Genomic DNA, 72,089 nt, shown 5'->3' on the forward strand with positions numbered 1-72,089 from the left:
TAGTGCCACATTAGTGTCATTTTTTTTACACTAAGGCAGCTCTACAGAGGCTTTTCTGCCACACCATATTTACAATGTGGCGAATGCTTGCATTGCGTGACTTTTCGACCCCTTGCCCCACATTATGCCTGCGTCAGCCATAGTGTACGCCAGGGCAGCATTCTGGCACAGGGAGGCTCGAAAAAATGGCGCAGTGAAATTTAAAACATTTCACTGTGACATTTCTTCCATTATTTTTAACGCCTGCTTAGAGCAGGCGTTAAAATGACACACAAATTATATCCAATGGGCCTCCCTGTGCTATGCTGCACTAGAGTCAAATTTGTGAAACTAGTGTAGCAAAGTGCCACAATAGCGTCAAAAATGTTGATGCTGTGGTACTAACAACCACCATAGTGCACCGTATTGTAAATACAGCGCAATCATGTTGTTGTTAGGTGCCGGTAGGGGGTGCTTGAAAAGTGGTGCATCATATATGATGCGCCACTTTCTTGTAAATATGCCGCTTAGATCGTTAAAGCTTGTCTCGGGTTGATGGCACTCAGTTATGAAGCTTGCCTGAAGGGCCTGCCCACATGGTATTGCAACCACAGCATGAGGCCTGGTACTGCTGCCAACCCCAACTGGACAGGGTCGACGGTGGTGAACAAGGTTTTTGTTCTGGCTGGTTGGCCAGGCCCTAAGGGCAACACCCGCTGCACACAGCCAAACGTTGTGTGCAGCTTTGGTTGACCACCCGGGGGGCTGAGCGAGAGGCCTGCTGAACACAGCTGAAAGCAATGTGCAGAGGCTGTTGTCGGTCAGCGTCTAGTAGGGATGAGGCTCTGCGGCCAACCCCTGCTGCAAACGGCCAAAGGCCTTGAACAGTGAGGATTGGCTGCCCACAGCAGAATGGGCACAAGGCCTGGCACCAGGCTAGACCCAGTGAACAACCCACACTGTGCAAGGGCGAAAGTCATGAGCAGTGAGTGTTGTCTGCTCATGGCTGGTTGGCTGCAGGCTGTATTGCCAGTCCCCACTGCCCATGGGCAATGCCCCTGGGCAGGAGGCCTTGGTGACCTGAAGTGGTTTGGAAGCAGGGCCTTAGGTGCAGAACAAAAGTTCAAAAGTACCCACCAGATGCATCTAGACGCCAACGCCACCTAAAGCAGTTCACACGTAATAGCTAGTTCAGGAACAAACGTTTTAACAATAAACATGTAGTTTCTGGATGTGAGATTCAGGTCTAGCACCCAGAGGTAAATGTTCACAAATCTAGCAATTAGATTTTTATGTTTACATTATTGCCAAGCGGTCCCACTGGGCCCTCCCACATGATTCTGGGGATCGGAGTAGGTTCATCCTGTCCCATTGCGCCTATTTTGCATTTTAATTTTCCCAACACGCGCTTGTGGAACCATGTTGGACAATGACTGCACAAAAACATTTCTGTGACAGCTTGCTAATCAGAGCGTTGCGGATTTACAAATCCTACAGCCAGATTTGTGAATCTGCACAGTATGATGGGAGAGAAATCTCCCTCATCCAATGGTGTATCTTCACTTTTTAATTGGATTTGCAAATCCTGTGTGGATTCTCGAAGCTGCAAGTTACTGGTCCAGATCTCTTCATGCCCAGACTGGAACACTTTTTAAATGCTAATGTCTCAAAACCTCTAAATTATTTACTCCAAAACAAGCAGTCACTGAAGTAAAATTCTATTTACATGCCAAGTCCGGGTAAATTATGGACAGCTGTTTTTCATATCAAGGGCCAAAGAATCCTCAGGGAGCTCAAACGAGAAATGTAACTTTTTGAATGCCCTCATTTTTTATTTTTTTAAAGTTTTTACTGGAAAAACCTAAAACAAAAAATACTAGTAAAACATAACATTCAAATATGTCTCCAAACCCTCACTGAGCAGAGAATAAAATGCAGTGTCACGCTTACAAAACCCACAAAATTAAAATAATTGTTTAATTATTAAGTATCCCTGATATGTAGTCGGGTACACCAAGAGCAAAGCCTTCCCTCACTGGGGCTCACAATGTCCCTAATTTACTTCTCTTTGGGTTGGAGTGAAGGATTGTGAGTTTCAGCCCACCAGTGAAAATGAACTCATGCCAGCAGGCCCTGGCATCTGGTGCTTCACGCTTCGCCCTTTCAATAACCAATATGGACACAGTAATTGCATAGAAATAAATAAGAGCCAGATTATCTTGAATGGCGTCGAGTGGCCCAGCATAATTAACCTTGAATCAAGAACAGCATTCCCTTGTAGGCAACTATTTAGTCTATTGATACCAGAAATCCAGTTTTGTCTCAAGAAAAGGCAAGTGGCAAAAATGTGACTAGCATCGGCCCCAGGCATTGCACACCTAAAGCAATCAGAGGTTGGCCAGAGGTCCATTTTGAACAGTGTGTAGGGTGTATAGGAGATAGCAAATAACATCTTAACAAAATGGGCCTTCATCCGAGACACATTAAGTATGCCAGGAGCCAACTGAACACTAAGATGAATATCTCCTTCGGTCACCAGTGATCCTAAATTCATTGTCCACTTCTCTGCCAACTGTTGTAAGTATTGTGCACTGTGACTGAAAGAAAGAAAAGCATTATACAGAATTGCGATTGCTTGTTATCTAGGTACGTGATAAAATTGCTCCAGAAACGGGTTGGGACACATTGAAAGATACTTGGCGGGAAAGTGACTGACAAAATCACTAAGTTGGAGGCATCTGAAGAAATCCTGTCAACTTAACTCGTGCTGAATATGAACGGACTCGAAAAAACGAAGCACACAATCCACAAATAATTGACCCAGTTGCTTAATGTTGATCCGGTGACAAAAATGTAGGTACCCCTCTTGCAATACTGCAGGTACATTGGAATTACACCCAAAGGAGGTAAATATATTAAAGGCAGAGATTCGACAGTATGTTTTAATCACATCCCAAACCCTATGGGACACCACTAATGTCATAAACCTTGTGCATCGGAAATAAACTGTATATATCAAACCAGGGGGCATATTTATACTCTGTTTGCGCCGAAATTGCGTCGTTTTTTTTTACGCAATTTCGACGCAAAACTAACTCCATATTTATACTTTGGCGTTAGACGCGTCTAGCGCCAAAGTCCATGGAGTTAGCGTCATTTTTTAGCGTGGACACCTACTTTGCGTTAATTATATGCAAGGTAGGCGTTCCCGTCGAAAAAATCGACTCCGAGGCATGTGCGTCGGATTTATACTCCCGGGCAAAAATCACGCCCGGGAGTGGGCGGGTCAAAAAAATGACGTACGGCCGCTTTTGCGCCGTTTTTTAGCGCCTGCAAAAGGCAGGCTTTAAGGGACCTGTGGGCTCTGAAGGAGCCCAGAGGTGCCCCCCCATCCCCCCAGGGACACCCCCTGTCACCCATGCCCACCCCAGGAGGACACCCAAGGCTGGAGGGACCCATCCCAGGGACATTAAGGTAAGTTCAGGTAAGTGTTTTTTTTAAAAAAAATTGTGGCATAGGGGGGCCTGATTTGTGCCCCCCTACATGCCACTATGCCCAATGACCATGCCCAGGGGACAGAAGTCCCCTGGGCATGGCCATTGGACAAGGGGGCATGACTCCTGTCTTTGCTAAGACAGGAGTCATTTCTATGGGGGTTGGGAGTCGGAAAAAAATGGCGCAAATCGGGTTGAGGCAAAAAAATTGCCTCAACCTGACTTGTCCCATTTCTTGACGCCCAAGCTCCATATCCCCCTACGCCGGCGCTGCCTGGTGTACGCTGTTTTTTTTAACGCACACCAGACGGCGCCGGCGGCTAACGCCGGCTAACGTCATTCAATAAATACGGCGCCCGCATGGTGCTTCAGAATGGCGTTAGCCGGCGCTAATTTTTTTTACGCAAAACTGCGTTGGCGCAGTTTTGCGTCAAAAAGTATAAATATGGGCCCAGGTGTCTACAGTAGTACCTAACCAAAAACCCAGTTCTCTGGATATAAATATGATAGCAGCTATTCGGTTCTCCCCATAACACGAAGTCCAAAAGAGGAAAGAAAATTCAGCCACAAGACAGGAAGAGCCATACCACCCGTGTCACGAGGAAGTTGGGGATAGCGGATAGCACAGTGTGGTTTGCTATACCCCCAAATAAAGTCCTGGCAACTAGCTTCCACCTTTTTAAAGTACTTTTTGAGATGATGTAATGGTATGGATCGAAAAATATATAAAAGCCAAGGAAGGATCATCTTTCAATAAGATTTCATCGGGCAATGAAGCTTAGCAGAAGTTTGACCCATTTCTGAAATAGTGTCATTGATCCATAATATAGCTGCATGCAATTGCTCTGAATGGCATGCTTTGTACAGGCGGACACACAATTTTTAGACCCCTTTTTGATGGATCTGCTCAAAACCTGTCTAAATTGAATGCACACGTTTTAGTTTCATGCAGATTTGTTGAATGGTGCCAAAATTATTAAACCAAATGTTGGAGAAAAAACAGAACTTTACTGAAAAAGCTTATTTTTGTAATGATTTGGTGTAAATCCATTCTGCCGAGTTTAAGAATTTGGCATTTAAAAAGGTGATTAGGGTGGACATGAAAGGTTTAACGCTGGTAAAACGTTGCAGATATCTGAACTCTTTGTGTCCAAATATGCTCTAAGATTTAAAATGGGTAGGCAGATCAGGTTCGGCGGGTGGGGGAGCACAACAAGGAGAATATGTTGTGGCAGTCACTACATTCCTGCGAATAAATAATGAAAGGCCACAGGAAGTTGGGAGAAAGGGCAAATCCCGACCCCTAAGGCCATGTTGGCATGCATGGGTGTCACAAGAGCCTTTAAGAGAGCCAACCTGGAAGCTAGCGTGGGCCATCATGAACATAAGGACACCAAAAGCATCCACCAGCACCCACTGGGGTTACAAAAATGCTGAAAGAAGCTAGGGCCCAAAGAGAAAAACCTAGAACAAAGCAAATAGTACTCTGCACCCAGAAGCTTATGACCCCATGGGCAGTGCCAAGCCCCCTGAGGTCACCGCAAGAAGTTTAAAAAATACAAAGACTGTGAGAGGGCATGTGCTTGCAACTCCCTGCACATAAGTCTTTTAAAACCCAGGTTAGCAAATGTGTACTGCAGCACTCTCACTATGTTTAGTCCTATGGGGCCTCCATATTCCTGGTGACCAACAAGGACATCTGTGGGACACTCCTCCAGCCCCTCGTGCACATGTCTATGGGTAGGGCACGGAAGTGCCTGGCCTCTGGTCTCCTGCCCATGCTAACCGTCGACTAGAAGGCTACTTTGATCCTGCTTCTGCTTGCAGTTAGCCGGTGTAGGGAAGGATGCTGGCTTCTGTGCTGTTTGCAATCAGGAAACTGACATGGGCGGAGGAGGGGCTTCGAGACCCTCTGGCCTCTAATGAAAACATTTTTGTGGGTGCCCCGGGTGGAACTTAGATGGCTATTATAAAAAAAAATGCCTCAAAGGTGTGCTGTGGGATAGGACCAGCTGGGCCAGGAGCACCCCATAAGCCTTTGCATATATGATTTGTGGTGGCCACGAAAGGGCATGGGCACCACAAGCACGTTATTAAATGTTTGTGGGGCGGCCAGGAGAGCAGCAGTTGCCAAAAGAGCCCCACTAACATCACACTTTTTAAAGCCGTCCTAAGTCTCCAAGTGGGATGAATTAGTGACCCCCAAGAGAGTGTCCACCTGGCTTTAGGCACACAGAAAGTTAGTGTTTTGTTCAGAGGTTTTGGAGTGTGTGTGTATATATATCGTTGGGAATTGAAGTCTTTGACAGTAATGCTTTTATGTCTTAATACAGGTCATAAGAATGTTTGATTAAGTAGCACCAGATTACAAATGAGTCATTGTAAGGTGCTATCACCACATAGCACATTTAGTGGCATGGCATTTCTCTGCTATGGTATGTTTCTGCTTTGATAAATATTAAGTGGTGACACCCAGGTAGGCCTGCCTTTTGCTAACTACACTGCCCTTATATTGCACCTGGTATGTGTGTGGGGGGTCTCATTGTCTTAGGTTTGAGTGCTTGCTAGCATTGTGGACTATTAGGAAGGGGTCACCATAGGTATTTCTACCTGCCTTCTACTTGTATATATGTGTAAATGTATTCATGGTATTAGGTAGTGACCCCCATCAGCGCTTGCAAGGGGTTTTTAAATTTGCATATTCTGTTGTGGTGCCCCCGAGACAGTACAGGCACCACAAACATGTTTAACTGTTCGAGCGGCAGGTAGGAGTGCAGCAGTCCTCTCAAGAAGTTTTTTCTAAGTTGCCCTAAGTCTCTTGTGTGGTTCAGTTAGAGAATTTTCAGACAGTTTTAAGCACACCTAAAACTTCATATTTTCTTTATTGGTTCTCGTGTGCGGAAACATTTCTTGGTGGATCTTAAGACCAGCTTTGCTGTCTGTTAAAAACAAGAGTAACTCTCATGTTTTTACAAATGCTGAGGCACTATGATGAAGCCCTTTAGACTTTCTGTTTGATTACGACACCACCTTATGCTGTGTCTGCTATAAGAAGGGGTATCATGGTTTTAGGGTTCAAGGGCTCCCTAGGGGTGTGAACTGTTAAGAAAGTATCACCGTCAGTATTTCCATCTTCCTACTTGTAAATATTTGTAAACTAATGTGTAGTATGAAGTAGTATGTGCATAATAAAGTTATTTTTCTGTTCTATAAGTAAAGGTACTGGCTGGACAATGATTTACTGGGTAGTGTTCATTGGATACCTGCAGACTGGTTTATTAGCTCACACTACCTCACTTCAGTAGATCTTTGATTGCTCTGCCTTGCTACCCTGAGAGAGTCAAGTGCTCCAGTGGGGATCTTGAATCCCACTAGATGGAAGACTGCAAATGTATTGCATTACAATACTCCTATCATTCACAACAAATAACCCATAGTCCTACATTTGTGAGGTTGATCGCCCCTGCTGTACACATTCTCAACCTTGCAAGAGTTTGAAAGGTTAAAGTAACATTATAGTTAGATATAGTAATAGGATCTTTGCTTAAAGGTGAAAAAATCCTGAAATTCACAGAGAAAACAAGGGTTGGAGAGATTTTGTAGTTAGGTGTAGAAATGAGATAAGAAATAACATTTACAAAATGTGAAAAACACCAAGATTCACCAGCTATAGTTTAGTGAACTAATTCTAATTTGCGTCCCTATCATGCACTACTTATGAACTTACATATGAAATCACATATGACATCATTGATGGCATCAATGAAGACATCTCAAATGACATCATTGATGGCATTCTGAGACAGCAGAGGGCTAGGGCATTTACAGTGTTGCTATATCTGGATTATTGGAACCGTTGATTGGAGGCAGACATGAAGGATGGGAGTATAGATCCTAAACTGAAGGTCAGAGGTTGTGTTCTATTGTGAAGGTGGGTTATAACACGGGGTATAGTGGTGGCCAATATTCTGGAGTGGATATCTTTACAGGACAATATTAAAAACGGTTCACATGTTAGGACACTGTTACTGGCTACATTGATGGTGGTGAGTTGGTCCTAGACCAGCTTTCAAAGAAACCATCATCCACTTTCTTTTTTTTATTAACATTTTCTTTTTTGGGTAACGCACAGAATAGACAAAAGTGTTAAAGGTAAATCAATTGTTCAAACAATTATGAACAAGTTACAGCACTGATGATGGTTGAGGTACTAAGAGCACTTATACAAGTCTTTTAAACGATGACTCAAGAGACCTTAATACAAGTTTTCATATAGGAATAGTGCCAGAAGAGAACATGTAATTATTAGGTAATCTAGGTTGAACTGTCTGGGAGATACAGCAGAGAAAAAGGGAAAGGTGGGGAGGGGAGGCGGGAATATCAGGAGGAGTTTGGGAAAAACATAGGGCTCTAACCGCATTGCCATTGCTAAATGAGATCATTCTTTCCATAATGCATCACTGATTTCAGCAATTATGAGCAGTGGCAGGGTGGCAGTGCTTGCAGCACAAGACAACATCCCTAGGTCAGTCTTGTGGGCCTAGGTATTTGAGAGTCCCTCAGCAGGGGACCAGTCTATGCCTCCAATTGAGGGTTCTTTAATGAAAGCACAACACGTCTCCATGAATTTGGAGTCATTCATCCCAGCAATGATGCATTCATAAGATGCTGACTTTAGGGGTGGCTCCTCCCTAAGCGTGGAGGTGGGTCGATCCCCTCGCCAGCAGCAACCGCTGCAAATCCTTTAACAAGGAAACAAAAATAAACTGTGTTTAATATCCTTTCCTTGTGAAAGGGGCAGGGCATTGGCGGTGACGAGCAGAGTGGAATGCAATGTGCACTCTCTTCAGAGCGCATGTGTGTTTGGCCGGCTGTCTCGGGCCTGTCCAAAACACATGCGCACAGGGCTCTCTCCAGCCCAGCAACACAGTTGGGCTGGAGAGAGCCTACACAGGCTCCCAGCCAAAACAGCACCAGGATTGGCTGCAGGGTAGGCTGAGGGCCTGTACCTGCGTGCAGCAGAGGAACAGAGGAGTGGCGCAACTCGGGAGCTGATGTGAGTTTTTTTATTTTATTTTTTAAATGTTGTTAATTCGCCCTCCTCCCCCTGTGCGCTGTCCCACCCCCAGGAATCCCCATGAGCCATGACTGGCTGCCTTGTCAAAGGAAGGGCAGGTGTTGGTGTGCTAAAGTCTCAGAATGCGGATTTTTGCCATTGCCAGGGAGGTGGCAAGCCATCTAGAATGTTGGTTAGTGATATCAGGACACTGATCAAAGTCATGGAGGAGAGCTGTCTTTGGTTTTGTGGGTCCTTCATTACCCATCTGCATGAGAATGCAGGTAATGGGGGACCAATAAGCAGTCAGCGTGGGGTATTCCCATAATAAATGGACAATGTCCCAGTCCAAAGACCTGCACCTCCAACTGGTCGCTGTTGTGTGCATCCTGAATCTGCGTAGTTGAAGAAGCCTCCAGTGCCAATGATCCAACACTTTAGAGAAGCTGAACTTTAATTTTGCTTCCCTTATGTGGACCTCATGAGTGGCTAGTAGACCTGCCCATTCTTCATCAGAGGATGTGATTCACAGTCTGTCCAACTACCAGGTCTTTAGAGACCTTGCAACATTGGTTGAGTATTGTAAGTCTATCAGGCTTTGTTAAAGACAAGAAATCACCCATTTGCGTATGCCTCATTTCCAAGGTATTCTAGTAGGCAGTGCAAGTGTTGTTTATAGTCCCAAAAAGAGCACATGTACAGATTGAACTGGGTCTTGGTGAATGCAAAGAGTGTGTAGTCATGCTCTGTGAGCAGGTCAGATATGGAGTGGGCACCTTTGGAGTTCAACACACCACACAAAGCTTCTCTGCCATCTACTAGTAATGATGCGTTAAACCACAGAGATGCCGGGAGTGAAGAGTTGGGCTCACTTTCAGTAGCATGTGGGCTTTCTGCCAGATGTGATTTGTGGTGGTCAACACTGGGTGTGTGGCGAGCAGGTGTCAGGGTCTACAGAGTAGAGCATTTTAATTCCATCATGTGGCCCAGCTAGGGCCGCTTCCATGGGGAACCGTTTCGAGGAGTGTCCAAGGAGGTGTGTAAGACAGAGTGGAGATGCATGAGTTTCAATGCTAGCCAGTAGATAGAGGCACTAGGGAGCCTCATGCCACCCTTTTCAGTTGCTACTTAGAGTTTGTTGAGCTTCAGTCAAGCTTTGCCCCTGCCCTGAAAGGCCATTTTCAGGGATTTCTCAATGGCCTTCATTAGGTTGGAGGGAATGTTCATGGGGATCGTGAGGAACAGATAATTGAGTCTGGGCAGGACGTTCATTTTAGGCAGTTGGCACCTGCCACAGAGGGAGAGATTGGCTTTAATTTTCTCATGAAAGGGTTCAAGGTTGTTTACTACCATTTTATTCACTGCTGGGGAGACTAGTATTTCAAGATACTTTAAGGAAGTGGGAGACCATTTAAAGAAGATGTTCACTGAGCACTATGGTGGTCATTACAACCCTGGCGGACAGTGTTAAAGCTGCGGTAATATCGCAAACAGGCCGGCGGACAAAAAAAGGGAATTACGACCCTGGCAGAAACCGCCAACTAAGACAGCCACTTTAACACATCGCCCGCCACGGCAGTACAGACAAACAGCGCGGCGGTCACCGCCAACAGACAGGTGGAAGACAATGTACCGCCCACACTATCGCAACACACCAATCCGCCACCTTTTCCGGGGCGGATTCACCGTGGATAAAAACACGGCGGAAACAGCTTGTGCTATGGGAAAACGCTCACCTCAACACATCCCACGAGGAACGAGGACACCATGGAGCCAGAACTACAAATCTTACCTGCCCTTGCATTCCTGCTCATCTACGACCAACAGCGACGTAGACACAGAACATACCGGTGAGTACAGCACCTACGACACGGGGGAGGGGGGAGGCAAAAGTTACGGGGACACCCACCAAACACCCCCACTCCCACCCCCACACTCGCATATTACAACATACACACCAATGCATTCACAAAAATCACAGTAGCAACCCACAATCCCCCCGGAAGAATGCATAGACAAAGCGAATAGCGGTCAAACTTTGTATTGTGCCAATATACTACTCATTAAAAAATATACGGATATATAGATCACGAAATCTGTCAAAAATAAATGTACAATACAAGAAGTAGTGCAGAGGTGTACACAACAATGTCCGTGCACCAACAGTCCAAAAATGTATGGGTGACACCCACAATAGATACCTGACCAAAATCCGAGAGAACACTGCCGGGGCATCAGATAGAAACAATACAGGCACCTCAGGGGGAAGGGAAGGGGGGGCACCTCAGCCACATGAATGCGAAGCCAGATCCACAACGGGGCTCCATGCCCATTGATGTATCCTGGGGAGTGCAAAGCCACAGTCTCTCAAGTCTCTACAGTGGGTGGTTTGCCCACTGTTCCATCCTGGGGAGTGCAAAGCCACAGTCTCACAAGTCTCTACAGTGGGTGGCTTGCCCACTGCCTTATCCTGGGGAGTGCAAAGCCACAGTCTCTCAAGTCTCTACAGTGGGTGGTTTGCCCACTGCCTTATCCTGGGGAGTGCAAAGCCACAGTCTCTCAAGTCTCTACAGTGGGTGGTTTGCCCACTGTTACATCCTGGGGAGTGCAAAGCCACAGTCTCTCAAGTCTCTACAGTGGGTGGCTTGCCCACTGCCTTATCCTGGGGAGTGCAAAGCCACAGTCTCTCAAGTCTCTACAGTGGGTGGGTTGCCCACTGCCTTATCCTGGGGAGTGCAAAGCCACAGTCTCTCAAGTCTCTACAGTGGGTGGTTTGCCCACTGTTACATCCTGGGGAGTGCAAAGCCACAGTCTCACAAGTCTCTACAGTGGGTGGCTTGCCCACTGCCTTATCCTGGGGAGTGCAAAGCCACAGTCTCTCAAGTCTCTACAGTGGGTGGTTTGCCCACTGCCTTATCCTGGGGAGTGCAAAGCCACAGTCTCTCAAGTCTCTACAGTGGGTGGTTTGCCCACTGTTACATCCTGGGGAGTGCAAAGCCACAGTCTCTCAAGTCTCTACAGTGGGTGGCTTGCCCACTGCCTTATCCTGGGGAGTGCAAAGCCACAGTCTCTCAAGTCTCTACAGTGGGTGGGTTGCCCACTGTTACATCCTGGGGAGTGCAAAGACACATCTTCGCAAGTAGATGCAGTTCTCTACTGGTACTGGGTGGGACTGGTGCCCAGAACGGATGAGTCTCCCCTTGAAAGTACATGTCCTGTCACAGTCCCAGCTGCACATGGGAGAACGATGCCTGATGTGCCGGACTATTCATACCCACACAGTCTTTGCCCTGTTCAGCGGTCTTCACCATGGCGGTCTTTGCCCTGTTCAGCGGTCTTCACCATGGCAGTCTTGGCCTTGTTCAGCGGTGCTTAGCCATGGCGGTCTTTACCCTGTTCAGCGGTCTTCACCATGGCAGTCTTGGCCTTGTTCAGTGGTGCTTAGCCATGGCGGTCTTTGCCCTGTTCAGCGGTCTTCACCATGGCGGTCTTGGCCTTGTTCAGCGGTGCTTAGCCATGGCGGTCTTTGCCCTGTTCAGCGGTCTTCACCATGGCGGTCCTTGCCCTGTTCAGCGGTGCTTTGCCATGGCGGTCTTTGCCCTGTTCAGCGGTCTTCACCATGGCAGTCTTGGCCTTGTTCAGCGGTGCTTAGCCATGGCGGTCTTTGCCCTGTTCAGCGGTCTTCACCATGGCGGTCTTTGCCCTGTTCAGTGGTGCTTTGCCATGGCGGTTCTGGTACGGATATTGGTGTGTGGCATTACGATCTCCACACTGGACATTGGTGTGTGGCATGACGATCTCCATACTGGACATTGGTGTGTGGCATGACGAACTCCACACTGGACATTGGTGTGTGGCATGACGATCTCAACACTGGACATTGGTGTGTGGCATGACGGACTCCACACTGGACATTGGTGTGTGGCATGACGATCTCCACACTGGACATTGGTGTGTGGCATGACGATCTCCACACTGGACATTGGTGTGTGGCTTGACGTTCCATCATTGCCCAGCGGGGCTGTGGGATTCTGGACCCTCATGGGCTGTGACTCCGGCGGTGGCAGTGGTCTCCTGACCAGTGACGATACTTGAGCCCTCCTGGGCTATGACTCTGGCGGTGGTCTCCTGACCAGTTACGATACTTGAGCCCTCCTGGGCTGTGACTCCGGCGGTGGCGGTGGTCTCCTGACTAGTAACGATACTTGGGCCCTCCTGGGCTATGACTCCGGCGGTGGTCTCCTGACCAGTAACGATGCTTGGGCCCTCCTGGGCTATGACTCCGGCGGTGGTCTCCTGAACAGTTACGATACTTGAGCCCTCCTGGGCTATGACTCCGGCGGTGGTCTCCTGACCAGTGACGATACTTGAGCCCTCCTGGGCTATGACTCCGGCGGTGGTCTCCTGACCAGTGACGATACTTGGGCCCTCCTGGGCTATGACTCTGGTGGTGGTCTCCTGACCAGTGACGATACTTGAGCCCTTCTGGGCTATGACTCTGGCGGTGGTCTCCTGACCAGTAACGACGGTGCTGGCGGTTGTGTCTGGACCGCCGGAAATGATGGCGCACTTCTCCGCCGTGACACTCACAACAGGTTGGGGAGACTTCCTCGGGACCTTCCCCACCTTCTTTAGAGTTACAGATGACTCACCAATCGCCTTGGATCCCATTTCACTGTCCCACCAGGAGTCTTGACACGGTCCCCGGTCCCGTCGTCCACTCTCCAATTTCGGAGCCTTTACAGGGGGTGGACTGACAGTGCCTTGGCTCCGGGTCCTACTGCCTGCCCTGGTGGATGGGGCACTCCAAAAACCTGGTACACGCACCACTGGTACTGGAGGCTTTTTGGCTGAGGCGCTACGACGGGACTGATGAATTGGAGGGGTGGGGGGGTGGGGGCAAAAAGGTCAATTTGACATAGGGACAGTTTCTGACGTACACTGGGATGGGTAGCTGGAGGGGCTCTGGGAGTGGAGGAAGAGGAGGTGGTTGTAGGAGGTGTTACTTTAGGTGTTTTGGGTGCAGGTGCAGGTACTGGAGGCTGTTGTGAGGTGGATGGATGTTGGGTGAGTGATTGCCGGCGTTTGTGTACTTTGGGAGGGGGCGTCACAGACACACTGGGAGAGGACTCAGGGGACGTGTAAATGGCAGTGGAGGTAGTGAGTGCAGGTGAGCGGCTTGTGGTGCTGGGTGTCCTGGTGCGAGTCCTAGTGCCTGTAGATGTGGTGCATGCAGGTGTGTGTGTAGACGACACTGGGAGGGAGGAGGGAGAAGAGGAGGAGGGGGACACAGTGGAGACAGTGGATGTTGCTGTGTCTGTATGGGTCTGATGCTTGTGTGAGTGCCTGTGGTGTGTGTGGTGCCTATGTTTGCTTGAGCTACTTGTGTGTGTTGACTTGTGTGCATGCTGGTCTGTAGGTGTGCTTGGGATGGGCTGGGGTACAGGGGATTGGGTCTGGGTGGAGGAAGTTGGAGGGGGGAGGCTGGACACAGGGACAATGGCTGCCATCAGTGCTGAGGCCAGAGATTGCAGGGTTCGCTGAAGGACAGCCTGACCAGAATGAATGCCTTCCAGGAATGCATTACCGTGTTTCAACTCTCATTCTACACCCTGGATGGCATTCACAATGGTAGACTGCCCAACAGTGAGTGACCTGAGGAGGTCAATGGCCTTCTCACTGAGGGCAGCTGGGGTGACTGGGGCAGGGCCTGAGGTGGCTGGGGCGAAGGTGATGCCCACCCTCCTGGGTGAGCGGGCACGGGGCAAACGCTGAGGGGCTGCTGGGAGGGCGGTGCTGGTAGGGGAGGTGGCGGCTGTACCTGTAGAAGTGGGGTGCACAGATGGTGCCGCCACCACAGGGGAGCTCCCATCGGCGGACAAGTCCGTGACGCTGTTTGGTGATCCTGTGGTCGACGTGAAGCTCCCCTCGCCCTCCGTCCCACTGGTGAATTCAGAGTCTGTGGTGTGGCCCTCCATGGCCATGTGGGATGCAGCTCCCTCGTGCTCTGGTGCCACTGTACCTCCGCCTGTTGATGCTGATGTACAGAAGGACAGGGAGAGCAGAAAAAGGGTGGAGACAGAAGAAAGAGAGTTTTAGTGCATGGCATACCGCTACCGTTGGCGGACAAGACAAACACAGCAGCCCCCTGCATTACGCCGTGCTCCTGCCCTCTGCACATGCAATTTCTGGGATATGGCCTACATGGCAATGGTAGAAATCTGCCCACATGGATGGCAAAGGGGCAACTATACATCAATTTGCCAGTTTTTTGAGCTGGGGTAGAGTGCCACATGGCCTACATAATGGAGGGGCCTTGCCTACCTAACTTGCCCTGGCCTAGGGACACCCACAGCCCACCACCCCCACCCAGACAGCTCCACTGCATGCAAAGTCCATAGGATGAGGTTGTACTCACCCCCTTGTGTCTGCTGTGATGTCCTTAAGCGCCCATCCAACTCCGGGTAGGCCACCGTCAGGATCCGGAACATCAGGGGGGTCATGGTGCGACGGGCACCCCTCCCACGTTGTGAGGCCATCCCCAGCTGAGCCTCCGCCGTCTTCTTGCTGCAGCAGCGAATGTCCTCCCATCTCTTCTGGCAGTGGGTGCCCCGTCTCTGGTGGGCCCCAAGGGTCCGGACTTCCTTGGCGATGGCACGCCAAATGTCCCTCTTCTGGTGGGCGCTGACCTACATAACATGCACAAGGAAAGAGGAACAGTCATTACCTACAGCACCGTCGTTGTAATTGGCCCCCTCCCAACTCTATCCCTGTGGCCCATTCATCCCCATGCATGACTGTTCTATGTACTCTGCCCCCTTCCCTCATCCACCCAGCCCTCTCCACCCAGGCCTAGCCCATACAACGTGCTCCCTGTGTACTAACTTGTTGGTCTGGAGGACCGTAGAGTAGCGTATACTGGGGGAGGACCCCATCCACAAGTTTCTCCAACTCCTGTGCAGTGAAGGCAGGGGCCCTTTCCCCAGACGCAGCAAATGTAGAAAATGGTGGTGACGTCCGCGGCGGTGACGTCTGCGGCGGTGCGCATCATCTCCGCCAGCGCACCTGTTCATTGGCTCCTGGGACCCATAGGGTCCAATGTTAACCAATGCAGCATAGCGCCGCGCTCTACGACCGCCTACTGCGACGGTGTCCAACGCCAGCGCAGTTACCCCATAATTCCAATGTCCCAGTTTAGAGGTCAGACAGCCGCCATTTCAAGGGCCCACATGGCTTCAATTACTACTGCGTCACACATACCGAGGCCTACACTCAAAACCTTTCCCGGATGGGTTAATTGTCTGGTGTAGTCTTGTGTGTGACTGTGGGTACATACCTGGAGGAATGCTGACAGTTTCTTCGCTGTTGTACTTCTTAGGCACCGTCAGTTGGGACATATTGGAAGATGGCGGAATCCGCCGGTGTACCGACCGCTGGTGGACCTGTTGACAGTGGAAGAGCGACATGTCATCGTGACCTACCGGTTTGACCGTGCCACAATCCAGGAACTATGTACCCAGTTGGAGCCAGACCTGATGTCACCAATCCGCCATCCGACTGGAATCCCCCCTGACGTGCAGGTGCTGTCAGTGCTCCATTTCCTTGCAAGTGGGTCTTTTCAGACAACAGTGGCCATGGCATCAGGGATGTCCCAGCCTATGTTTTCCAACGTGTTGTCCAGAGTGTTGTCTGCCCTGCTGAAACACGTAAGGAGATACATCATTTTCCCTGAGGTGGCGGATTTGCCTACAGTGAAAGGTGACTTCTATGCCCTTTGACATATCCCCAACGTCATAGGTGCCATTGATGGGACCCATGTAGCTCTGGTCCCCCCCGCAGGAATGAACAGGTGTACAGGAACAGGAAGAGTTATCATTCCATGAATGTCCAGATGGTCTGTTTGGCAGACCAGTACATCTTGCAGGTAAATGCAATGTTCCCTGGCTCAGTGCATGACGCCTACATCCTGCGGAATAGCAGCATCCCTGATATGATGGGTGAACTCCAGAGGCACCGTGTATGGCTATTGGGGGACTCTGGTTACCCCAACCTGTCCTGGCTACTGACCCCAGTGAGGAATCCCAGGACCAGGGCAGAGGAACGGTACAATGAGGCCCATGGGTGGACTAGGAGGGTGATAGAGAGGACCTTTGGCCTCCTGAAGGCCAGGTTCAGGTGCCTCCATATGACAGGTGGGTCCCTATTCTACTCACCGAAGAAGGTGTGCGACATCATCATTGCCTGCTCCATGCTCCATAACTTGGCATTGCGACAACAGGTGCCTTTTCTGCAGGAGGATGATCCAGATGACGGTGTTGTTGTAGCGGTTGAGCCTGTGGAGCCTGTGGACAGTGATGAGGATGAAGCTGATGAAGATGAAAACGACAACAGGGAGTCAGTCATACAGCAATATTTTCATTGAGACACAGGTGAGTACAATTTCATGTTTCACATTATATTACATTTCACACGTCTACCTCCATCCTGTACCTACATTTCACTCCCTATTTGGTAACTGGGTTGTCCCCTTCCATTTCAGTTTCAGTAATGTGGTAACCTACGTGTCAACAGCTTGCACCCTTGAAAGGCTTGTGATGTGTGACATTGGTATGTTGACCTTCCAATGGGTAACCTTTTTTAACACTGTAATTGACAATACAAAGTTCACAATCATTGACTGACTCCAATATTATTGAGGTCTCAAGGGTGTTTATTTAAAGTGCATAAAAATGTTGGGGGGTTGTGAAATGGGGAGAGGTCATGGTGGAAGAATGTCCATGGCAGAGTCCAGTCTATTAGTCTCACAGGTACATTGCACATCTGGCCATTGGAAGTGGAGCTGGGGCAGTTCCAAGCTGGACAGGGTAACAAAGTGGGACAGTGGCGGGACAATCAGGGTGGTCTTATTTCCTGGCGGGGGTCTTGCCATCTTGCTCTGTCCTGTTCCTGGATCTCAGGGCCCGCTTTCATGGTGGTTGTCCGTCTGCAGGGGGTGGGGTGCTGGTGTGTTGGTCCTGTGGCGGGGCGTCCTGTCCACTAACGCCGGCGGAGGTGGTGGGAATTTCATCGTCCTGGCTAGTGTCATGGGCCCCTTGGAGTGTCACAGTGTCCCTCAAGGTCTTTTGAATGTCCTTCAGCACCCCTACGATGGTGCCCAGGGTGGAGGCGATGGTCCTGAGCTCCTCCCTGAACCCCATATACTGCTTCTCCTGCAGACGCACGGTCTCCTGCAACTTGTCCAGGACCGTTGCCATCGTCTCCTGGGAGTGGTGGTATCCTCCCATGATGGAGGATAGGGCCTTGTTGAGAGTAGGTTCCTTTGGCCTGTCCTCCCTCTGTCGCACAGCAGCCCTCCCAGTTCCCCGGTGTTCCTGTGCCTCCGTCCCCTGGACCGTGTGCCCACTACCACTGCCCCCAGGTCCCTGTTGTTGTTGGGGTGGTGGGTTGCCCTGGGTGCCCTGTAGTGGTGGACACACCGCTGATTGACCTGTCCTGGGTAGGGAGGTATGGGCCTGCTGGGTGAGTGCTGTGCTGGGGTTACCAGAGGGTTGCAGCTCGGTGTTGGGCTGTGGCTGGGCAAGGGGAACCGACTGTCCTGAGGCCCACGATGGTCCGGGCTGGTCATCAGGATCCAGTAGGGCTGAGCTGCTGTCGTCACTGTGGGCCTCTTCTGGGGGTGGAGTGGTGTTGTCTGGACCCTCTGGTGTGGTGACGTTCCTTCGGGTTCCTGCGGGGGTATAAGTACATGATTATTGCATGTGTGTGTTTCATGGTGTGCAATGGTTGGGTGTGCGTGAACCCCAGTGCAGGCATTCCTGTGTGGGGGCTTGTGTGGTGATGTTTGGGGGTGTTGTGGGTATGTGCAGTGGGCCTGCTTTAGTGATGGGTGTCCATGCTTAGTTGTGTCATGCAGGTCTTGGGGTTGGGATGGGTGGTTGGTGTTATGGGTAGATTAGTGAGGAGGTAGGGTGATAGGGGAGGGTGTGACGGTGGGGGTGTGTGATAGCATGCAGGTAGGGTGGGGGATATGATAGTGAAGATTTGACTTACCAGTGTCCGTTCCTCCAACGACTCCTGCGAGGCCCTCAGGATGCAGGATGGACAAGACTTGCTCCTCCCATGTTGTTAGTTGTGGGGGAGGAGGTGGGGGTCCGCCGCCAGTCCGCTGTACCGCGATGTGGTGCCTGGATACCGTGGAACGCACCTTCCCCCGTAGGTCGTTCCACCTCTTCCTGATGTCCTTCCTATTTCTTGGGTGCTGTCCCACAGCGTTGACCCTGTCGACTATTCTTTGCCATAGCTCCATCTTCCTGGCTATTGATGTGTACTGTACCTGTGAGCCAAATAGCTGTGGCTCTACCCTGATGATTTCCTCGACCATGACCCTGAGCTCCTCCTCGGAGAAGCGGGGGAGTCTTTGGCGTTACATGGGGTGTTGTGTGTGATGTGTGGGGTGGTGTATGTGTTGATGAGTGTGGTGAGTGTAGTGGTATGTGTTGTTTTGTGTGTGAATGTTGTGTGGGTGATGGTGTAGTGTGCCTCTGTGTGATGGTGTTATCTATTCTGTGCTGTCTCTCTCTGGCCTTCTCTCAGAAATTCTGGTCGTAGGGGTTTGTGGGTGATGTGGGTGTGTGTTTTACATTGTGTTGGGTGTGTGGGAGTGGTGTGTGTATGTGTATCAGGTGTGTGTATTTTGAATTGTCCAATGTGGCGGTGTTTTGGAGGTGTGTGTGTATTTTGAGCGCGGCGATGTGTACCGCCAATGGAATACCGTGGTTGAAAGACCGCCGCGTGGATTCATGGGTCGTAATAGCATGGGCGTGTTTCTGTTTTCGTGGAGGTGGAGGATTTGTTTCCGCATATTTATCGCTGACCTTTGGTGTGGCGGACTTGTGTGGGTGTCTGAATTTCGGCGGAATCCGTGATGTGTATCATAATAGCTGTGGCGGTCTCCCGCTGCCGCGGTGGTGTATTGGCGGTCTTCTGCACGGCGGTAAGCGGCTTTTACCGCCAATGTTGTAATGACCCCCTATGTGTGTTGTGTGTCCAGTCAGTGATAAGGCTTTACATTTTTCCCAGCTCACTTTATAGCCTGACAGGTCAGAACAGTTGAATATCAATGTCATCAGGGAGGTCAGAGAGGAAGCTGGGTGTGTGAGGGTGACTAGAATGTTATTGGCATAGGGTGATACTTTATGGTTACTCTATCAAGCAACAGTATGCCATGCATGTCAGGTGAATTCCGCATGGCTACCACCAGGAATTCCAGGGCGAGGATAAATAGTAAAGGGGAAAGAAGGCATATCTGCTTCATGTCCCTATGTATTGCAAAAGATATGGAGGTATAGCCATTACAAGCCTCTTTCATCATTGGGTGTGTGTGTACAGCCTCTGTACCTAGGCTATGAATCCTTGTCCTATTTCTATATGCCATAGTTCCTGGAACATACAGTTTCATTTTACTCTGTCAAACACCTTTCCAGCATTGGGGCAGATTGAAAGTTTTCATACTTTTCATTGTGCACCACCCAGTTATCCACTTTCAACTATAAATAACACTTCTGCTTGATGGTTTCAGAAAACATGTGAATGACCTCTTATATCATTGATGTTCTTAAAGCCATTTTGAGTGACATAACAGAGATAGAGATTAAAACGTGTTTTCCTGTCACGTATGTTCAGAAAAAACTACTCTTGTTTTGACTACATCTTCTGTTTATAGGACTTTGGTTTGCTATCAGACACAAACCTGTTGTAAAGATGTTCCATTTAGAGTCTACTCCTATGCTTCCAATTGATATCACACAGTTCATGTCGGGTGTCCAGTGTGCCAAGCTCATGGTCCACTGATTGTACTCAGAAGAGGAACCCATTACATTATAACCTTTGGGGGCAGTTGGTTATGTTCCTTACACAAAAACTCTTCAGGCATCTAGTGGGCAACCAACTCTATATCAATGTCATGCTTCACTTAAAGAAGTAGAGAAGTATAAACATCCACTCTCGGTGTTAACTATAGTGGCCTAAGAGGGAGCCATTGACTGCAACAACTCACTTTTCCTTCTGCATCACACAGAGTGAACAGATTAATTCATGCTGCATGTAAATTAGAGCTCAGTGCAATTGCTATCTAAAGGGTAGTCAACACACAGGTCTTCTCCAGATCACCTCCTTCTCCAGGAGGGATAAATCCATGTATCATTTAACTGTGTCCTATAATGGTGGGATTTGAAGATTGGCAGCTATTTTAGAAGTTTAGCTGAAGAGCCGGTTGGTATTGTCCATTATCTTTTTAATACTCTGCATCAATATGTAAAGTTAATAATGTGTTGAGATGAGAGTCATCATATTCTTCTTTGACACACATTCCTTTTCCATGTATGGAGCTATGGTTGTTGATACTTAAAAAAAGAAGAATACACTAATAGTTTCTTAGATAACTGCATCCTGAGGACACAGCAAGTTTTAGGTGGTATTGGGTTCAGGTGTATATAAACGTTAAATAGACTGAAATTAATAGACGATCGTCACCAAATGAAGACAGAAACAATACAGATGCAAATTGAAGATTCTGACAATATTGGAACATTTGTCTAGCTAAATATTTTATATCGTTTTATGTCAAAAATGTAAGGACAGGAATATCAACCTACAAATATATTCTCTTCAAAGTATCACATCAACAAGGAACGTAGATTTAAAATTCTAAGTCCACATCTACTTACTTTGAAAACATTATTGAAGTAGACTGTGGAGTCTTTATATGTGCCATCTCTTGATGCCATATTTTTTCTAACAAACATACCTGAGCTTTGATGAACAGTATTTTTCCCCTAAGGGTTCTATACAGTCTACCTAGGCAAATCCTTAACTTCTTCCTCATACTTCATCAATATCACCTAGGCTACAAAAGAAAATCATTAATTTATATAATTACTTCTGATTTTTTTACAATGATGTTATGTTCATTGCATTTATACACCGCACCTACAGCATTAATTGACAGATCTTCACAAAACTTTCCAAAACTTTTCCAAAAAAGGTGTTCCCATGATTCTTGTTGCACACAGAATGTTTCAGAGTAATCTGTCAAGCGGGGGCAGAGAAAAGAGGAGGATCAAAAAAGTTGCTTTTCCAATGTAAATTCCCATAGGAAGTTTGAACATGATTACAGACTGAACTGCTGAACAGAATTGCACCAAGTTTGGCAGAAAATAGCTTTTAGTCCTGAAAGAAGCCTTTTTCTTGTTCAGTCTAAATCCATTCAGTAGCTTTTGAGATACTAAAAGAAAAGTAAATATAGATATCTTGAGGCACGAAGGATTCATGAATAATAAGCTCATGCAGAGAAATGCACAACTCTGATTGGCTTCCAACACTTTGACTAGAAAGTGTTGGCAGCTATCTTGGCACTTGGGTTCAGCCGAGTTCCACAAAAAGAAGTTAAAAATAAGATAATGGTCCGGGTACGGGACCAGGTAGGGACCCCTGACCCTTTTTTAAAAAAATGTTTGCAGTGAATTTGTGACAAATTTACTGCAAAATATAAAAAAATAAAAACACAGTCTTCTTTGCTTGTTAATTCTGTATCAAGACCGGAGGTTCCGATTATGCTTTCTCTTTCTTTTGCTGTCTCACACAGGAGCCACTCAAACGACAGTAAAACAAAAAACATCAAAACCCATGATGCTTTACAATAGATCACATGTACCAATCACCACTGAAGACCCCTCTCCATATATATTATGACCCCTACAGTCTCTTCCTCTTTCTTTGCTGCTCTGCAGGAGATATGTACTTGATTGCTCACATTGTTTATAGGACTTGTATACTGTAGTTTGTGCATTGTATATGTGTTTCTGGCATCTTTGGAGCGAAGCGATTCTGCTCGCTTAATTGGTTGTCTTTACAGCTCTTCACGCTTTGTTTTTTTCGATCGGCTTCTTGCCAAGTTAACCCTTTTGTGGAGTGGGAGCAGGAGCGGATTACGCGACTAGCGCATAGTCCTATTTTTATTTCTAGTGCCCTCCTCCTCGAGGCGTTGTGTTGCAGTTTTACAAGCCGATTTGTTGCAGAGTTTTCCTCTAGGAGATCAGCTTGGGTTTCTGAACGCGTGCATGTGGAGGCCCCCCTCTGACTCTCTCTTGTGCTCCCTATACGCCCTGTTTCATTTAGAACATGGGCTGTAATAAACTAAGAGGCTTTGCCTGGAGTGCTTAGATTTTGCCACAGGCTGCTCCCTCCACATTTTATTGGGCTTTAAGCCTGTCAGGGGTTTTTGCACTCCCCCTATATTAATATCTCCTGTATATCTACTGATTTTAATTGAGAGTATATATATATATATATATATATATATATATATAGGAGAATGGCTCAATGGGATGAGCATGAATCAGGTTATTATCCTGAGGAGACTAGAAGTCAGTTAGAGATGAATCTGGTGGAAGCCCTTGATAGCAGGGTTCAACAGTCTGTCAACGATGCCCTTGTCAGGGCTTTAGGACCTATTTCTGGCCAACTATTTGATTACGTCCGCATCCAGGGTTAGCTACAGGAATCCTAGATTCAGAACGAGGGGTCTAAATCTAAATCAAAATCTAACAACTTAGATAAGGATCTGGATTCTGTGTCTGGGGACATTCATGCCAATGCTTTTGAGAAACTTCGACGTAAGCGTGGTAGTGAACATAACTATAGCACAAAAAAGACTCTGGGTTTTCCCCAACTTTGTCAAACAAAATTCCTCTTCGAAGGATTCTGATGACTCTGAGATTCCAGGACCCAGCAAGAAGCCTAAAAAGCAAGCTTCCCCTCTCAGGGACCTAGATTTAGATCCCACAGAGATTGTTCACCCCAGGGCGTCCAATTGGGTTCCTCCCCCAGAAGTGGCGAAGTATGTTCAGTCCAATATTTGCAGGAGCTTCAATAAAGAGGTGCAGTCCCGCCTTAGGGCGGAATGCCTTAGACAGGATCTGGAGGGCAAGGTTATAGACACTCCAGAAATAGACCCTACCATGGTGACCTTTATGAAAAAGTTGTCTAGAGACCCAAAAAAGGTCTCGATAGGTCTTGATGCAACTGCCAAGACAAGTTGCTTGACATGTCTGGTCATTTGACAAAGATTCTAGAAATGGCCTTCCACGCTAAGGAATCAGGGACCCTGGTGGACACAAATGTTTAAATTGGTTGGGCTCAAAGAGCCATTTGTCAACTGGGCAAAACGAATTGCGCAATTTTTTCAGAACGCTGGAAGTCCATACTCATGCGTATTGACCCTAAACTAAATGATTTGGCCACTTCCGAGGCTCTACCTTCTGCCGATGGATTACTATTTGGGTCTTCCGTCATTAAAGAACTGGCTAAGTTATGCTCTACCTTTTCCTCCCTCGATAAGGCACAGATGTCCCTCAAACAGGTTTTTAAAAGAGGCCTTTTTCTCAGGGCCGGTCGTTATGGAGGGTGAATTGTAGGAGGCTGGACTGGCTTGTAGTGAGTACCTAGGGGTACTTGCACCTTGCACCAGGCCCAGTTATCCCTTATTAGTGTATAGGGTGTCTAGCAGCATAGGCTGATAGATAATGGTAGCTTAGCAGAGCAGCTTAGGCTGATCTAGGAGACGAGTGAAGCTCCTACAGTACCACTTAGTGTTATATGCACAATATCATAAGAAAACACAATACACAGATATACTAAAAATAAAGGTACTTTATTTTTATGACAATATGCCAAAAGTATCTCAGTGAGTACCCTCAGTATGAGGATAGCAAATATACACAAGATATATGTACACAATACCAAAATATGCAGTAATAGTATTAGAAAACAGTGCAAACAATGTATAGTTACAATAGGATGCAATGGAGACACATAGGGATAGGGGCAACACAAACCATATACTCCAAAAGTGGAATGCGAACCCCGAGTGGACCCCAAACCTATGTGACCTTGTAGAGGGTCGCTGGGACTATTAGAAAATAGTAAGGGTTAGAAAAATAGCCCACCCCAGGACCCTGAAAAGTGAGTGCAAAGTGCACTAAAGTTCCCCAAAGGACATAGAAGTCGTGATAGGGGAGTTCTGCAGGAAAAACACAAACCAATAACAATGGATTTCCAGTCCAGGGTACCTGTGGAACAAGGGGACCAAGTCCAAAAGTCACAAGCAAGTCGGAGATTGGCAGATGCCCAGGAAATGCCAGCTGTGGGTGTAAAGATGCTGCTACTGGACAGTAGAAGCATAGGTTTCTGCAAGAACGACAAGGGCTAGAGACTTCCCCTTTGGAGGACGGATATCCCACGCCGTGGAGAGTTGTGCAGAAGTGTTTTCCCGCCAAAAGACCGCCAACAAGCCTTGCTAGCTGCAAATCGTGCAGTTGGTGTTTTTGGATGCTGCTGTGGCCCAGGAGGGACCAGGATGTCGCCAATTGCGTCAGGGGACAGAAGGGGCGTCGAGTAAGACAAGGAGCCCTCTCAGCAGCAGGCAGCACCCGCAGAAGTGCCAGAAACAGGCACTACGAGGATGCGTGAAATGGTGCTCACCCGAAGTCGCACAAAGGAGTCCCACGTCGCCGGAGAACAACTTAGGAAGTCGTGCAATGCAGGTTAGAGTGCCGTGGACCCAGGCTGGACTGTGCACAAAGGATTTCCACCGGAAGTGCACGGAGGCCGGAGTAGCTGCAAAAGTCGTGGTTTCCAGCAATGCAGTCTGGCGTGGGGAGGCAAGGACTTACCTCCACCAAACTTGGACTGAAGAGTCACTGGACTGTGGGAGTCACTTGGACTGAGTTGCTGGATTCAAGGGACCTCGCTCGTCGTGCTGAGAGGAGACCCAAGGTACCAGTGATGCAGTTCTTTGGTGCCTGCGGTTGCAGGGGGACGATTCCGTCGACCCACGGGAGATTTCTTCGGAGCTTCTAGTGCAGAGAGGAGGCAGACTACCCCCACAGCATGCACCACCAGGAAAACAGTCGAGAAGGCGGCAGGATCAGCGTTACAGAGTTGCAGTAGTCGTCTTCGCTACTATGTTGCAGTTTTGCAGGCTTCCAGCGCGGTCAGCAGTCGATTACTTGGCAGAAGGTGAAGAGAGAGATGCAGAGGAACTCGGATGAGCTCTTGCATTCGTTATCTAAGGAATCCCAAGAGACAGAGACCCTAAATAGCCAGAAAAGAGGGTTTGGCTACCTAGGAGAGAGGATAGGCTAGCAACACCTGAAGGAGCCTATCAGGAGGAGTCTCTGACGTCACCTGATGGCACTGGCCACTCAGAGCAGTCCAGTGTGCCAGCAGCACCTCTGTTTCCAAGATGGCAGAGGTCTGGAGCACACTGGAGGAGCTCTGGGCACCTCCCAGGGGAGTACAGGTCAGGGGAGTGGTCACTCCCCTTTCCTTTGTCCAGTTTCGCGCCAGAGCAGGGCTAAGGGGTCCCTGAACCGGTGTAGACTGGCTTATGCAGAAATGGGCACCAAATGTGCCCATGAAAGCATTTCCAGAGGCTGGGGGAGACTACTCCTCCCCTGCCTTCACACCATTTTCCAAAGGGAGAGGGTGTAACACCCTCTCTCAGAGGAAGTCCTTTGTTCTGCCATCCTGGGCCAGGCCTGGCTTGACCCCAGGAGGGCAGATGCCTGTCTGAGGGGTTGGCAGCAGCAGCAGCTGCAGTGAAACCCCGGGAAAGGCAGTTTGGCAGTACCAGGGTCTGTGCTACAGACCACTGGGATCATGGGATTGTTCCAACTATGCCAGGATGGCATAGAGGGGGCAATTCCATGATCATAGACATATTACATGGCCATATTCGGAGTTACCATTGTGAAGCTACACATAGGTAGTGACCTATATGTAGTGCACGCGTGTAATGGTGTCCCCGCACTCACAAAGTCCGGGGAATTGGCCCTGAACAATGTGGGGGCACTTTGGCTAGTGCCAGGGTGCCCACACACTAAGTAACTTAGCACCCAACCTTTACCAGGTAAAGGTTAGACATATAGGTGACTTATAAGTTACTTAAGTGCAGTGTAAAATGGCTGTGAAATAACGTGGACGTTATTTCACTCAGGCTGCAGTGGCAGGCCTGTGTAAGAATTGTCAGAGCTCCCTATGGGTGGCAAAAGAAATGCTGCAGCCCATAGGGATCTCCTGGAACCCAATACCCTGGGTACCTCAGTAACATATAATAGGGAATTATAAGGGTGTTCCAGTAAGCCAATATAACTTGGTAAAATTGGTCACTAGCCTGTTAGTGACAATTTGAAAGAAATGAGAGAGCATAACCACTGAGGTTCTGGTTAGCAGAGCCTCAGTGAGCCAGTTAGTCATAACACAGGTAACACATTCAGGCACACTTATGAGCACTGGGGCCCTGACTAGCAGGGTCCCAGTGACACATACAACTAAAACAACATATATACAGTGAATAAATGGGGGTAACATGCCAGGCAAGATGGTACTTTCCTACATGAATGTCCAGCTGGGGATCTTTCACAAGTCTTCAGAACTACTACTCCATAGGGAGAGGAGGTTGGCATGGAGATTAATCTGCAGACTCCACCTTCCATCCCACCCGCTCCAGAGGAGGACGCTCCAGATTCCGTAGAGGGCCCCGATGGGGACAACAGGGATCAATTCAAGACGCTGGTTACTCTGGTAAGAATTAAACATCATTCTCAAGTACTTCTAGGGGCAGAGTGGGATTGTTTCTGGACAGTTGGAAACAGATTTCTGAGGATCCTTGGGTTCATCAGATGGTTTGGGGGTTCCGTTTGGAGTTTATCAGTACTCCAAAGCCATTGAAACCCCCTCTTCAAATGTATTTTTCCCTTGCAGATCAGTCCTTTATAGACTTAGAGGTTGAAACTCTGATTGACAAAGGGGCAGTAAGTTTTTCTTCCCCTCACCCGTACGGCTTTATCAGCCACATTTTCATAGTAGATAAGAAAGACAGGGGTCATCACCTTGTGATTATCTAAAAGATGTCAATTTGTGGATCTTATACAGACACTTCAAAATGGAAGAATCCACATGTTGAGAGATATTCTATTAGAAGGTGACTGGATGGTCCGCCTAGATCTAAAGGATGCCTATCTCTCGAGTCCCATTTTTCACCCACACAGGAGATATTTACAATTCCTGTGGAAAGGTCACTGCTTAGAGTTCAATGCGCTCCCTTTTGGTCTGTCGTCAGCCCCCTGGTGCTTCACGAAGCTGATGAGACCAGTGGTGGAATTTCTTCGTGCCAGAGGAGTGCGATTGATCATATATTTGTATGACATATTATTGATGTCTCAGGATGTACAGATGCTGCTGACTCATTTAGATTGGACCTTTCATCTCATACAGGATCTTGGCTTCCTTATCAATGTGCAGAAGTCACTATTGAGTCTGCCTCAGGTGATAGAGTTCCTGGGTTTCAGGATAGACTCAGTCCACTCTCAGCTTATTCTTCCCTCTCTGTCAATTTGCAACATCAAGAGGAAATTGAGGTCTGCCTTAGTCAGCCCGACTATGTCATTGAGGACGATTGCTAGGTTAGTGGGTCTTCTAGCCTCATCTATTCAGGCCATTTTTCCGCCCGCCCTCCACTATAGGGCTCTGCAAAGACTCAAGATTCAACACTAGCGGAAGAGTCTGAATTTTTTGGAGCTGATTCCGTTATCTGACAAAATGAGGTCAGAGATTCATTGGTGGCTCCAGCATATGGAAGCTTGGAACAGCAGAGCCATTTTTGGTTCTTACCCAGAGGTGGTGATCGAATTGGATGCCAGCCGTTGGTTCTGTCTCATATACGGTGACAGAAAGTGGAGGTTGTTCTGGTGACCCTGTTCTGGAGAGCCCAAACGTGGTTCCCGGTAGCTCTACATTTAGCTAGCACTCCTCAGCTTCTCATTCCTTCTCGTCAGAATCTTCTGATGAGTCCGGAGGGCCTTCAACATCCACTGGTCTTGTCAGAGAAACTGGTGTTGATGGTTAGGATGGTTTCAGGTCAAGATGGAATTCCCCAGGCCTTTCGCAGCAAGCTGCAAACTACATCAAACAGGCTTGGGCAGCAGGCCCTCAGAAGAGATACACCTCAACCTGGCACAGATGGAGTAGTTGGTGTGACGGGCGGGGTCTCCATCCCTTGGGGTCGGATGTTGAGTTGATTGTGAATTTCCCAGTTGAACTTGTGGGTTCAGGATTGGCATATAGAATGATTAATAATTTGAGATCCGCCATCTCTGCGGGGTATGAGCATATTGAAGGTAAACCTGTAGGGGAACATCCTCTGGTATGTAAAGTTATGAAAGGTTTCCGCATGTCGAATCCTCCTCAGGCCTGACATTCTGCTTTATGGGAAGTGAATGTCATATTGAGGTTTTTAGACGCTTGGCCTTCTAATAGGTATCTTTCTTGAAAACAGATTTCAGCGAAATTGACTCTGTTACTCTGTATGATTTCCTGTAAAAGAGTATCACATGTCAGAGCTTTGGATCTGGCAGAGAGAGTTTATTCTCCTGAAGGTGCTACTTTTACCATCACGAGAAGGACTAAGACTAATTGAAGGTCAGTAACTTATCCAATGTTTCCTGATAATCCACAACTATGTGTTGTTCAATGCTTGATTATGAAGTGGTCACTGATGAATTCAGACAAGATTCTAGTGGTCAATTATTAATTTCATTACAGAAACAATTTAAGACGGTTTCGTCCACTCCTTTATCTAGGCGGATGAAATGGTTAATGAATGAGGCTGGTATAGATACCAAAAAATTTGGGGCACATTCAGCAAGGTGAGCCATGGCTTCCAAGACGTATGCATTAGGGTCTTGTTTAGAGGACATTATGAGGGCGGTAGATTGGTCCTCTGGGTGTAATTGTGAAGAATCTGTGGTATTATATGGTTATACATGTTATGGGTTTTGCCCTCCTTTGCATTTATATAGATTTGCTCACAGAAATGTTGATATCGGTACATCTATTTCGGGAGGTATTACCTTTCGTTATTTTTTGCTATTTTAGGGTCTGATCAGAAGACTCTGTAAAGTTTTGTTGCTGCTCTGTTATCGGAGAAGACAACGCTGTAGACTTCATTCTTGTTGGTAGTTTTTCCTTCTGGATGTGGCTCCTGTTGAGCTCCGCTTGTGTTTTCCCAGAATTTCGGATCCGGTGAAAGCTGGAATAGTTCATCTGTAAGACGTTTTGTTTCCGATGCTTGATGTTTATCTGACTTTCAAAGAAAGAGGAAGTGACTCTATGGGTCATGATATATATGGACAGAGGTCTCGATTGGTGATTGGTACGTGTGATCTATTGTAAAGCATCATGGGTTTTGATGTTTTTTGTTTTACTGTCATTCAATTGGCTGCTGTGTTGAGACAGTAAAAGAAAGAGAAAGCATAATCCTCGCCTCCGTGTCCTTAATAGAACTGAAAATTCTTGACGCGGAAGCTAGAAACAAATTTATTTTGAAGGTCCCAGGTAGCCCAAGTCCCTGGGGCATTATTATTGTTAATGCACAGTGGAATTTGGGGGGAGGAGTGCCAACTCCACTCCACCGTCCACGGTCTTGGGGACCGCCACCTCCCTGGGGTTATTATTTTAAGAGCCCCTCATGGTTTACTTTAATAATAGTTTCTTATTTGACAGTGGCAGCCATTCAGATAATCAAAAATTCCTGGTGTCTAGAAAGGCAGTTTATGTCATTGTGTTGTTTTTACCGATTTGAAAGAGGGCCCCGTTTTTGTAATTTCAAGAAACATCATCTTTTGTGAGGCCTTGCACAGTAATATCAACATTTCCTGTCAGCATTGTCTACCAGCTGAACTGGCATGCATACTTATCAAGATGTGCTTTTGTGTGAATTGTAATGAAATGATGCGAGTTGTGTCACGGCGCACATGATGTACAAGGTAGCCACCAAAGTCTCAGTCTATCACTAATCAGCAATGCTGTCTTCCTTCAGGTACACAATACATTGCCAGAACATCGACCTTGCAGCCTAAACGGCTATTTTCCTTTGTAGGAGGGGGTTTGTGGAAGTGACCGCAAAAATGCCAAATGTTACAATGAAACCAGGGCTACAGAGTTTGGCTGTAGGAGCTCACACGCTGTACTAGAGAGTTACTTTTAACCCTCCCCCCTCAGGATTCTCAGTTCACCCATTCGCAGACTCTCTGAAGTTTTATGTATCATACCCAGAGCCACAGGAATTCTGCTTATTTATTTATGTCATTATTGTTTTTCGGTCGCAGCGTTTACTATATGTTTGTGTGAATTTGTCACATATGCCAAATACGACTTCATTTGGAGCATAATATAAACTGTGACAAGAAATAGTTTCTGGGTCAAACGGCTCGAAGTTCATTAAACTCTTTTATTTGTTCTTTTCGCAGACAGTGTTTACGTTTAAAAATGGGCAAAACAATGAAGTAATGCTATCATATAATATGCCACGTTATGCTGCATAATTTGTCTTTTCTTTTTGCATAATTTAGTCCACTGTGCAGCATTATTTGGTCTTCCTCTGCCTCATAATCAAAATGGCCCGCATCATACCCTAAAAACATTATGGGCGTTGTGCAATGCATGCAATTTTAATGAATAAGCACAACCACTGTGGTATTCAGTCGTACAACTCATGACCATGAATATCTCGCGCACATTGAATATATTGGCGCTATACTAGCAAGGTCTGACGCTTGAGCAGAGGGGTTCTGCACCAACCGTGATGACGCGATACACAATGGAATATCCGTGAATATACCAAAAATATTTATTGATAAGAATAAATTATTGGGTGACTCTACATGCCACACGTCTGCCTTGCCTAACTCATTACATAGCAGGCTTGACTTTTAGCAGACTTAAATGTACCTATGGGAACTGTGAAAGGGTCCTGTAGTTTTAATATGATGGTAAACCATCCAGTAGACTCGAGGCTCAAAAATGAAACGGCACCCAGCGGTTATGGATTCTTCACCACCATAGAAAGGAAACTAGGGCCCATATTTAAGAAAAAGTAGTGCATCAGCTCTAATGCGCCACTTTCCTTTCACCCCCTTACCAGCACGTAAGCGCACCATGGCGGTCGTTAGCACAATAGCATCAAAACATTTCACGCTATTGTGGTGCTTTGCTACATCAGCATCAAAAATGTTGACGCTAGTGCAGCAAAGTGCAAGGAGGCCAATGGGTTACTATGGGAGCATCATTTTAATGCCTGCTCTGAGCAGGCGTAAAAAATGATGCCAAAAATGACACAGCAAAATCTTTTACATTTCACTGCTCCATTTTTGTAGGTGCCGGAACGTTCCCCCCTGCATACATTATCCCTGGCGCAGGCATAATGTGGCTTAAGGGGTTACATAGTGGTGAAATGCATACATTGCGTCACTTTGTAAATATGAGGTGGCAGAAAAGCCACCTTAGCGCAGTCTTTGCGTAACAAAATGAGGCTGTGGCACTAAGGGCTCTTAAATATGCTCCTAGGTTTACATCCTCCTGGGGCAGGCCTCCTTCTGCCTCAGTTCACTTAACCCGTCTTGTCGAGGAAGACTTGGGTAGTTCTCAAACGTGCGAGCTCGACCATTGCCTTATACATGTGCGGCATGTGCAAAACCCTCCGAGCTCGGTTAATTCCCTTGCCGTGCCGGAGCAAAATAAGGAAGAAAGCAACCGGGGCTTAACGTTTTAAATGCATCTTTTTGCTGCTGGAAGAAACTCGAGATAGCGCATACCCTAAAATACGGCTTTAATTCGGAGCTGCGTCCATTTTGTATTGTATGTGAGACTTTTGCACCGTTTTTCGTATTTTCCTTGATGTTTGTATCAGTCACAGCAGCATCCATCTGGGTAGTTAAATAATGTTTATAATAATACAGATACAATTATTAAATAATCATGTCTTTGGAGCGTGTTGGGGTAGTTTCAGAAAAATAATAAGGTAAAAAGAGTGAGGGCTGGCCCTGCATGCGTAAGGAAAGTATATATCCATAAAAGTAACGATTCATCTGACTAGCACTGAAATTTCTTTCTATATGTCGTTTAGTCTGGTTTTGTGTTTTATTGCTTTAGGTATAATGTTTAATTTTTAATTTGTATTAACACGAAGTGTATTAAAAAAGAACCCGCTTCCAAAAGCCTGCGCTGGTAACAGAAACCCAGGGGATTGGGAGATGGTGTAAAAGTGCCGCCCCTTCCGTCCCCAAGACCTCGAGTAGCAGCAATGGTCCGGATGTCAGGGCCCCTAATGCAAGAACACCCTCGGTATTAAAATAGAGAGAAAGTTTGCCTCAATGTCCTTCCGCTAATATAAGTTGCTCCTCTCATTTCTATCCCCTAGTACCACATTCTATCTCTCTTTCCTTCTGGGCTCCCTTTTCTCCACCCCTTCTCTCTTTCAAACTCTCCCCCTTATCTCTTCCCCTCTCTCTGCCTGCTGCCTCTTTTATTTGATCTTCTCATTGACCCTTTTCCTTCTTTTTGTTTCATTTCTCTTCCTCGCTTATCTTTAACTCAGTCTCCCTTTCCTCTCACCCTCTCCTTTCTCTCTTTCATCCTCTACCTTTCTTTCATTTATTTCCTCTCTAGTCTCTATTTCAACCTATTCCCTACTCCTCCTGTTCCATCCTTCAAGGGCAATCACAGAACCAGACCCAGGTAAACTCTGGGGCAGATTTAAGAGCCCTTAGTGCCATCAGAGTGTCACTTTCCGTGAAGTTCTGGTGGTGCTAACCACTGCTCCATCACAAAAAGTGGCGTTACACCTCCTTGTAGATATGGGCCCCTCTGATGCAGTTTTCTGTGTCAGAGGGGCATGCAATGGGTGTTGCAGTGGGCGCTCCACCGCAACACCTATTGCTTTAGACACTGCCCAAATTTACAATTATTCATAAACCTGAGGCAGTGCCAAAAACTAATGCCACCTCAGAGGCATGGCAAAATGAGGAGGAATGCTTTTATTCCTCCTCGTTTTTTGCTTTTATCCATGTGTGCTGCATACCGCATCACATATAGAAAGAGCAAAATGCCATGGGTGATTGTTTATGTGCAGGAAGGTGTCCCTCCCTGCACATAAACAAGCATTCCAAAATGACACTTTCGTACTTCTATCTATGCTGCATTCTGCAGCACACATAGAAGTGCCATATCACTATTATAGATTGTTGATGTGTAGGAAAGGGCATCTTCTTGCACAACAACAATCTCTCCCCTCAACCCAGACAACCTTGCGCTATTGTGCAAGGATGCCTTTGTTAGCGCAGGCAGCTTAATTTAGAACCAGCGCAGGGGGAAATGCAGGGGTGCACTGTATTCCTATAAATATGGCGCATCCATGCGTTTCAAAAGTGGTTTGGTGCTTCAGTTTTGGCACAGCACCGCACTGCGCCACTTTTGAATAAATTACGGCCTCTATGTTTAAACATAACTGCAGGCCCGGCCGTACAACTGCACCGGATGCACAGTAGATGGCCTTGCCTCTGCTTAGCGAGCCGCACTGGTCGCTCCTCAAACACAAGCCCCATTGAGTGCCAGCCCGTACAGAGCACAAGAGTTCTGGTGAAGAGGCATAATTCTGCACCTTTGGACTGTTCCATCTCCATCATTGTTCACTGGCCCTTTCTGAACGTTGACACAGACTTCTTCGGACTGGCACTGCTTCAGCAATGAAGGTGAGTTCTCTATGTAAGTGCGGAGAGCTCCTAAGCTATGGACCCAGACCTTCCTCCACCCACCCTAGGTGAGGGGGCGCAAATAAACACAGACCAATGTTTTGGGTGAAAAGGTGAGTGGGGGTATATTTAATAGAGCACGCCTACATGACACCCTTCCATTCATACCCTTGTCTAAGAAGCTGTTCCTGCAACCCCATACAAGTAACAAGAAGGGGACAGTAGCAGGGTACAAGTCCTAAAAAACAGAAGTGGGGGGACTGACCAAGTTAGACAGTATGCAAGTGACATCATGGTATCTGCTATCACAGAGCGTGACATCGCACGTGGCCTCACAGGAAGTGACATCACAAAGTGACATCAAATCTCATGAACTCATGCATTGACAGATCACCCCAACTCTTTTCATGTACAATAAGAATCACGGTGAACTTTTTTTTGGAAAGTTTCGCAAAGATTCATCAAATGGTGTCAAAGATATAGGCAACTAAAAAATTCTTTTTCTATGGAAACATGGTCCTAACTATTTTATTTATATAGTTGGCAGTCCGGACTCGGGTCAGGTAACCCATATCATCCAAAGAACAGTATGCTAACTTAAGAGATATGCCTGGACACATCTGTGGTGTGCTGAATTAGATGTTTATTGTGGCTTTTCCCCCAGTGGGTTTTGGCCCAACAGGACCTTGATCACAGGTATATATATTTAGTCTGATTTTGAGTTTTGCTGATAGAGTAAGTCAGCTGGGATGGTTGAGGACTTTACTTCTGCCATCCAGAGGAACCTCAACCCACCTGTGAACCACTCTATACATTGACAGGAACCACGTTAATGGTGGTTTCTGTCAATGTAGAAAAAGTATGATGGATTGCACGTTTTTTATATTTCAAAATGAAACATACAAAGCAGTAGTTTGTTTTTGATACATAAAGATATATAGTAGTGCCCAGAGCTTGGAAGGGGGCACTTTTTCTTTTTACTGTCTGTCATTGCCAAGATATTCTTGGCGATGACTGACAGCCTACCCTAAATAGGGCAGAGGGTCAGCTGGCTTACCTCTGAAGACCCTACTCCATCAGGCCCTCAGAGAAAGGTTTACACCAACAGAGTACATTTTACTCCATTGACGTAAACCTTGTGCTCTGTCCACCTCTTAATAGGTCAGGTAGATCGAGTGTTTGGCAGTTAGGTTACTCCATTATCACTGTGCTGTTTTGACGGCATCTGAAAGTGGTTCAGGTTGTACAGCCAAGTGGAAGAGATAACCATTGGGCTTCTCAATCCAGAAATGAGGATCTCTGGGAGGTGTTGAGGCAGAGGAAATTTCTGTCCATCCATATATTTGTTGCCATCATATATTGGGCAATGGCTGTGGTATTTGGACAGTCTTGATGGAGATGAATTAGTACTTAAGTGTCTTTAGTGTACGTTTGGAAATTTAGTCCAAGTGTGTTGACTGCATCAGCTAGTGGGTGCCTGTAGCATAGTCGGGAGAGAGTCGAGCCCAGTGGAGACTTTAGCTCATGCTAGTGTATTTATACGTGGACTGACCAAGCTTGACACATTGTTTATTGTTAGAGAGAAAAGATTTTAGCCAGTTGTGAGCTGTTCGCCAAATTATGGGGCAGATTTTGGAAAGTGGCGCTGTACCCAGTACAGCGCCACTTTCCTTGCGCCCCTTAGCACTCCCGTACCACCACCATGTGAGCTCCGTATTTAGAATACGGTGCCCCATGGCGCAGGGTAGGGGGCAATAGCGTCATTTCTCATACCGCCATTAGTGTACTCTGCAGGAGTAGCGTTAAAATATTGGCGCTACTCCTGCAGAGTACACAGGGCCCTATTCTAAAGAATGGAAGCCCACTTTTAATTCCTGCTCTTGAGCAGGCATTAAAAGTGCTGTAAAAAATGGCATAAGGAAATTTTATAGATTTCCTTACGCCATTTTCCCAGATCCCCTAATGGGGGTATGCCCCCTTTGCATACATAGGGGGTCATTCTGACCCTGGCGGTCCGAGACCGCCAGGGCTATAATGATTGAAAGCACCGCCAACAGGCTGGCGGTGCTTTCTTCCCTATTCTGACCGCGGCGGTAAAGCCGCGGTCGCACCGCCGGGGCTGGCGGTTTTCCGCCGTTTCTGCCCCGGCGGTGATAATCCGCCAGGGCAGCGCTGCAAGCAGCGCTGCCCTGGGGATTATGACCCCCTTACCGCCAGCCTGTTACTGCCGGTTTTCACCGCCAGGAAGAGGCTGGCGGTAAGGGGTGTCCTGGGGCCCCTGGGGGCCCCTGCACTGCCCATGCCACTGGCATGGGCAGTGCAGGGGCCCCCTAACAGGGCCCCGGCCAGCTTTTCACTGTCTGCATAGCAGACAGTGAAAAGCGCGACGGGTGCAACTGCACCCGTCGCACGGCCGCAACACCGCCGGCTCCATTCGGAGCCGGCTCCTGTGTTGCGGCCTCATTCCCGCTGGGCCGGCGGGCGTTGGTTTGCGCCCGCCGGCCCAGCGGGAATGTCGGAATGGGGGCCGCGTGAGTGCGGCCGCAATGGCGGCCGCATGGCGGTTTCCACCTGGCGGGCGGCGGTAGCCGCCCGCCAAGGTCGGAATGACCCCCATAATGCCTGGCGCAGGCATATTGTAGCACAAAGGGTCACAGAGTGGCGCAATGCATGCACTGTGCCACCCTGTAAATACGTTGCGGGGATTTCGGCCTCGTTGGGCCACATTAATGTAAAAAATAATGACGTTAATGTGGCACAAGGTGGCGGTATGGAATTATAAAATGCCCCTATATGTTTAGGCATGAGAGTAGCAGTTTCTTATTTCAATTGAATCAAAAGCTGAGAGCAAATCTAATAATAGAAATGTGATGCTGTGACTTTTGTTACGGGTACTGAGTAGTTGTTGTTTGATGTTCAGTAATGTTGTTTCTGTGCAACTCTATGGCCTTAAACCAGTTCAGTAATCTGAGAGTAAATTACTTGATTCTATGAATTTTTAAGCTGTGGTGTAGCAATTGATTCAGTGATATTGGCCAGGCAATGGATGGAAGGGGAGAGATTAGAATGCAGTTAGCAGCCAAGGGAGATTGGATTTTGTTTTTTTTAGAATAGGGGTTATGGTTGTTTGTTTCAAGTCCTCCAGGTGTATACTTTGCTGCCAAGATGCATTGGTAATTTGAGAGATGTCATGCACTAAGGGTCCAATGAACATTTTGGTTAAATAGGGAGGTAGGGAATCACGCTTTGAGCTGGAGGGATGGGTTTTCCGATGAGTGATTGGACCTTATTAGGCAGCATGAGCTTAAATTGATTGAGTGTGTGATTTTTGGTGATCTATTTGACTTTTCAGAGGTGGGTTAGGGTCATTGCTTGAAGGCCGTTTATGATTTTTCTGATAGTTATTGTTTGTATGAATCGGTTACTGGGATTAGAACATAGGTCTTGTGATGATGTGACGTCTTTGTATATTATAAATAGTTATTTAGTGGCATTCTCTGCGAAGACAATCTATTTTTCGGAATATAGTTTTTGCTGATAGGATTTATTTTTTTGTGTATGTAATGCACAGTTGTTTATCAGCTGATGAGTTAGATTTCTGCCATCTGAATTATAATTTGTGACCTCTTTGTTTTAGCAGGGACAGTTACTGTGTGCACTAGGGGTTTTATGAAGATTTTCGTGGAGAACGTTTTCTATTTTTCAGTGGGGCAAGGATGTCTATTGCATATTTAATATTGGCCTGAAATTGCTGTTGTATAACGTTCAGGTTTTCAGATTTTAAGTTTCGGAGTTAGGGAGGGTGTTGTGTATGCAAAAGAGTGGGACAGAGCTGTTGTAGGTATCTGTGATCCCCGAGTGCACCATTTCTGTATGTATTAAAGTGTAAGGACCAGCTCCCTGCCCTTAAACCGTGCGGCAATAGTGCCTCTGATTTGGCTACGAGAACAAAAACCTCAAGCCTGTAGACTGTGAGTTCTACATATGAAAGATAAAAAGAACCTCGTATGCAGTGCTTGAAATGGAAAAATAGAAGTGCAGAAATAGAAGTGTTTCTGAGAAGTGCCGGTACTCTCTAATTAAAAGTATTACGTTCTTCTTGAGAAGTGTACTCTCCCGCTCCAAATAAAAAAGTTCCGGTACTCAGTACGGGCAGTACCGGCCCAGTTACAGCACTGCTTGTATATTGTCTGTTACTTTCTGCTTGGAACATTCATCTTTGCACGCTCTAAGGGATGAGATTGTTGCCAATCTATCTGTGTTTTATTTCAATGTTTAGGATGTTAGTCTGCAAAAATCATGTTTTGGAATTTGACACATATTAATGCTGGACCCCATTAGAAATCCTGTGGCTTTGGCATACTATTACAGTTCTCTCTTAGAGTAAGCCATGTAATCACGACAAGGACAAATGAAAAATTGTGTGACTGCACCCGGTATGGGTGATAAGATTGCCAATTTTGCCTCACGTTTTTGTGTGTTTTGCTGGGGTTTTTTTACGTGTGGAATTAGTACCAGTTTTTTGTGGGAGCATACAAAGCTTTCATAGGCATAGTTAACTGGCATTACCACATCGGAAATATAGCAATGCAGCATTAATTAAAATCACAGAACTGTTAGAAAGCTGAGCTAATCATCTTAACAAATTGTATAAACAGTTTTTTCACTCTTCCACACACACTCAACATGAAGTGTATTCATCTGGTAAATCTATTAGCTTGAGAAAGTACTTGAGTAACCTTGTGGCAGTGTTGTGGGTTTAGATTACTATCATGTCAACTTTCTATGGTAAGGCTAAGGGTTTGGTTAACTATGGTTCTGTAGTCCTTTAGTAATGCTCTGGCTATGGTGCCCAATAATGTGACATGGGTCTGGTGCTATGTATTCGGAATACTACAATGCATTACTGCCTGTAATATGACTCTGGCACATTATAGTTTTCAATATACCTGTGCCAATGGCCTGGATATAGTAGAGTATAGTTCCGAAGCTCTGCTCCAAAGTTGTTGAACTGAAATTCTAAAACGTAGTATTCCTATGCTGATTCTCTGGATCTGGCACACTGTAGTGGAGAGTCCTTTGTGGCTTTGTGTTTTCTACTGTGTTCTTATGGCTATGCGGTGGATTTTGAACAGGACAGCACAGTATTATCACAGTAATTACTTTTATCTGGTGCACCATGAATCAGCGTTTCTACAATAATGCAGTGGATGTGGCAAAGTGTAGTCCAGTATTAATCAGGATTAGGTACACCATACTAAAGTGTGCATTTCGTAGTGAAATGGAATTAGGGGCTCATTTACTAATTTAACTCGCAACATGGAAAAGCAAGGGTATCTGCATTATAGTCAGGATTGTTTTGTGAAGGAAGGGATACCTTAGATACATATTCCTCTTTCTATGCGAGGATAATTAGGATAACTACAAAATAATGAGGATAATTAAAAATATTTCTCCTCATTCCACCTCTGTCGGATAGAGGCACCATTTCGGGGCAAACCAGGCTTACAAGTCTTTGTAAATCTGGGTTTATGTCAAAATATATGGGTGGAAGCAAAGAAACACCCATGCTCCACTGTAACGCCTAACTGATGCAAAGTAACGCTAGACAGTGGTGTGCGCTTTGTTACATTACATTAAATGCCAAAAATGATTTAGCAAAATCACAGTAAATCCAAAACTAGGTTCACTGTGTTCCAGCATTCCAATGACTAAGCTGTGGATTTTTCATAATATAGTGGCACTCACATGCTCACTCTATTGATTTACAACACTATAGCACAGTATTTTGTGGTACTGTCTTGCATTTGGTGCATCATTACTCAGTATTCCAATGATAGAGCTCTGAATTATTTACACTATAGTTCAGTTTTCCTATTGTAATACTGTGGGTTTTGTTATGCTAATATAGTAAATTTGGCATACTGTAGTAAATAATTTGTAGGGTTGGGCCTGTGAGTGCCTGCGCTAGCACAAGTCTCGCTTGTAAGACTGTTGTGTACAGTAAATAGTTTGGAGCCCGCCTATCGCTTACTATTTGTTGGTTTGTGTGGCACTCTGCTTTACAGCCTTGGAATCCATCACCACCAGCCTGGCATCATTTCTGTTCCTCTGTGTGGAGCAGGGATGAAGCACAGATTGATTCAATTTAATCAGTGCCCATCCGCTGCTCCCAACGTGATTATGGTAGTATTTTGTTCTTTTTAACTTTTAGTGCCTTGCAAACAGAAGGTTACTGACTGTCAAAATAAATGCCCGTCAGGGCAAACAAAATTGAAAAGTTTTATTTTTTATGGATAACGTTCATTTATTTTGCCAAGTCCTCTTTTTTCACTTTGCACTCATGTTTTATTTTGTATTTTCTCGTGGGTGCTGTACTCAAAAGATGGCGATTATCTTGTCTAAATATTGCAAAGCGACATTGTTTTTTATTATGTGTAATATCTGAAATGATGCTTTAAGACACGTCAATCCATCCCACTCCAGTCCGCCCCCCTACAATCCACCCTAATCCACCCCACCCCATACCAATCCACCCCGCTTCAATCCACCTAATGCACCCCAATCCAATCTGCCCTACTCCAATCCAAAACAATATACACAACTCCAAAACAATCTGCGCCACTCCAGTCCAATCTGCCCCACTCCAGTCCATCCCACTCCAATCCAAAACAATATGTCCCACTCCCATCTACCTCACTCCAATCTGCTCCACTCCAATCCAAAATAATCTGCCCCACTCCAATTCAAAACATTCTGCCCCACTCCAATCAGCCTCACTCCATTCTCCCCCACTTTAATGCAAAACAATCTGCCCCACTTCCATCTGTCCCACTCCAATCAGCCCCACCTCAATCCAAACAAATCTGTCCAGCTCGAATCCACCCCATTCCAATCTGCCCCATTCCAATACAAAACTTTCTGTCCCACTTCACTCCAATCTGCCCCACTGCAATCCATTTCAATCTGCCCCACTCCACCTTGCCCCACTCCAATGCCAAACAACCCACTTCAATCGAAAACAGTCTGCCTACTCCAATTCGCCGTACTTCAATCCAATCCATGTCACTCCATCCCAATTCACACCACTCCAATCCACCACAATCCACCTCACTACAATCCAGTTCACCTCACACCAATCCAATCCACCAAAATCTAGCCCACTGTAATCCACCCCACTCCAATCCAGTGCACCTCACCCCAATACAATTCACCCCACCCCAATACAATCACCCAGTCCAGTGCACCCCACTCCAGTCCAATCCACCCCACTCCAATCCAACCCACTCCAATCCATCCCGTCCCACACCATCTAATGTGCCCCACTCCAATCGAAAACAATCTACACTACTCCAAAACAATCTGCCCTACTCCAATCCAAGCAATCTGCCCACTTCAATCCAATGCACCTCACCCCAATACAATCCACCCAAACCCACCCCACCGCAATCCAGTCACTCCAGTCCAATGCACCCCACTCCAATCCAAACCACTTCAATCCATTCCACCCCACACCAGTCCATCTCACCCACCCTACTCTAATCTAACCCACCCAACTCCCATACAACTCACACTAATCCAATCCAACCAATCCACCCACTCCAATCAGGTCCACTTCTACCTAGTCCACGTCACTCCAATCCCATCCGCCCACACCACCCTAATCCATTCAACTCCAATACAATCCACTTTAATCTAATCCACTCCAATCCAATCCAATCCAGTCCACATTAATCCACCTACTCCAGTCCAATCCACCCCACTCCAAACCACCTTAATCTATCCACTCAAATCCAGCCTACCCCATTTCAATTAATCCACCCCACAACAATCCAATCCACTCCACTCCAATCCTATTGACCCCACTTCAATCCAATCCACCCCACTCCAATTCAGTCCAACACACTCCAGTCTATCCACCCTAATCCACTCAAATCCAATCCACCCCAATCCACTCCACTCCAATTCACCCCACCCTTATCCAGTCCCTCATCCCTGTCCAATCCACCCAATCCAATCCACCCCATCTAATCTACCCCACTCAGTCCAATCCACCACACTCACTCCAATTCACTCAACCATAATCTGATCCACCCCAATCTGTTTGACCCCAATTCAATCCACCCAGTCCGATCTTTCCCAATCTGTTCCACCCTAATCTGATCCGCTCTAGTCAACCCCACTTCAATCAAATCCACCCTACACCACCCCAATTCCATCCACCCCACTCCAGTTCAGCCCCTCCAGCCCACTCCACACCAATCCAGCCACCCACCCTATTTCAATCCACTCCACTCCATCTCACTCCAATCCGTCCGCTATACTTCAGTCTATCCCACTATACCTCAGTCCAATCCATCCCAGTTCAGTCCACTGCACTCCAATCCAACCAGACCACCCCACTCCAATCTAATCAACCCCAATCCAATCCACCCCACACCAATCCAATCCAATCACCCCACACAACACTAACCCACCCAACCTGAAAGCTATCCACCCAACTCTAATCCACCCCACCTCAATCCAATCCATCCCACAGCAGCCCACCACACCCCAAACCAACCCATCCCACCCCATTTCATCCCTCCTCACTCCAATCCAATCTATCCCACTCCAGTCCAATCCACCCCACTCCAATCCAGTGAATCTAGCCCACCCCGCTGCAATACAATCAAATCCACCCTACTCCAGTCCAATCAAATCCACCCCATTCCAATCCATTACACCCCAATCCAATTCGCCCCACCCAGCCCTATCACTCCAATTCAAACCACCCACCTAATCCTATCAACTCCAATCTAATCCACCTCACCCCATTCCAATCCACCCTACTCCAATCCACCCCAATTCACTCAATCAGCCCCACTCAGTCCCACTCCAATCCACCCTACTCTGCTCCAATCCAATCTAACCCACTACTGCAATCCACTCCAACCCACTCCACCCTATTCCACCATACTTGACAAAAATCTCTCCCACTGAACTCTACTCAACTCTATGACACTCTACTCCCCCTACTCCACTCTTAGAGTCTCCAACAAATCCACTGTACAACACTACTGTCCCATTCCACTCTGAAACTCCATGCCTCTAATTTTAGCCAAGCTGGACAGCAGCCGCACTGGTGTACAGCATGGCAAAACACATTGCCAAAGCCAGCAACTCTTGTACAGGTGAGACCTGTTGGCTTTGCCATTGCCTGTTATTCTAATACTCTGTCTTGGGCTCACTAAAGTACAATATACTTACACTAATGCTCAGAATTTGGCACAGTATCGTATTGATTTGTATGCTATTACTGTGCATTTGGAATAAAACGAATTTTATTTATGTCAATCCTGGGGGTTTGCACACTATCATGCAGTATTTTAATGAAAACCCTCTGTATTACTAATACTATAGCGCAGTTGTCTGCTTTAGGGTATTTCTCCGGCATGAATTATATTCGGTCTACCTGCGGAAGTACTTTTATGTGAGAAATGCTTACGAATGTGGTCAGTTTTAACAGTGGTGGTATGATAATGTTATGGATTTGGCAGTGTAGTTTTCAGTTTACCTTTGGAATTCTCTTGAGAGCATTTCTGCCAATCACTGCAAGTGACCTCATGCCCATCCGCAGGTTTTGTCTTTTGCGCTGCAATGATGTCAGCAGAGGCCATAATTGAATTAGTGTGAAAGTCCTTGGTGACTTATCCATTATGATCTGGCTAATAGAGTTGTCTTAAAGCAGATGGACCTTGGCCTCCATCAGGGTCTACATAATTCAATCCTGTTTAAAGTAAACCAATTATCGTGTATTTGCCTATATGTAATGAGAGCCCATTACTCGCAGTTAACTCCACTCCTGGCTGTTCTATACTGTCTGATAAAGTCGAATCATTTATTTGCTCTCTGAGTTGGGACTCAGCAATAGTGCTCGGGTGGTGCTTCTCTCAGACTTGTCTTGGCTGCTGTCTCGCACACAGTACCACGTGCAAGATAACATTTAAAGGGCAACACACGTATGGGCGATAAGGGTTTGTGCTTGTGATGATGGCACGGTACCATTTTGCACCAGAACAGGTGGGGGCAGAAATGAAGAAACTGGCCAGGCCCTGGTATATGCATCCAGGGCGTTGGGAAAGACAAAACTCGTCTTCAGTGTGGCACATTTTCTTCTGACCCAGCTCTGTTACATCTGTTTTAGTTTTTTCCAATGTTGACCGAAGTTTCTCATGTCACCACCAGGGAGGATTTGTATTAACCTTGCCAGGGTAATGCCCAGTTGGACAACTGTAATAAAAGTTTTAGAGCCATTCCCACGATGGATTGGTGCAGCTTCTCTGCATGAGATCCCATTCCCAGTCACAGGCTTTAAAATAAGAAAGCATTGCAATTTAGCACTCCGTGAAAACGAATCAAAAACTACAATTTCCAGAATGCATTGAGCTTGCAAAAGGAAAGATTAAGGCAGTAAACATAGTGTCCTTGTAGCATGGACTCATCTGGCACCTTAAAGAGACCACGTTTTTAATCTAATGCCTAAAAGACTGTAGTTGAGTACATAATAAAATTCACATTATTAATAGACCTGTCATTCACAGATGTAGGCCATGTGAGGAGCAAAAGCAATTAAGAATTATACCCAATTGTTATAATCACGTTCTGTGTACGTTATACTCCATTGGTGGTGGCTGGTCCACCAGGTTCCATTGGAAGTGAGAGCTTACGGAAATTATAGTTGGTCTTCTTACCCTTCGGACAACTCCGAAAGAAGGACTTGACAAGTTGCCCATTATCAATGAAAAATCATCAGACCCACTGCAATAACTATTTTGGAATCAGTAGTAAGAAACTAGGGAAATCACAGGAGACTAGGAAAAGAAAGAGATAACGCACACTTATTTTGCTGTTCATCTTGCCTCTTCCACAGAGTTTATCCTAAGCCGACTCAGGGAATGAATACCTTTAAGGTTGTTATCAGTACCTAATAACAAAGCCTATTTTGTCATGTCCTGCTTTCCAGAGCAAAAGAAACTTAGTTGAATTTGTTCTACCATGTGGTTAAGATAAAGCTGGTGAATTCTCTTGATTTAGCACCAGAAATCAGACCATCTCTATTAAAACCAGCCTCTAACCCATTCTGTTTGTTTCCTACCTTCCTTTCCTTTCTCTCTAGGGCAACAGTAGAGAACGATTCCTCGTGAACATCTGAACATCATACGCCCTCTTCTTGTTCTTTAAGTACTGATTTCAACCCAGAATCTAAATATGCCTAAATTGTGGGCTGAGAAACACACATTTGTAGCTTCATTTAATCCAATTAAACACTCAGAAAAATTCTAACCTGAAAAAGTGACTGTTTAATTATGGTTCTAGGGCTGATTTATCTCTTGGGAGTAAGGATACTTTGTTGCAACGGTGATGGAGTATACTTGCAGCCAATATAACAGTCTTCATGCCTTCTTTAAATGTAGGCATACCAATGGAGTAACCATGGCAGAGACTACTCTGCGCCTTCATGGGTACATCCCTCTGCAGCCCGACAGAGTAAGGACTGTTGAAGGTTGACCTCTGTGTCCACCAACCTACTTTAGATGATCGAAAATGCATGTAATTTTTCACTCCCCTTCGCTGCCAGGTAAACCCTGGCAGTAAGGGAAGTGATAACTGCTTAATTCTCCCGCTTCAGGATTTTCTTTAAAAAAAAAGTTTGACAGACAGCTCCATTATGTTGACAGAGCTATGTGTCGAACTTGAAAAAAAACCACTCACAGGAACCACCATGACCACGGTTCCTGCCAGTACTTTTGAAATGACCACCAGCTTGGCTGCAGTTTTAAATGTAGCAAGAAAGTACTCTGGGCCCAGTGGACGTTGAGTCGTCAACTAGGCTGACGGAGAGCACTCCATCCGTCAAGATTTAAATTGGGCCCTCTGTCAGCTTTGGTCAGCATTACACATCTGTCAAACTCTTTTTGCCATATTTGAAATCATGTATGTAGGGTACTTACACGCTGTATTAGTAACAACACTCAAGTAATGACTTTCACAAACAATATATGTAAAAAAAATGAGGAACTGTCCATTAAAATAATTCAGAATATAGAAAATTCCCCCTGGTCATCTACGAACCACATAGTTACTGCAAAAACCTTGGTGATGCTATCTCAAAAACGAGCACACACTTTTTAGCCTTGAGGATGAAATCAAGACCTCCCAATAATGCCTTTATTTAAATCCAGTGGCACATTAAACTTGTGTTTTTTCATTGAAAGTCTATATTAAGTGGGAGGACTCATACAGATGCTTAGACGATAGCAAGTGTCAGTGATTGACTTAAGACACGGCGTTCTTTTGCTTGCAAAAGCTTTGCCCCCTTAGTTTTCTTATTTCTCATGTGGTAGCAGGGGTCATTTAGTTGGGGCTAATTGAGAGAGAAAAGCGGTGTGAAGGCTGGTTTCAGATACAATGTAACACCGTACGTTATCTTACTCAATAATGTTATTAATGGTTAATGTTTCAGCTTTTAGCCATAATATGGTAGAAAAGCATTACAGAAAAAAAGGAGAACATAAATCGAAATCTAGTTAAAAACTCAAGCTACCCAAGACAGTTTCATGCCAATTGATTTCTCATGAAAACAAGGAAGTCATAATCACAGTGGAACACATGGGCGATAAATATTACACTAGAGCACATTCTCCTAAAACATCAAGATAAAATCTTATTCCTATTTCCTTAACGGTAACTAAAGGTCCTTTTTGTCTTCAGTCCACTGTTATTGTACACAGGTAATCCACTAGTCTTTTTCTATTTTTTTGCGCAAATAGTTTACAATGTGGCAATATTTCTCAGTTAATCACAAAATATAAATCATTCAGGTAAATATGAAATTCTATTATCAGAAAAAAGAAATTAAAATGGTGTAAAAGACGTAAGGATATTAAATCCTCTATACTTTGTTATTTGGGATTGTCATGTTCATGATTTACTGGAAGAGCTGTTGCTTTGCTGTTTGTTGTACACTGATGAGGCAGATTTTGTAGAGATTGCAGGTAGTGTTTGACTGGTCTCTGGCTTCTCAAACCCAGAAGATCTCCTGTCCTTAATGCAGCCCCTCAGCAAGCAGCCAGGTCACTTTCTTTAGACAGATCTCCTTCACCCTGGTCCACACTTATGGGAAGTATTGATGTACCCAAGAACATGCGCTCATGGAAAAGGGTGAATACATTGATTTTAATTAGGTAGCTAAACAGGATAAAAGCAGTAGTCCAAATTATTACACACATTGCCGTCCCCCTTGCTGCCAGCTCTTGCCCCATTGTCCACTGGGTACACAATTCCCTAACAATAAAAGTAGGAGCATTTTAGATGCTGGTTGATCAGGAAGAGACTGAAATCTGTCTGATAGCAGAACATAGCTGTCATTTTTGGAATTCACACAGCACCAAGGAAAGAAGTATTGGCAAAGTAGATAGGTCTTGCCTATGAGACCTTTGGCAATGATTTGTAGCAAATGTGTACTATGCTGCTGTGCAGTGTGGCTGAAAATAATGTTAACATTTTTTTTTAAAGCAAAATGATGCGCCTGTGACTTCATTTTGTACGCACGCCTAGAAAATGACAAACACATTTTTTATAATTATTTACCAATCCAATATGGATTAGTAAATAAAGAGTTGCACAAAATGCACTTTTTGATGCAGCTCTAATGGCTCACTACATATTGCACTAATGCACTTTATAAAAACTATAAAAGGGGTAAAGGGTTGGGGTGGGGAGCAGGTAGTTGACTAGGCAACTAGCAGGGATGGGTGGCAGGAGAGAAGGATACTGGTGGGAGTAGAGAATGACAAGTTACGGACAACAATGGGGAAGCATGCTGACAATTGAGGGTGGGCGGGCGTGAAGCACACAGACAATACTGAGTGGGTGGGCAGAGAAGCACATGGGCAACAAGGATAGGCAGACAGTTATGGTGAAGCACATGGACAATAGAGGGAGGAGTGGCAGCGATGGGGAAGCACATGGTCAATGAAGTGTGATTTGTGATGATGAAAAAGCACTTGGAGAATGGACGGTGAGTGGGAGTGATGGGGAAGCACATGGACAAAGGCAGGTTGGTTAAGCAAGAATGACAATGCAAGGTATGCGGGTGGGAATGAAACTAGATTAGCAACTGTGGGAGGAAGGACAATGGGAGAAATACATATTTGAGAAAGAGGAATACAAAGCACATGACAGAGACATCAACGAAAACATATTCACTGTCATAGATTGCTTAACCACAAAGTAGCACCTAAAGAGGGATCAGTAGAAGGACACAAGTAATGGCCCATCTTCCAGTGCAGGAACATTGGTAGAGATATGAAAGCCCACAGAGGATGAACAATAAGAATCAAGCAAATGAAAGTGGTAATAAAACTAACCAATGGTAGGCATTAGGTAAGCTCTAAGCCCACTGTAATCTATTAATATGTCTCATATTAGATATTGCATGCTCTGTCTTAGGTGTGACCTAAAAAGGGAAAGTCAGGGGGGAATAGCAAAAAGATGGCTCTTCTGTGTTATTTATTTCGTTTTTTAAATCTTATAGACTACATCTTTATCACAGAGAGGCATCTTGGTACTAAAGCAGCACTGAGATGGTAAAAAAGAGAAGCTAAGTATCTTGGTATTTAAACAAAATAATATGTATTGAGAGCTTTCATAAATTTTGACTGAATGAATTGTGTTTTCGGGAGCTTGATTTTGATTTGTTTTTATTTGTTTTAGTTAATCAGCCATGTAAGAAATAAAAGTCAAATTTATCATTCAAACTCAATAAAAACATTAAAAATCTGACCTTGTTAGTTTCCAGGCAGACAAAATATAAGATGCCCCTGGAAGAAATATACTTTGTAAATCACCCCTCAAGCAAAAGTCCAACACCTCTCTTTAGAACCTTATGTTATTTGACCAGGATAGAGGTTGGAGAAACAGCTTTTTGGTGTCAGAGATTTGAAACACAGCAGACATTAGTATTAGGCCTTTTTTACATAAGATAAAACCCATAGAGTTCCTAGCCTAAGTTTTTACTTAAAGACTTTTCTTTAACTCTAGTTCTAACCCGAGAATTTTTAAATAAATTTGGGCTGATGAGTTTGTCTGTACTCTACCCCAATAAAGTGTAGGTTTTTAATAAACCACTAACTCAAAACAAGTTATATCCAATTCTACACTTAATGATTCCATTGGTGTACCTTGTCATAGGCATAACATCTGTTGTAGCAAGTGGATCTCATTTTTTTGTAGCACAGGCACTTGTCTGTAACCCCAAAGTCCCGCTCAATGCACGGCTTCTGCTACTAGTACTTGCATTATGAATTTTATTGACTCACTGCCAAAGTTATTTTTGCAGCACAAATGGCTGCTCAATTTTGATTAATTTTTGTAGCCTATAGCTCCAGTTGTTTCCGTCATGATCTTTCCATGTTGGAACCGAATGCCTAGAAAGCAAAAGGCAGAGATGTGCTCCAAAGCTTTTTCTTTAGCATGGGAGATTATCTTCAACCGAACATAAAAATTCAGGAAAATAGATATTTTGTTTCACTGACAGTGATGTCAGATGTTTTTAAATGTTACTAAAAGCTTCAAAATCCTTCAGTGGGGATACATCACTAGCTCTGTATGTGTCACTAGTACTGTGTCATCAGCAAAGAAAAGAAAGGAATTCCTCATCTCCTATTACAGGAACATCTAGGTGCAGGCCCAAAAGGAACCTTCCCACATTGCTTTTATATTTTGAATTATTTTGGCGCTAATACGCAGCCTTGAGAGACTCCAAGTTGTACTGGGAAGTCTGATACACATTCTCCCTTTGGGTCATATCTAACCCTGGCTGTAGTCTCATGATGGCGATGTTGAAGAAGGTTATTCATAATCCCTAATCTCTCAGAGTGGACCAGAGAAGACTTTTACTGATTGAGTCAAATGGCAGTTTCAAGTCTATAAATACCATGTAAAGAGTGGACTTCTTCAACTTAGTGTATTTGATACATTTAAAATAGTCTTATGGCCTGGTCGTTGGCCCAAACTCCTTTTCTGAAGCAGGTTGGATATTTGACAGAATCTCTGACAAATAACAAAATTGGGTGGCTATTTTGGGTGGCTTTTTTCTGTGTCAGCGTGTGAACTTGTTTTGAAGCTGGGAATTATAATTGTTGTTCTCCAGGAACAGGAACTATTCCCTAATTTTAGTGGTGCATTAAATGCAGCTTTTAAGAATGAGGCCTAAAATAGAATACCCAATCAGAAGATATCATATGGAACTCTTTTCAGTCCTGGGGCCCAATGAGCTTTTTGGCTGTAGATTGCCTCAATTACATCACTTTCAGTAGATTATAAATCCACAACTATACCTAGAGTATATTTCATTTGAAGAACTTGATCATACTGTTTCATTAGAACTTGAGGTATGATGTGCAGAAGAAAATGCTACAGACAATGTTCAGGGCCAATTCCTGAGTCCAATTTTGAGGAAATGCACTTGCAGCCCCATCTAAGTCTCAATGTTTTTTGCTCTTTGTCATAGTTGACTCTTTCTATGTTTCAACAGAAACTTATAGCCTGTCCTTAGGTCCCTAAAAGTTTAATCTCCTTTTTCTCAGAGCGTCTCTGAATGCCCATTTCTCCCTTAGAAATTTGTTGTATCATTCCAACTTTTCCTTCTTACTTTTTATAGAATTTCTGAGAATTATATCCTTGTGTTTTAGTCTTAGTACTAGGTTAATCAGGGCCTCAAATGTAAGGAAGGTTTCATCAGCCATTCCTGGATTTTCTCCTAGGTAAATGATCAGTTTGCATTTTTCGTTGAAGGGTTCATTTGAATTGGAATTCTGGGTGGTCGAAGCACTACCAGATTGAGATTTTATTGCCATATAATGGGACATCAAGTGACTCTCTACTTTGTATTGGTTGAATTCTGCATCCCAAAAGTGATAAAATTAATGGGTCGTGATCACTTTCGAGTCATCCTTCCAGATGCATGCCATTTGATGTATTGTTTACTGAGACACAGTAAGGAGTAAAACCACCCATTACCAGTTCTTCCATAGCTTCTGTTTCCTGGAAGCAGCTGATCTCGAAGGCTTTTTTTGTAGCATCCCAGTCCTTATCTGTTTTGTATTTTACCCACTAATGTTCAAGATTACTAATGTTCCCGGTAAGAATAAATGCCAGGCAGGAGCTGTTTCTTATGATTGGTTGTTCTTGGAGTGCTGATAGAGCTGCAGACAACTAGCCCCAGTCATTACTCTTTCCCCTGCATTTACCTGGTTGATACTTCTTATTTAGTGTTAGCATAATTTCATTCCTTTTATTTGGTGAGGTTCATGTCCACCACAGTGGGATAATTAGTAGTGAGCCCATTTATTGATCTACAAGCCACTTTAGAATTATATGTATCATACATTACATTCAGTTTTCCTATTTGTTCCATGATCCTTGGGAATTACTCCTCTGTGCATATGGAGACTTTAATGCCCTACTGAGTGAATGTATCTTTGCTGGACGGAAATGTCATTTCCAAGATGTAACACAACCATAGGTTCTCTGTATCCTGGCTTTGTTCATTCAGTTTGATTTTTGAACGCAGACTGTATGGTGATTGAATGTTTTTGGGTAGGATTGCAGCATTTTTTGGATGCGTGCTCAATGACACACATGTGAGTTACTTGCGGCATTGGATGACCCAGCTTAGATGTGTGTGATAGGTCGACAACGGCGTCCTGAGGAGCCCCCTTGAGTTGTTTGAGGTCAAAACATCAACAATATACACCCATATCGAGAACTTACTTAGACATGAGGGTTTAGGTTCATGTACAGCCTTCCAGAAGGACTTATTTCAAGTGACATAACCTTTGGTGAATGTACAGTGTGTTATTATTGTGTACTATTTGTATTCCTTGTTTTATGTGATTACTGCAAAATCTGTTCTAATATTTCACTTTTTCACCCTTGATTGATTGATTTATTGTACATTGAAATAAAAATTAACTATAAAAAATATATATATATAAATTGATCATGTGTCCAGCACTAGCATTTGTAGAAGAGCACTATTAGGATATTGATTGATGAACGCAAGAGTGATTCTTACATATGTAGCATTTTCTCCAATTAAATTGATTCAATTGGATTCAAAAGTTGATTACAGAAGCTCGCAGACCCGAGTGGTTGCCAGCTCTGGCTGAGTAAGTCCCACTTGACACTTGCTGTGAGATTGATTGTATATTACCACTGTCCCGTAAGTGTATTGGGTGGTCACTGTTGTGTTTTTGAGTTGACAACTGTTAGGCATGCAGTTAAATTAGTTGTAGATGTAGAAGTGTGAATTTGTAGCTAATTAACAACTTGCATATCATCAGCTTAGGTGAATACAAACATCGGTAGTTGGAGAAGGAGCAACACATAGATGGTGAACATTAAGGGTTATAGCAAAGACACCTGAAAGAGCGGACATTGGTATTGTGATAACGAGACAGTTGGAATTTGATTTTCTAGAAATTAGGCAAATCCATTTTCCAATGTTCCAGAGATGTCTATCTTTTCTAGGTGGTGCTTGAAAATGGGGAGATCAATCATATCAAATGCATCTGACAGATCCAACAGCACACAGCAGACAACTGGACCCAGTACAGTTCTTAACTCATCAAGTTTGAGTGGCAGAGACATTTTGTGCCATTGCCTGGGCAAAACCCCATTTGTTTTGGGTCTAGAAAGTCTGACATTTCAAGGAAAAATGTAAGTTGTTTTGCTACTATCTGTTCAGTCAGTTTGCAGAGAGCTGGAAGCAAGGTAATGAGTTAGTACATTTTTGCTTTGGTTCCTTCTTGATTGCTTTTAATAAACAACATAGTAACCATTCCTGTGTTCCAATTAGGAGTGCCAAGCTACAGTTTAACAAAAGAGTTGACTATATTATGAGAGATGGAATAAGTATCGAGGGACAGGCGTGAATAAAATGACAAATCATCAGGAGAACTTAATTTAATTTTCTTCTAAATTAGTTCACAATTTTCCATTTTTCTTATTAGCAAGATTTTGCAAAATGGTCGATTGAGCATGATTAAATTCACCCTTGGTTTAAAATCCATTCCAAGCTATGTTGACATCATCTAAGAACCACACATGAAGAAATCAATACTGATAAACTATTGGTTAAGAAACACCAATGATACTGACCCAAATAGGATGGATCATGGAGCCGAAGCAACACCAGAATCCATACGAAAAACAACCAACTCTCAGTGTCTATGAATTCACAGCCCAAAACAGAACCATATGAACTAATGAGGGCAATGTACAGTGCCATAGTGGTATACTGTCTTTTGTGGCCGCGTCCACAAAGGAGGATAAATACTTGCCTGCAGTAATGAATGTAACAAACAAGAATGGATGAAACAAGACCCAACTGGCCACCTGCTGGCACAAAAATATATATGGCTGTATGAATGCTCAAATGAACAAAAGTCTGCGCAAAACCCATGGTCCAGATCCAAGACAGCACCGTGCAATATACCATAGTTATCTCTTATTGTTACATAGAGCAGAATCGAAGAGTAACTGGAGAGACCATCATAGTAATAACTAAGCCATGCTCAATGGTAGACCGAGCTGGTGTAATGACATTTATTGGAAGACAACGTAACCAAGTGCCCTGCTGGTTTGGGAAGTATATCTGACCTTGAGCTAAACTTGACCTATTGTGGTCTTGTCAACAATATCTTAGTCTAATTATATGCTTTTGTGCATCTCTGGTTTTTATTCTATGCCCCCAACTGCACTTGTTTGTTTTTATCTTCCACCGGAGTAAATCCAGAATTATGATACTGTTTATTTCTTCCAAAAATTTTAAACAGTTTAAATATGCTGTCCTTGGGTCTCTAAAAGTTGCCAATATGATACTAAACAACCGTTACCCCATATAAATAAATAAATAAATAAAATGATAGTCCCCAAAACCAGTACCCTCAGGGAAGGCCACAAGAACAGCCCACATTTCTAGACCCGAAAGCAGATCGTGGTGGAATGCAAGACCGTGCATGGAAGTGGAAGGTAATCTCCTTCTGATGAACCTTGTAGTTGGCTGAGAGGCAAAGGAGTTAGCAACAGATTTACAGTTTAAATTTTATGGGGCCCAGTTGGCCACACAATGAGGATCAGGAATCAATGTGGAAAGTTTAGTAAATTTATTACAAATTAGTAATCACTCCAATATAGGTACAAATCAAAATTAAATTATTAAGGTACAGAATCAGAACAGGCAAGCTAAAATGCCAGAATGAATTCAATCTCAACAGTATAAGGCACACATAAATTACAGTCACAGCATTACAGATACTGAGGAACAGGAATTATCATTACCTAAAGGAATTCAGATTGCTCCTTCTAAACGTGAACAAGTCTAAGGTCATCTAATTCAGATTCTAATCTAAAGTGGGAAAATGCAGAATAAAAGGCCTCAAGGGATTCATTAATGAAGCAAGGTAGGTGTCAGCATCATAAAGACTCCAGTAGAAGTCTTCAAAAAGGGAATCAGTGTTAGCATAAAGCTATGCACTGTAAAGGCAAAGAATGTGAAGAGGTCTGCACCTTTCCAAGTCCAAAGGAATATGCCACAATTCCAACAATATAAACATTAACACAAAGTGGAAAGTTCCAGGAGCATCTATATTTCTAAACATGTCACCAGAAACCTAATTATTTCTCCTTCTCACAGGGCACATCTGCAACAATAGTAGAATCTCCCGTCCCACAGAATTCGAACGACCAGGTTAACCTTGAGCATCTTTTTTCCAGAGACGCAATGATTAGAAGGCTTCTTCTTTTCATTAAATCTTCCTGTTCTTGTCAAGATTTCTCTTCTCAGGCCTCTCTGTCTCTAATACACACTACTCCTTTTTCTGGCTAAGAAATCATTAATGCACACCTGCAAAAGAAAAACATGTAGAGCACGAAAAACGTACAGCTCACGTTAAACTAGATGCCATGTCGGGATAACTTTAGCAAAGTATTATCAGTGAGCACTTCTGATACACAATGGGGGTCATTCTGACCCCGGCGGTCAGAGACCGCCGGGGCCAGGGTCGGCGGGAGCACCGCCGACAGACCGGCGGTGCCCCGCAGGGCATTCTGACCGCGGCGGTTCGGGCGCGGTCAGATGCGGGAAACCGGCGGTCTCCCGCCGGTTTCCCGCTGCCCTGCAGAATCCTCCATGGGTCTCCCGCCAGGAACAGGATGGCGGTAGGGGGTGCCGCGGGGCCCCTGGGGGCCCCTGCAGTGCCCATGCCAATGGCATGGGCACTGCAGGGGCCCCCGTAAGAGGGCCCCACAAAGTATTTCAGTGTCTGCTATGCAGACACTGAAATACGCGACGGGTGCCACTGCACCCGTCGCACCTTCCCACAACGCCGGCTCAGAGCCGGCGTCCTCGTGGGAAGGTTGATTTGCCCTGGGCTGGCGGGCGGCCTATTGGCGGCCGCCCGCCAGCCCAGGGCAAATCCCAAAATACCCTCAGCGGTCTTTCGACCGCGGAGCGGTATTTTGGTGGGGGAACTTCGGCGGGCGGCCTCCGCCGCCTGCCGAAGTTAGAATCACCCCCAATTTTAGGTGCACACATAGGCCCTCATTACAACACTGGCGGTCGGTGATAAAGCAGCGGTAATACCGCAAACAGGCCGGCGGTAACAACAATGGAATTATGACCACAGCAGAAACCACTCAGACAGACAGCCACTTTAACACACCGACCGGCACAGCATTATCAACAAGCACCACGGCAGTAACCGCCAACAGCCAGGCGGAAGACAATGGACCGCCCACACTATTACAACAGGCCCAACCGTCACCTTTTCTGGGGCAGTACCAACTACATCTAAAGCACGGCAGAAACAGAACACAGAAGTCAAAGGACTCACCTCTGGAGACTCAGGGAACAACCACGACGCCATGGAGCCCGAGCTGCACATTTTTCCGATGCCCTTCTACCTTTTCCTGCATTATAAACACCAACGCCGGCGAAGACGACCACGGTGAGTACTGCCGCCTAGCACACAAGGGAGGGGGAGGAAAAAGAGAGTGACACACACACACACACGCAACGTGCAACACCCCCACCCCAACACCACACACACAACCAGATGCACAAACATTACATATCCACCCCGTGCCCCTCAGGAATAATGCAAGGACAAAATTATTGGACGAAAGTGAGTGTAATACGATAAAATAACATGAATAAGTGCATCAAAATACAAATGTATATACATATTTGCAAATGTAGGGACACTGCCCAGTCCTCAAGGTCCGTGGGCCACAGGGACACATCACATATGCCAAGGCCCCACCTCACTCCTGCAACAACACGGAGAGAACACTGCTGGGGCATCAGGTCGAAAATACACAGGCACCTCAGAGGGACGGGGAATGAGGGGCACCTCAGCCGGAAGTTGTACAACACCACTGGTCCTGGATGGGGCTACATGCCCTGTGCGATGTCCTGGGGAGTGCAAGGCCACAGTCTCTCTAGTAGGTGGTTTGACCACAGCTTGGTCCTGGGGAGTGCAAAGCCACAGTCTCTCTAGTGGGTGGTTTGCCCACTGCTTGGTCCTGGGGAGTGCAAGGCTACAGTCTCTATAGTGGGTGGCTTCTTCACTGGTTCTGGAGGGGGTCTTGTGCCCAGTGTGCTACATCCTGGGAAGGATGGGGTGAGTGGATGGCTTCTTCCACTGGTTCTGGAGGGGGCCTTGTGCCCAGTGTGCTTCATCCTGGGAAGGATGGGGTGAGTGGATGGCTTCTTCCACTGGTTTTGGAGGAGGCATTGTGCCGAGTGTGCTTCAACCTGGGAAGGATGGGGTGAGTGGATGGCTTCTTCCACTGGTTCTGGAGGGGGCCTTGTGCCCAGTGTGCTTCATCCTGGGAAGGATAGGGTGAGTGGATGGCATCTCCACTGGTTCTGGAGGGGGGGCTTGTGCTCAGTGTGTTACATCCTGGGAAGGATGGGATGAGTGGATGGCCTCTCGACTGGTTCTGGATGGGGCCTTGTGCCCAGTGTGCTTCATCCTGGGAAGGATGGGGTGAATGGATGGCTTCTTCCACTGGTTCTGGAGGGGGCCTTGTGCCCAGTGTGCTTTATCCTGGGAAGGATGGGGTGAGTGGATCGCATCTCCACTGGTTCTGGAGGGGGCTTTGTGCCTAGTGTGCTTCATCCTGGGAGGGATGGGGTAAGTGGATGACTTCTTCCACTGGTTCTGGAGGGGGCCTTGTGCCCTGTGATGCAGATCTTGGGGAGTGCAAGGTCACAGTCTCTCACCTGGGTGTCAAACCCACAGGATTTGCAGGGGCCAGGACGCATAACAGCCCATGGAGGCAGGACTACACACTGTCTGCCGGCGGTGACGGGTGCTCAGTGGTGGCAGTGGCAGTGGCGGGGCTGGTGTCGTTGCTAGCAGTGGTGGGGGGAGCCTCCAGCCCATCCTCTGCAGCCTCGGACGGCTGCCCACTGGGGCTGCTGCTGCTGGCAGTGGTGCAGTTAGCAGTGCTGGCTGTGGTGGGGGGAGGTTCCAGCCCATCCCCTGCAGCCTCGGACGGCTGTCCACTGGGGCTGCTGCTGCTGGCAGTGGTGCTGGTTGCGGTGCTAATGGCAGTGCTGGCAGTGGTGGGGGGAGGCTCCAGCCCTCCCCCTGCAGCCTCAGACTGCTGCCCACTGGGGCTGCTGCTCTGGCAGTGGTGCTGGTGGCAGTGCTGGCAGTGGTGGGGGGAGGCTCCAGCCCTCCCCCTGCAGCCTCAGACTGCTGCCCACTGGGGCTGCTGCGCTGGCAGTGGTGCTGGTGGCAGTGCTGGCAGTGGTGGGGGGAGGCTCCAGCCCTTCCCCTGCAGCCTCAGGTGGCTGAACCACCATGGTTAGTGGTGGGGCTTCAAATGAGTCCTTGCTCCAGGCCTCCTGTCCTTCCTGCCTGCTGGTGCAGGCCCCTTGCAATTCCTGTCAGCAGCCGGGGATTGCCCCTTGCCCTTCCCTCCTGCAGCTGGTGGTGCCCCCTTGCCCTTCCTAGATGCTGCTAGTGGTGCCTCCTTACTCTTCCTAGACGCTGCTTGTGGTGCCTCCTTGCCCTTCCCTGTCGCATCTGGGGGTGCCTCCTTGCCCTTCCCTGTCGCAGCTGGTGGTGCCTCCTTGCCCTTCCTTGTTGCACCTGGTGCAGGCACCCTGTCAGTGTTGCTGCCTGGTGCCTGGGAACCTCTCCCACCTGCTGTAGCTGTCGACACTACTGTGGCCGTGGACTTGGTGGCTGAGGTGCTCGTCTGGGTTCTGATCATCCTGGCCCGATGTGAAGGGCAGTGAGGGGGTGGTAGGGAAGAGGTCAAGGGTGGAGAGAAAAAGCTTCTTGGGGACTTTGGGGTGGGAAGAGGGTGAAGGTTTGGGAGTGGAGGAAGAGGAAGTAGTTGTAGGAGGTGTCTGTCTGCTGTGTTTGGGCGCAGGTGCATAGGCTAGATGCTGTTGTGAGGTGGATGGCTGTTGGGTGTCTGAGTGCTTGCGTTTGTGTACTTTGGGAGGAGGGGGCACAGACACAGTGGGAAAGGACGCAGGGGATGTGTGCATGGATGTGTGGGTGGTGACTGCCAGTGAGGGAAATGTACTGATAGGCGTGATGGTGGTAGTGGATGAGGATGTAGTGCATGCAGGTGTAAGTGTAGACGCTACTGGGAGGGAGGTGGACGAGGAGGAGGAGGGGGACACAGTGGAGGCAGTGGATGTTGGTATGTCTGCATCTGGATGGTGTTTGTGTGAGTGCCTGTGGGATGATGTGTGGTGCTTGTGTTTGCCTGAACCACTCCTGTATATTGTCCTGGGCACATGCTGGTCTGCCCGTGTGCTTGGGATAGGTTGGGGTTGAGGGGAATGGGATTGGACAGAGGAAGTTGGAGGGGGGAGGCTAGAAACAGGGACAATGGCTGCCATCGGGGAAGAGGCCAGAGCCTGGATTGATCTCTGTTGGGCCACCATGCCAGAGTGAATGCCCTCCAGGAATGCATTTGTTTGTTGCAAATGGGCTGCCAGCGCCTGGATGGCATTCACAATGGTTGACTGCCCAACAGAGATGGATCGCAGGAGCTCAATAGCCTCCTCACTCAGGGCAGCGGGGCTCAATGGGGCAGGGCCTGAGGTGCCTGGGGCGAAGGAGATGCCCACCCTCCTGGGTGAGCGGGCACGGAAAACACATTGAGAGGCTGCTGGGAGAGCGGTGCTGGTATGGGGGTGGCGGCTGTACCTGTAGTTGGGGTGGGCACAGAGGTGTCCGCTACCACCAGGGAGCTTCCATCGGAGGAGGTATCAATGTCCCAACTGTCCCCTCCAGTGTCCGCCGTGGTGCTCCCCTCGCCCTCCGTCCCACTGGTGCCCTAACCATCATTGGATTCAGCCTCCAGGGCCCTGTGGGATTCAGTTCCCCCGTCACCGGTGCCTCTGCCCCTCCGCCAGATGATGCTAATGCACATGAGGACAGGGTGACAAAACAAAAAGTGGGGGGGGAGACAAAGGATACCCTTGGTCAATGGTGGCAACAACACCACTGTTGGCGTAAATGGCACACACACACACAGGGAACAGCCCTACACACTAGGCAATGCACTACCAGTTACAATGCTAGTCAGCAGCCCATGGACAGGGATACCTACCGCCAATTGCAGCATACCTGAGACCACAGACACCTGCCCAGTAGTGGATGCCTACTAGCTTGGTTGGAGGAGGTTTACATCTCACCCTGCCCAACATGGGCCCTACCCTGCAATGTCCGGCCTGGGCCAGGGGCACCCACAGGCCCACATCCCCCCACCCAGAAGCCACCCCACCACGCTCAAGTAGTATATTGGGGCACTGTACTCACCCCCAAGCGCGATCCAGCTCCGGATAGGCCACCACCAGTATGCAGGCCATCAGGGGGTCAGGGTTCAATGGGCACCCCTTCCTCGTTAGGAGGCCATCCCCAGCTGGTCCTATGCCGTCTTCCATGCCCAGCGTCTCAGGACTTCCCATCGTTTCTGACAGTGGGTGCTCCGCCTGCCGTGGACCCCCAGGGTCCGCACGTCCTTGGCGATGGCACGCCATATACCCTTTTTTGATGGGCGCTGACCTGCAGAGAAATAAACATAGGAAAAGGTATCAGTCAGACCATCCTGCCTGTAACACTCATGGCCCACCATAGCCCTCACATCCCCTTACGCACAGACATGGCCCACCATCGTGCTCACAGTGTACACACCTGTTGGTCTGGAGGACCATACAGAATTTGGTACTTAGGTAGGACCTCATCCACCGGTCTCTCCAACTCCACAGCAGTGATGGCAGGAGCCCTTTCCCCATTGACACGAGGCATGGTTGGTTCCAGACACAGGTCACAGCAGCACTTGCAGTGCAGGTCCTCTTCTGTTGAAGGTCAGGTAGCAAGTGAGTGAACAGACTGAAAATGGTGGTCACGTACGCGGCGGTGCGTACAGTCACCGCCAGTGTACATCACCATTGGCCACTGTAACCCATAGGGCCCAATGGTCTCCAATGAGGAGCTGCATGGCGTTTCTCGAACGCCTCCCCGCAATGGTGCACAACGTCAGTGGAATTACCGCATTTCCACATATCCCTCCATACAGGACAGGCAGATGCCATTTCAGGATGGGGGCAGGCCATGGCACCTAGCTGCGTCACAGTACACATAGGCACCATTTGGGCCTATCCAACAATATACTGTTACAGTCACAACATGCAATACAGCTGCTCACCGCTTGCCCCCTAGATTGCAACCACTGCGGATGAATAGGAGATGGAGACATCCCCCGTGTACAGGCCCCTGGTGGACTTGGCAACGATGGAGGACAGGCACATTATCCTCACCTATAGACTGGACAGAGCCACAATCACAGAGCTGTGTGCCCAATTCTAACCTGACATGATATCTGCTATCCCTCAGCCCATCGGAATCCCCCCTCTTGTGCAAGTCCTATTGGTTGCTCCATTTCCTGGCAACTGGCTCCTTCCAAGTGACAGTGGGCTTGGCAGCAGGAATGTCTCAGCCAATGTTCTCAATAGTGCTGACTAGAGTGTTGTCTGCCCTAATTAAACACATGCACAGCTACATCATTTTCCCCCAGGTGGAGGATTTGGCCACAGTGAAAGCTGATTCCTATGCACATATCCCCAACATTATTGGGGCAGTGGTGGTACACATATTGCATTTGTCCCCTACCCCCGGAGAAATGAACAGGTGTTCAGAAATCGTAAGAGCTTTCACTCCATTAATGTGCAGATAGAGTGGCTGGCGGACCAGTACATCTCCCATGTCAATGCAAAGTATCCTGGGCATGATGCCTTTATTCTGAGGAATAGCAGCATCCCATAAGTGATGGCTCAAATCCAGAGGCACCGGGTGTGGCTAATAGGTGAGCCCTGGTTGCCACCCAGTAGGTGTTGGTGTATAGGTATGGTGTGGGCCCTAAGGGTTAGTATGTGGCTAACAGTTGTCCCTTGATATTTGCAGGTGACTCTGGTTACCCCAACCTCTCATGGCTACTGATCCCTGTGAGGAATCCCAGGACAAGGGAAGAGGAGTGTTACAATGAGGCACAAGGGCAAACAAGAAGACTAATAGAGAGTACATTCGGCCTCCTAAAGGCCAGGTTTTGTTGCCTCCATCTAAAAGGTGGATCCCTGTACTACTCACCCAAGAAAGTGTACCAGATCATCATGGCATGCTGTATGTTGCACAACCTTGCCTTACTGGGTAGGAAAGTACCATCTTACCTGGGATGTTACCCCCATATTTCACTGTATATATGTTGTTTTAGTGTATGTGTCACTGGGACCCTGCCAACCAGGGCCCCAGTGCTCATACGTATGCCCTGTATGTGTTCCCTGTGTGATGACTAACTGTCTCACTGAGGCTCTGCTAACCAGAACCTCAGTGGTTATGCTCTCTCTGCTTTCTAAATTGTCACTAACAGGCTAGTGACCAATTTCACCAATTCACATTGGCATACTGGAACACCCTTATAATTCCCTAGTATATGGTACTGAGGTACCCAGGGTATTGGGGTTCCAGGAGATCCCTAAGGGCTGCAGCATTTCTTTTGCCACCCATAGGGAGCTCTGACAATTCTTACACAGGCCTGCCACTGCAGCCTGAGTGAAATAATGCCCACATTATTTCACAGCCATTTTACACTGCACTTAAGTAACTTATAAGTCACCTATATGTCTAACCTTCACCTGGTGAAGGTTGGGTGCCAAGTTACTTAGTGTGTGGGCACCCTGGCACTAGCCAAGGTGCCCCCACATCGTTCAGGGCAAATTCCCTGGACTTTGTGAGTGCGGGGACACCATTACACGCGTGCACTATACATAGGTCGCTACCTATATATAGAGTCACAATGGTAATCCGAACATGGCCATGTAACATGTCTAAGATCATGGAATTGCCACCCCAATGCCATCCTGGCACTGTGGAGACAATTCCATGATCCCCCGAGTCTCTAGCACAGACCCGGGTACTGCCAAACTGCCTCTCCCGGGGTTTCACTGCAGCTGCTGCTGCTGCCAACCCCTCAGACAGGTTTCCGCCCTCCTGGGGTCCAGCCAGGCTTGGCCCAGGAAGGCAGAACAAAGGACTTCCTCAGAGAGAGGGTGTTACACCCTCTCCCTTTGGAAAAAGGTGTCAGGGCTGGGGAGGAGTAGCCTCCCCAGCCTCTGGAAATGCTTTGATGGGCACATATGGTGCCCATCTCTGCATAAGCCAGTCTACACCGGTTCAGGGATCCCCCATCCCTGCTCTGGCGCGAAACTGGACAAAGGAAAGGGGAGTGACCACTCCCCTGACCTGCACCTCCCAGGGGAGGTGCCCAGAGCTCCTCCAGTGTGCTCCAGACCTCTGCCATCTTGGAAACAGAGGTGCTGCTGGCACACTGGACTGCTCTGAGTGGCCAGTGCCAGCAGGTGACGTCAGAGACTCCTCCTGATAGGCTCTTACCTGTGTTGCTAGCCTATCCTCCTTCCTAAGTAGCCAAACCTCCTTTTCTGGCTATTTAGGGTCTCTGCTTTGGGGAATTCTTTGGATAACGAATGCAAGAGCTCATCAGAGTTCCTCTTCATCTCTCTCTTCACCTTCTGCCAAAGGATCGACCGCTGACTGCTCAGGACGCCTGCAAAACCGCAACAAAGTAGCAAAGATGACTACTGCAACCTTGTATCGCTGATCCTGCCGCCTTCTCGACTGTTTTCCTGGTGGTGCATGCTGTGGGGGTAGCCTGCCTCCTCTCTGCACTAGGAGCTCTGAAGAAATCTCCCGTGGGTCGACTGAATCTTCCCCCTGCAACCGCAGGCAACAAAAAGACTGCATCACCGGTCCTCTGGGTCCCCTCTCAGCACGACGAGCGCGGTCCCTGGAACTCAGCAACTCTGTCCAAGTAACTCCCACAGTCCAGTGACTCTTCAGTCCAAGTTTGGTGGAGGTAAGTCCTTGCCTTCCCACGCTAGACTGCATTGCTGGGTACCGCGTGATTTGCAGCTGCTCCGGCTCCTGTGCACTCTTCCAGGATTTCCTTTGTGCACAGCCAAGCCTGGGTCCCCGACACTCTAACCTGCAGTGCACAATCTCCTGAGTTGTCCTCTGGCGTCGTGGGACTCCCTTTTGTGTCTTCGGGTGAGCTCCGGTTCACTCCTCTTCGTAGTGCCTGTTCCGGCACTTCTGCGGGTGCTGCCTGCTTGTGTGAGGGCTCCCTGACTTGCTGGGCACCCCCTCTGTCTCCTCATCCAAGTGGCGACATCCTGGTCCCTCCTGGGCCACAGCAGCATCCAAAAACTCTAACTGCGACCCTTGCAGCTAGCAAGGCTTGTTTGCAGTCTTTCTGCGTGGGAACACCTCTGCAAGCTTCTTCACGACGTGGGACATCCATCCTCCAAAGGGGAAGTTTCTAGCCCTCTTTGTTCTTGCAGAATCCACAGCTTCTACCATCCGGTGGCAGCTTCTTTGCACCCTCAGCTGGCATTTCCTGGGCATCTGTCCAATCTCGACTTTGTCGCGACTCTTGGACTTGGTCCCCTTGTTCCACCGGTACTCTCGTCCGGAAATCCACTTTTGTTGCATTGCTGGTGTTGGTCTTCCTTTCAGAAATCCCCTATCACGACTTCTGTGCTCTCTGGGGAATATAGGTGCACTTTACACCTACTTTTCAGGGTCTTTGGGTGGGCTATTTTTCTAACCCTCACTGTTTTCTTACAGTCCCAGCGACCCTCTACAAGCTCACATAGGTTTGGGGTCCATACGTTATTCGCATTCCACTTTTGGAGTATATGGTTTGTGTTGCCCCTATACCTATGTGCTCCTATTTCAATACATTGTAATTTTACACTGCTTGTATTACTTCCTTTTGCTATTACTGCATATTTTTGGTATTGTGTACATATATCTTGTGTATATTTGGCATCCTCATACTGAGGGTACTCACTGAGATACTTTTGGCATATTGTCATAAAAATAAAGTACCTTTATTTTTAGTATATCTGTGTATTGTGTTTTCTTATGATATTGTGCATGTGACACCAGTGGTAAAGTAGGAACTTTGCATGTCTCCTAGTTCAGCCTAAGCTGCTCTGCTATAGCTACCTTCTATCAGCCTAAGCTGCTAGAAACACCTCTTCTACACTAATAAGGGATAACTGGACCTGGTACAGAGTGTAAGTACCCCTTGGTACCAACTACAAGCCAGGCCAGCCTCCTACATTGGTTGTGCAGTGGTGGGATAAGTACTTTTAACTGCTTACCACTTTGTCATATTGTACTTTTCATAAGAGAAAAATATACAAAACAAGTTCAGTGTATGTACACCTAACCCAAAAGTTTTGCTTTTCTTCTCTTACTCTATTTGCTAAGTGCTGAAAAGTACCTCTAAACTTTCAAAGAGTTTCTAAAAAGTTGAAAAAGTTTTTTCTGTGTCCTTAAAAAGTCCTGAAACTGTTTTCTTTCTTTTATCTGTCCCTAAACCTTTTCTATCATGTCTGGCACAGGTCCTACTCTTGATCTGGTCAGCACAGCTTATGACCACCCTAGCTGGAAAGGTTTGAGGAGTCTCTGCATTGATAGAGGTTTAGGGGTAGGGAAGAATCCCTCTAGAGAATTGTTAAATGACATGCTCATTGAAAATGATAAGGCCTTAGCTGGCACATCTGTTGAGAAGTTAGGAGATGGTTCACACTCTGACTCTGGGGCACCCCCAATAAGAGTGTTAGATGGTAACCTTCCCAATCTGCCCCTTAGCAGACCACCTAGCATAACTTGTACTAATGTGAGCTCTCATCACAGTAGGAATGTCATTCCAGCAGGTCAGGTTGTTAGAGTGCCAACTGTTAGGGACAATTCACCCTCTGTTCATTCACATCATTCTTCTGTGTCAAAGCATGCCCAGCCCACCCACCCTGATGACAGAATGTTAGAAACGGAGCTCAATAGATTGAGAGTGGAAGAGACAAGGCTGAATCTTAAACAGCAACAGCTGGCTCTAGACAGGGAATCTTTAGACTTAGAAAAAGAAAGACAGAGGTTGGGGTTTGAACCCCATGGTGGCAGCAGCAGTATTCCAGATAGTAATCCTGTGAAAGAGCATGATTCTAGGAATCTGCATAAGATAGTTCCCCCTTACAAGGAGGGGGATGACATCAACAAGTGGTTTGCTGCACTTGAGAGGGCCTGTATTGTACAGGGGGTTCCTCACAGGCAGTGGGCTGCTATCCTATGGCTATCTTTCAGTGGAAAGGGTAGGGATAGGCTCCTTACTGTGAAGGAAAGTGATGCCAATAATTTTACAGTTTTGAAGAATGCACTCTTGGATGGATTTGGCTTAACCACTGAACAATACAGGATTAAGTTCAGAGAAACCAGAAAAGAGTCCTCACAAGACTGGGTAGACTTTGTTGACTATTCAGTGAAGGCCTTGGAGGGGTGGTTACATGGCAGTAAAGTTTCTGACTATGAAAGCCTGTATAATCTGATCCTGAGAGAGCATATTCTGAATAACTGTGTGTCTGATTTGTTACACCAATATCTAGTGGACTCAGATCTGACCTCTCTCCAAGAATTGGGAAAGAAGGCAGACAAGTGGGTCAGAACAAGAGTGAACAGAAAAGTTCATACAGGGGGTGACAAGGATGGCAAGAAGAAGGATGGTAAGTCTTCAGACAAGGGTGGGGACAAATCTAAAAATGAGTCTTCATCAGGCCCACAAAAACACTCTGGTGGGGGTGGTGGGTCCAAATCCTCTTCTAATCAAGTAAAGAAACCATGGTGCTATTTATGTAAAGTAAAAGGCCATTGGACAACTGATGCCAGTTGTCCAAAGAAAAGCACCAAGCCTCCCACTACCACAACCCCTACTGCTACAAAGCCAGTGCCCCTAGTAATAGCAGTGGTGGTGGGAGCAAACCTACTAATAGGCAATCCAAGGGAGTAGCTGGGCTCACTTTTGGTAATTTAGTTGGGGTTGGTCTTGTTAGGGAGACCACAGAGGCTGTGCTAGTCTTTGAAGGTGCCATTGATTTGGCCACCTTGGTTGCTTGTCCCCTTAATATGGATAAGTACAAGCAACTTCCCCTAATAAATGGCGTTGAGGTTCAGGCCTACAGGGACACAGGTGCCAGTGTTACCATGGTAATAGAAAAACTGGTATACCCTGAACAACACCTACTTGGTCACCAGTACCAATTGACTGATGCTCATAACAACACTCTTAGCCACCCCATGGCTGTTGTAAATCTCAACTGGGGGGGGGGGTTACTGGTCCAAAGAAAGTTGTGGTTGCCTCAGATTTACCTGTAGACTGTCTACTAGGGAATGATTTAGAGACATCAGCTTGGGCAGAAGTGGAGTTGGAGGCTCATGCAACAATGCTGGGCATTCCTGGGCATATTTTTGCTTTGACAAGGGCTCAGGCCAAAAAGCAAAAAGGACAGGGTGACTTGGATCCTGGAACAATGGACCAAGTGCTCCCTAAAGCTAGGGTTAGTAAGGGTAAATCCCTACCCACTATCCCTCCCTCTACAGATGATTCAACTTCTGAGGAAGAAGAATTTCCCCCCTGTGCAGAACCTTCACCAGAGGAGCTGGCAGCAGACACTGCTGAGCTTTAGGGTGGAGGGGGGCCTGCCAGGGAGGAGCTGAGTGTGGCACAGCAAACCTGTCCCACATTAGAAGGTCTAAGACAGCAAGCTCTCAAACAGCAAAATGGGGATGTCAGTGACTCACATAGAGTTTACTGGGAGGACAACCTCTTGTATACAGAGGCAAGGGACCCTAAACCTGATGCAGCCAGGAGATTGGTCATTCCCCTGCAATACAGAGAGTTCCTCCTAACTCTAGCCCATGACATTCCCTTGGCTGGACATTTAGGGCAAATTAAAACATGGAAAAGGCTTGTCCCCCTGTTTCATTGGCCTAGAATGTCAGAGGACACAAAAGATTTTTGTAAGTCCTGTGTCACCTGTCAAGCCAGTGGCAAGACTGGTGGCACACCAAAGGCTCCCCTTATTCCACTGCCCGTGGTTGGGGTTCCCTTTGAAAGGGTAGGGGTTGACATAGTTGGCCCCCTTGACCCTCCTACTGCTTCAGGCAATAGGTTTATCTTGGTGGTAGTGGACCATGCCACAAGATATCCTGAAGCAATCCCTCTTAGGACCACTACAGCACCTACAGTGGCAAAGGCCCTCCTGGGAATCTTTTCCAGGGTGGGTTTCCCAAAAGAGGTGGTATCAGACAGGGGTAGCAACTTTATGTCTGCATACTTGAAGGCCATGTGGAAGGAATGTGGTGTAACATACAAATTCACCACACCTTATCATCCACAAACAAATGGACTGGTAGAGAGGTTTAATAAAACTCTCAAAGGAATGATAATGGGACTCCCTGAAAAACTCAGGAGGAGATGGGATGTCCTGTTACCTTGCCTCCTTTTTGCTTACAGGGAGGTACCCCAGAAAGGAGTGGGCTTCAGCCCCTTTGAACTCCTATTTGGACACCCTGTAAGAGGTCCCCTAACACTTGTGAAGGAGGGTTGGGAACAACCTTTAAAAGCTCCTAAGCAAGACATAGTGGACTATGTACTCGGCCTAAGATCCAGAATGGCTGAGTACATGAAAAATGCCAGTAAAAACCTTCAGGCCAGCCAAGATCTCCAAAAGCAATGGCATGACCAGAAGGCTGTTCTGATTCAGTACCAACCAGGACAGAAGGTGTGGGTCTTGGAGCCTGTGGCCCCAAGAGCACGCCAAGACAAATGGAGTGGGCCCCACATAATTGTTGAAAAGAAGGGAGAAGTCACCTACTTGGTTGACTTGGGCACTGCCAGGAGTCCCCTTAGGGTGCTCCATGTCAATCGCCTAAAACCCTACTATGACAGGGCTGATCTCACCCTGCTCATGGCAACAGATGAAGGACAGGAAGAGGAGAGTGACCCTCTCCCTGATCTCTTCTCTTCCACAGAACAAGATGCTCTAGTGGAAGGTGTAGTTTTAGCAGACTGACTTACTGCTGAGCAGAAAGACCACTGCATAAATCTCCTGGGTCAGTTTTCTGAACTCTTTTCTACTGTGCCAGGCACCACTTCTTGGTGTGAGCACACTATAGATACTGGAGACAGCATGCCTGTCAAAAGTAAGATCTATAGGCAGCCTGACCATGTCAGGGACTGCATAAAAGAAAAGGTTCAGAAAATGCTTGAACTGGGAGTGGTTGAACATTCTGAAAGCCCATGGGCCTCGCCTGTGGTGCTTGTACCAAAGCCTCACTCTAAAGATGGAAAAAGAGAAATGAGGTTTTGTGTAGATTACAGAGGTCTCAACCAGGTAACAAAAACTGATGCTCACCCTATACCCAGGGCAGATGAGCTCATAGATACACTGGCATCTGCCAAGTATCTAAGCACCTTTGATTTGACTGCAGGGTATTGGCAGATCAAGTTATCAAAGGATGCTAAAGCAAAAACTGCATTTTCGACTATTGGAGGGCACTACCAATTCACAGTAATGCCCTTTGGTTTGAAAAATGCACCTGCCACTTTTCAGAGGTTGGTGAATACAGTCCTGCAAGGGTTGGAGTCTTTTAGTGCAGCATATCTGGACAATATAGCTGTATTTAGCTCAACCTGGGATGATCACCTGGTCTACCTATGGAAAGTTTTGGAGGCCCTGCAAAAGGCAGGCCTCACTATCAAGGCTTCAAAGTACCAGATAGGGCAGGGGAAAGTGGTTTATCTGGGACACTTGGTAGGTGGAGACCAGATTGCACCACTTCAGGGGAAAATCCAAACTATTATAGATTGGGTTCCCCCTACAACTCAGACCCAGGAAAGAGCCTTCTTAGGCCTCACTGGGTATTACAGGAGGTTCATAAAGAACTATGGCTCCATTGCAGCCCCTCCTAATGACCTCTCCTCTAAGAAAATGCCCAAAAAGGTATTGTGGACAGCTAGCTGTCAGAAAGCTTTTGAGGAGCTGAAACAGGCCATGTGCACTGCACCTGTCCTAAAAAGCCCATGTTACTCCAATAAATTCATTGTTCAGACTGATGCATCTGAATTAGAGGTAGGGGCAGTCTTATCACAACTCAATTCTGAGGGCCAGGATCAACCTGTTGCTTTTATCAGCAGGAGGTTGACCCTTAGAGAAAAGCGTTGGTCTGCCATAGAGAGGGAGGCCTTTGCTGTGGTCTGAGCACTGAAGAAGTTGAGGCCATACCTGTTTGGCACTCACTTCATTGTTCAGACAGACCACAAACCTCTACTTTGGCTAAAACAAATGAAAGGTGAAAACCCTAAATTGTTGAGGTGGTCCATATCTCTACAGGGAATGGACTATACAGTGGAACATAGACCTGGGAGTACCCACTCCAATGCAGATGGACTCTCCAGATATTTCCACTTAGACAATGAAGACTCATCAGGTCATGGCTAGTCTTATTGTCCTTCGTTTGGGGGGGGGGGGGGGGGTTGTGTAGGAAAGTACCATCTTGCCTGGCATGTTACCCCCATATTTCACTGTATATATGTTGTTTTAGTGTATGTGTCACTGGGACCCTGCCAACCAGGGCCCCAGTGCTCATACGTATGCCCTGTATGTGTTCCCTGTGTGATGACTAACTGTCTCACTGAGGCTCTGCTAACCAGAACCTCAGTGGTTATGCTCTCTCTGCTTTCTAAATTGTCACTAACAGGCTAGTGACCAATTTCACCAATTCACATTGGCATACTGGAACACCCTTATAATTCCCTAGTATATGGTACTGAGGTACCCAGGGTATTGGGGTTACAGGAGATCCCTATGGGCTGCAGCATTTCTTTTGCCACCCATAGGCAGCTCTGACAATTTTTACACAGGCCTGCCACTGCAGCCTGAGTGAAATAATGCCCACATTATTTCACAGCCATTTTACACTGCACTTAAGTAACTTATAAGTCACCTATATGTCTAACCTTCACCTGGTGAAGGTTGGGTGCCAAGTTACTTAGTGTGTGGGCACCCTGGCACTCGCCAAGGTGCCCCCACATCGTTCAGGGCAAATTCCCCGGACTTTGTGAGTGCGGGGACACCATTACACGTGTGCACTATACATAGGTCACTACCTATGTATAGCGTCACAATGGTAACTCCGAACATGGCCATGTAACATGTCTAAGATCATGGAATTGCCACCCCAATGCCATCCTGGCATTGGGGAGACAATTCCATGATCCCGCGAGTCTCTAGCACAGACCCGGGTACTGCCAAACTGCCTCTCCCGGGGTTTCACTGCAGCTGCTGCTGCTGCCAACCCCTCAGACAGGTTTCTGCCCTCCTGGGGTCCAGCCAGGCTTGGCCCAGGAAGGCAGAACAAAGGACTTCCTCAGAGAGAGGGTGTTACACCCTCTCCCTTTGGAAAAAGGTGTCAGGGCTGGGGAGGAGTAGCCTCCCCCAGCCTCTGGAAATGCTTTGATGGGCACAGATGGTGCCCATCTCTGCATAAGCCAGTCTACACCGGTTCAGGGATCCCCCATCCCTGCTCTGGCGCAAAACTGGACAAAGGAAAGGGGAGTGACCACTCCCCTGACCTGCACCTCCCAGGGGAGGTGCCCAGAGCTCCTCCAGTGTGCTCCAGACCTCTGCCATCTTGGAAACAGAGGTGCTGCTGGCACACTGGACTGCTCTGAGTGGCCAGTGCCAGCAGGTGACGTCAGAGACTCCTCCTGATAGGCTCTTACCTGTGTTGCTAGCCTATCCTCCTTCCTAAGTAGCCAAACCTCCTTTTCTGGCTATTTAGGGTCTCTGCTTTGGGGAATTCTTTGGATAACGAATGCAAGAGCTCATCAGAGTTCCTCTGCATCTCTCTCTTCACCTTCTGCCAAAGGATCGACCGCTGACTGCTCAGGATGCCTGTAAAACCGCAACAAAGTAGCAATGACGACTACTGCAACCTTGTATCGTAGATCCTGCCGCCTTCTCGACTGTTTTCCTGGTGGTGCATGCTGTGGGGGTAGCCTGCCTCCTCTCTGCACTAGGAGCTCTGAAGAAATCTCCCGTGGGTCGACTGAATCTTCCCCCTGCAACCGCAGGCAACAAAAAGACTGCATCACCGGTCCTCTGGGTCCCCTCTCAGCACAATGAGCGTGGTCCCTGGAACTCAGCAACTCTGTCCAAGTGACTCCCACAGTCCAGTGACTCTTCAGTCCAAGTTTGGTGGAGGTAAGTCCTTGACTCCCCACGCTAGACTGCATTTCTGGGTACCGCGTGATTTGCAGCTGCTCCGGCTCCTGTGCACTCTTCCAGGATTTCCTTTGTGCACAGCCAAGCCTGGGTCCCTGACACTCTAACCTGCAGTGCACAACCTCCTT

Source organism: Pleurodeles waltl, chromosome 9, assembly GCF_031143425.1.
Source record: "Pleurodeles waltl isolate 20211129_DDA chromosome 9, aPleWal1.hap1.20221129, whole genome shotgun sequence".
In the NCBI taxonomy this organism is placed as follows: domain Eukaryota; kingdom Metazoa; phylum Chordata; class Amphibia; order Caudata; family Salamandridae; genus Pleurodeles; species Pleurodeles waltl.